Genomic DNA, 72,089 nt, shown 5'->3' with positions numbered 1-72,089 from the left:
TTACTTAATAGCAGAACAAAAAAATCTGCAAAAATAAATCAACTTCCCTGTCTCACTATCTTCTGCAATAACCCACAAACATACACGAAGTCCCTGTAGAGACCAACCGGGCATACTGTACAGAATTTGCTGTAACCAAGGTAACAAAACATTGTTTATTTGTATCAACTTTTAAGACAAAAAAAATCATTGTTATGGTGAATGTTTCTTTGTAATAACACTTATTGCTAAAATGCTCATTTTCAAGATCTAGGTTATATCAGGCAATTTATTTTCTTGTTGGTATTAACTACAACTTTCAAAAGGTAATTAGAAATGCCTGCATTATAGGGCAAAAGTTTGCTATAAATAAGAATATAGCTGTGGCATGATTCTAATTACTTTTGTGTTTCTACGAAAAATTATTTATTAACATAACTGAATATCAGTTAACTGATACTTACATATTGATTACATGGTCCACAAGCATAGAATACATAATGATATATATTATGACACTGTAAGTAATTTGCGAGTTTATTGTTTTATACAAAATAATTTGATATCTTTCTCACCAAACTTATCTGCTATCTAGTTCTATGATGAAGTAGAATAAAGCAATCCATCCCAAATCTTATACACTCTTACAAAAGTACCATGCCTCCCAAGTGCATATACACACGCCTTTCTTAATAAAAGTACTCTTTTCAAAGTTTTTATTTATATGAAGATTTCACTTAGATGTTCAACATTGCTCTACAAATAGAACTTTTTTGATGTTCATGACAGCAGAGCTCAGTAGCTGCCTGGAATTCTGTGACATCATGCTCCCCCACTAAACTTTACCTTGATGGTCTCAATTTGATATGAATCTCTGATGGACATGTTGGCACAGCCCTCAGTCTTGCATGGATTCCACGTTACTTTTTAAAAATATCACTATTACTTTGTCCACATTTGACTCAGAAAGGCATGATGAGTGTTGCTACTTTAGGCCCCGGTGAATAACTACAGATGGTGTGGCTGTTATCAAGTTCCTGAAAAATTTTACCTTGCATGTGGTGTGTGAGTGTGTGTGTGTGTGTGTGCGCGCGCGCGCGTGTGTGTGCGTGCGCATGTGGGCGTGTGTGTGCAATCAATAGTGCTTACAGTTTATCGCATCCTGCAATTTCAAATGTGCATTACCAATATCACTAATGTAATGACTGAGTTTACACTTAAAGAGTGGCCATTTTTACTTTGGACATTAATGACTGGATGCGAAAGTTTTTGCTTACCAGCTAAAATAAAGGGGGGGGGCGTAACAAATTGATGCTAGTTATAGAATCTTAGACACGAAAAGTGACTTTTCTTCTGTATTTTAAAAGAAATAAACATTTCTTATAGTTTGGTGAAGTAAAAATTAAGTTGTTATAGTGCTCCCGATTTCCTCTGGGACTGTGTCTTACTCAAGCTGCTTCTCTTAATATGCTTTCTTACATTAGGGAGAAATTGTTGCTGTAAGGATCTGGATTTCTATTTCCTGGGACTGTGTTCCCTATATAACTTAGTTTGACAAAAATAATTTCCATTCCCAGTTAGGAAATGAAAGCATAGGGCAGTGTAATGAGCATATGATTGAACTTTGCCAATAGCATAGACATTAGCTCTAAGAATTTGCAAATTCACATTAATTTTTTCCTACTCCATGATATATATGCCCTCTAGCTCTTGAATTAGATTTTTTATCCAACTTCACAGATGTCATTTTGGTTTCAGACTTGGACATTTTCTAAAGACTACATCTAGCGGCTACGTTTACATTCTTAAAGCAGGAATTTTCATTTTTTTTAAATTCTGAGCTAATTTTAAGAAAAGATTTAGTCACAGTAATATGTAATATGTATTTAATATGTATTCTCAACTATTTAGAATAGAACCCTAATTAGTAGTAAAAAAATAAAAAGGTCTAAACATAGCACTGCATGGAACACAGCTGAATGGTTTCTCAGAAGTATCGTTTGGTCAAATACATTTGAGTTTTGGCTACCATCATAAGCAAAGGTTATTAAATCCTCTAATTTATGTTAAGGGAGAGGAAAAATCACACGTGTTGATTTGTAAAATCAAATTCCATCTAGTTCTGAGCCCCACTAACCTTGATAGTAAAAGATCTGTCATGTTTGGGAGGCATGTGCTCTTACGTAAGAGTCTCTCCCCTTTAAGCCATCATGGTCTCTCCTTAAGCCATTGCCCAGGTCCCAAGGAAGAGTCTCTTAGGGTTTTTTCCCTAGGGTATTCCTCTGTCCATCAGAATCACCGTCGTCTTCACTCCTCAGTAACAGGGAGCCACACTTTCTCACAGTTCAGCCATGTTCCATTTATTCTACTCCTCTCAATAGAGTCCCAACATCTTTCAGGGCTGGAAAATTCCAGCTGCCATCTCAGTGAGCTTGGATGTTCCAAAAAAAGTGACAATAATAGCAAAGCTCACTAATCATACTTACTATATGTGGGCACTTCGAATGCAGTCACTTGCTTAATAATCACGACATGAGGCAAGATGCACTATTATTGTATCCATTTTACAAATGACACTATTGGGGGCCCAGAGAGGCTAGGTGACTCGTCACTAAGGCAGTAAATGACACAGCCAGAATTCAAATCCACGCATTCTGGTCCCAGAGTCTAGTTCTTAGCCACTGCTTTATACTTCCTGTCCATATGGCAATCTCTCCATTTTTTCCTAAGTAAAGATAAGTCATCTGTGACTTTAGTCTACAGAGGCTTGATTGTACAGAGTGGTGACAAAGGTTGGGGGAAGAAAAAAAGATGTGAAGGAAAATACTTGCCATACTTATTTCTTCATGAAATGCCTCCAGAAAACTGCACACCACCGTCAAATTCTCAGTCAGGTTATATAGGTTATACAGCAAGGCTATACACTCATGTTATACTCATGTTATATACTGGGATATGCAATCAAAAAGAATTTTTTACGTTTTCATATTTGTTTATTTTTAAAAAATTGTTAATGTTTATTTTTGAGAGAGAAAGACAAAGTATAAGTGAGGCAGGAGCAGAGAGAGGGAGACACAGATTCTGAAGCAGAGTCCAAGCTCTGAGCTGTCAGCACAGAGCCCGACGTGAGGCTCGAACTCACAGACTGTGAGATCAGGACCTGAACCAAAGTCGGACGCCTAACTGACTGAGGCACCCAGACACCCCTACATTTTTTTTTTCATATTTAAGTATTCACGTCTTCCACATGAGTTCCAGCCACTAGATATAATGAGAAAATTACCAATATCCAATATAGATACCAATTTAGTGTGATTTAGTAATTTAAACCCTGTAGGTGTGTTCAATCTGTTTAGTGAATTACTTAAATCCTTTTATTTCTGAACCTCCTCCTTCTTTGGCTCTTTTCTAAGATGGGGTCCAGGGGTGTGGGAAAGGAGCTTACATTCCTCACTGTGTAGAGTCCCCGGATTTGTTTTGTGCTTGCAATTCAGGGGCTGATAACCTGTGCTAGCGTGCAACCTCCTTCTCCCTCCTCACAGAGCATCAACTGATGTTAGTGCACGAACTGCCACCCATGTGCTCAGACCCACTTCCAATTATTATTATGCCAAATCATGTTAAATAAACAACTGATCACTTTCCTCTCCTTCCTCTGTCATTAAATCTTCCCTCTTTGCTCTATAATCCCCAGGATGAAACTTTTCACTCCTCTATATTATCACCACTTTCCATTCAAGATAAAAAGCTTAACTTACACAGCTTTTTCTTCTTCTTCTTCTTTTTTTTTTTTTTAGGTGATATTTTTGCAATTCAATTTTATGGCTATGGGAATCTTACTTGCTAGGTAGATGATAAATGGACATTATAATAACTGTTCTTAGCTTTAATCCACAACTCTCATTCCTTGAGAAGGTAGAAAATTAATGTTCTAGTTATTTATGGCTGTGTAACAAACCACCCAGATACTTAATGATTTAAAACAACAATCATCATTTATTTTGCTCACAAATTTACAATTTGAGAAGGTGTTGGCAGGAAGCGCTCATCTGTGTTTTAGATTGAGTTAACTGGGGTAGCTCAACAAGGCCTAGTTGATACACTTCCAAGATGGCTTACTCATGTGGCCATAAAATTAGTACTCAGCTGAGGTTATTGGCCAGGTATCTTAGTGTCTTTCCATAAGGCCTCTCCACAGAGTTGCTGCTTCCTTACAGCACAGTAACTGTTTTGCAAGGAAGCAAAAGAGAGTGGAAGCTGCCAATCTCTTAAATCCTAGGCCCTGCAGTTTGGCTGAGAGTCACTTCTCTTGTATTCTATAAGTCAGAGTTTCCACAAAGCCTCCTACCATCAAGGGAGTTGTGGGGAGGGGGAGGAGGGTTGGAAATGAACATAAACTCCACCTCTTAACAGATAAAGTGCAAAGAATCTGTAGCTGCTATTAACCAACTATAGTTAATTTAGTAATTTTCAATGACATTAAGTAACTCCTAGGCTTTTGCAGTTAGTTACTGTTTAAAAGTAAGTCAGGGATCAGAACTTCTAGTGAGAAAAAAAAAAGAAAAAAGAAAGAAAAGAAAAACTATAAAACTACGCAAAATTTTCAAAACACGGTTATCTAAGAGTTCTGAATATCAACCAAAGGCAAAAAAAAAATTTAAAAATGTTTATTTATGAAAAGCTGCTGACCATCCTGTAAAAATTGGGAATGTGTAATGTTCTTGTTTGAGGCTGTTCCCATCTCCTACCCACAGCTCAGATGGTGGGATACTGGGCAGAGTTGGCCATGAAAACCGGCAACTTCACTGTTGGTGGAGGCTGACTTGTTTTTGAGCAGAAGGCAAAAACTCCCTTTTCTATTGCACTGCTGGGGAAAATAGCAAACCTGGTAGAAAAAGAACAAGAAAAGCATACAGCTCTGCTAGGCTAAGTTTTAATTCCACTTGTAAGAAGCAACAGATCAGGGACAGGGACGTCCTTGAAATGACAGAATCATGGATGGACCAGGTAATTTCTCTTTACATTTCTGGTTAAGGTGGCAGTCCATGTGGAGGAGACTCAAGAAGGCCCAATCTAGCACACATCACTGTCTGATTAGTCTGTATAAACACAAATAAATAACCTTGGAGAGTCCACATTCTCTACATATCTATGGCTGACAGAGAAGCTGTTCATTCATTCAAGAAAGACCTGAGAGGGCCTAGCAAAAAGAACAGCTTAAGTGGGGCACGTGGGTGGTTCAGTTGATTAGGCATCCAACTTTGGCTCAGGTCATGATCTCACAGTCTGTGAGTTCGGGACCTGCATCAGGCTCTGTGCTGACAGCTCAGAGACTGGAGCCTGTTTCAGATTCTGTGTCTCCGTATGTCTCTGTCCCTTCCTGTCTCTCTCTCTCTCTCTCAAAAATAAATAAACATTAAAACAAATTTTAAAAAAGAAAAGCTTGAACAAATTAGAAAAATATCTGAATTTTGAATGCATTCACCAACCCATACAAAAATCCATCAATAAATGGTAGAAGCCTTTTTAAGTCCAGGAAATTAAAAAAGGAAAAGAGAAAGTAATAACAACCATCAGGGGAAAAAAATCAGGCTTAGAATTTCCTAAATATATTATCTAAAATGTCCAGTTACAAACAAAAAAATTGAGACTTGCAAAAGAACAGGAAAATATGACCCATATGTAGGAATAAAAAAAAATAGTCAAAAGAAAATAACTCTGAGTGAGCCCAGATGTTGAATTTGGCAAATGGAAATGTCGATGTCACTATCGTGAATATATGCAAATAATTATACCTTATTTAAAGAATTAAATAAAAGTATAATGATAATGAACCAATAAATAATAAATTCAATGAAGAAGTAGATTTTTTAATCGACACAGAAGAGTAAATAATTAGTGAAATTAATGATAGATGAGTAGAAAATGTAAATCTTGAAGAATAGAGACAAAAAGATTGAAGAAAATTTAACAACCTCAAAGATGTATGTGTAAGACGACATCAAGAATAGCAAAATCTTTGTAATGAGAGCCCCAGAAGGAGAAGAGAGAGAGAAAAGGTAGGAAAAAATATTTAAAGAACTTAATAAATGAATATAAAAGCAAAAAAAAAAATTTAAAGAAATAATGAACAGGAATTTTACAAATTTAATTTTAAAATATTAATCCATAGATCCAAGAAGTTCAATGATGCCTGATTAGGATAAGCACAGATTCACAACTAAACACACCATAGTCAAACTGTTGAAAGCCAAAGGAGAAAAGGAAACCTTGAAAACAAAGGAAAAAACAACATGCACAGAACAATAAGATGAATAGATAATTTCTCAACAGATATAATGCTAGAAGACAGTGGAATAAAATATTTTAACCACTGGGAGAATATTATACTTAACAAAGAATACTATAACCAGCAATTCTATCCTTCAAAAATGAAGGCCAAGTATAGACATTCTGACTTGAACAAAGACTGAAACAGAAATAAATACTACTGGGCCTTCACCACAAGAAATTCTAATGGATGAAATGACAGCAGATGATAACTGGAATCCACAAGGAAAAACAAAGAGCATCAGAAATAAAAACGTAGGGGCACCTGGGTGGCTCATTTGGTTGGGCATCCGACTTCGGCTCAGGTCATGATCTCGTGGCTCGTGGGTTCAAGCCCCGTGTAGGGCTCTGTGCTGACAGCTCAGAGACTGAAGCCCGCTTCGGATTCTGTGTCTCCCTCTTTCTCTCTCCCCTCCCCTGTTCATGCTGTCTCTCTCTGTCTCTCAAAAATAAATAAACATTAAAAAAATTAAAAAGAAATAAAAATGTAAATAAATGTAAAAGATTGCATAAACTATGCTTTCCTTTCTTATACTTTTTACAAAAGATATAACATTATATCAAACAATAATTATAATACTCTAATTTAAGCTTATACTTATATATAGTATATACAAAAAGAATAACACAAAAATGGTGAAGAAATAGTAGAGGAAAGTAGCTACATTTTATTAGCATTAAATTGCTATATTTTACTGGAATTACATTGCCTAGGTAGACCCTATATAAGTTAAAATGCATATTGTAATCCTTAGAGCAACTGCTTAAAAAAATAACTGAAAGGCATAAACAATCAACAAAGCAATTAAAATAAGACACTAAATATTTGTTAGCACAAAAGGTAGAACAGAGGGAAAAAAATATGACAAGTTACAAGCAGAAAACAAACAAATTTCAATATTCCATTCTCAAACTGATGTAACAACATGGAAAATCATCTCAGATAAAGAAGACTTGAATAACTTATCAACTAACTTGATTTAACTGACATTTATGAAAGACTCTACCCAAAACCCCTAAAATATTCTTTCTTTTCAAGAACACATAAAACATTCTCCTAAGAGGAGCTCCTGGGTGGCCCTGTGCTGATAACTCAGAGCCTGGAGCTTGCTTTGGATTCTGTGTGTGTGTATCTTTCCCTCTCTACCCTTCCCCAGCTCGTTCTCTGTCTCTCTCTCTATCTCTCTCTGTCTCAAAAATAAATTAATACACACACACACACACACACACACACACAGAACATCTTCCAGGAGAGACCAAATGCTAGGACATGAAACAAGTCTCAATAAATTTAAAAGAATTAAAAAAACAGGACTCCCTGGGTGTCTCAGTTGGTTGAGTGTCCAACTATTTCATGATCCCAAGGTTGTGAGATTAAGTCCCTTGTTGGGCTCTGTGCTGACTGTGGAGTGTGCTTAATATTTTCTCTCTCTCCCTGTGCACCTCTCCCCCACTCATGTGCTCTCTCTCTCTCTCAAAAAAAAAAAATAAATAAATAAATAAATAAATAAATAAATAAAATAAAATTAATAATAATAAAAGAATTCAAAAGCATTCAAAGCATGTTCTACAGTAACTGTGGAATAAAACTAGAAATCAACAATAGAAAACACCTGGAGAAATATCTGTAACGGAAACTAAAGGAAATTAGAAAATAATTTGAAGTGAATGAAAACAAAAACAATGTGCCAGTACATCAAAATATTGTGGTGGATGTGAATCAATGCTTAGAGTGAATTTATAGCTTTAATACCTATTTTAGAAAAAGAAAAGAAAAAGCCTCAAATTAATGATCTAAACTTTCTCGTTAAAGATCTAGAAAACAAAGTGCTAATTTAATACAAAATAAGCTGAATGGAGGCAATAATAATAATAAATCGGAGCAGAAAATAAATAATAATAAATCGGAGCAGAAAATTATGAAATAGAAAAAGAAAAACAATACAGAAATAAATAGGAAATAAGAACTTGGTTCTTTAAAAAGGTTACAACATGGATAAATCTTTAGCCGTATTGGTCAACAGACAGAGAGGAAGAGAAAGAAAACAAAAGTCACCAAAATCAGTTATGAAAGAAGAGACATTGCTATTAACTCTACTGAAATTAAAATAAAGGGTAATGTGAACATCACAATATCAATAGATTAAACAATTTATGTATTTATGGACGATGTCCTAGAAAGACACAAATTTTCAAACTAAAGAAGAAATAGATAATCTAACTAAATCTATAGCAAGTAAAGAAATAAAAGTGATAATTACAAATTTTCCCACAAAAAAAGCTCAGACCTAGACCATTTTAATCATGATTTCTACCAAATATTTTAAGATAAAATAATATCAACTTTACGTGAACACTTTCTAAAAATATAGAGGGAGGAAATACTTCTCCACTCATTCTATGACCCAGAAAAATCCTGATACCAAAGTCAGAAAAAGTCAACTTAAGAAAATAGCAGACCACTATGCTTCATGAACACAGGTGTAGAACAACCCATAAGAAAAATGCTAGCAAACTGAATCCAGCAACACATTAAAAGATGACTGGTAAGCACATATAAAGATACTCAACACCATAAGTCATTTTGAAAATGTTAATTAAAATCATAAGAGATACAACTACATACCTACAAGGGTGGGTATCATCACAATAACTCAAAGTCTAGTGTTGGCAAGTACATGGAAAATCTAGAAGCCTCATACATTGCTGGTGGAAAACAGTTTAGCAATTTCTCAATAAGTTAAACTTAAACGAACATACCATTCCAATCAGCAATTCCACTCCTAGGTATCTACCTTCATTTCAAGAGAAATGAAAACGTATGTCCATGTAAATACTTGTGCGTGAATGTTCATAGCAGCACTATTCATAATAGCCAAAAACTAGAAAGAATCTAAATGCCCATCATCTGACGAACGGATAAAGAAAATGTGGTATATCTACACAATGAATACTCTTCAGCAATAAAAGCGAAGAATTGATGAAATATCTACAATATGAATTATCTAAAACGTATGCTAATTGGAAGAATCAAGATATGAGAGACGACATATTATATAATTCAATTTATGTGAAATTTCCCCAAAAAAACCCTAGGTGAATCTATAGATACAGAAAGCAGCTTAGTGGCTGCCTGAGGATTAACTGCAAGCATGTAGCAAAAAAAAAGATTGGGGATGGAGAAACTTTTCTTAAATTGACTTGTGGAGGATTTCTCAGCTTTACAAATTGACCAAATATCATTCAATTCTAAACTTGTAATGGGTGCATTTTGTGGCATGTAAATTATACTTCAGTAAAGTTGTCTTAAGTAGAGCCAGTTGATTTTCCTTCTCCCTAAGCCCCTCACTTTCTCTTAAATTGCATTTTTCTTCTTCAATTAGCATATCGATACTTTGGAAGGAGTGTGGATGACATATAGTCTGCAGCAATCCCTACTGGAATTCATTGAAATGTATCCATGTTTCATTAAGATCACTGTCAGCCACCTTTTGTGCTCTCATCTGCTGAAATGCCTGCTGATCCACAGGCCTTCAGTCACATGTTAACAATGCCATCTTCGGGGAACACTATTTTAGTCTATAATTCTCTCATAGATTTTTCCTGATGAACATTGCTCAATAAATCATATGAACACAAAGTTTTGTTTTAGACTCTGCTTTCAGGGAAGCTGGTCTCTTAGCCCTGATGCCCCATTAATTTACTGACTTTAAGAAGCTGTTAGATGGGGTGCATCTGTAACTTGCCCCAAAAAAGAGGTCCAGGTAGGACATGACTTTCTGCATTTTCTACCCTACTCTTATTGTACCATGTTGGTGCAGAATAATTGTCTATGATGCTTGCTGTCCCCCCAAGCTTCACTCAAGGAATGGAATAAAGGTTCACTGTATCCTCAATTCCCAATATCCCATGAATGGGAATACCAGGGAGCAGTGCATTCTAATCAAAATATAGAAGTCCTATCTCTAATTCTTGGTTATGCTCCCAGATCTCTTTACATTGGTTTAGGGAACCAAGTTTTCTTTACAAATCTTTCTCTTTAAAAGCTACGTGTATCGCATCATCCCTCTTTGGTTTGGAAAGATCCTTTCTGTGTCAGGACAGTAATAAACCCAAACCGATGGGAATACAGACAGTTTGTAACAACAAAGAAAGCATGGGATTTAAAAAACACTTTGATTAATAGCAAAATATTACCTAATACATCCGCTGTGATAGTATTCATATACATTGTTTCTAGTTTATTATGTATAATTTGTAAGTTTGTAATGCATTATAATTAATATTTTTGTTCTTATCCCAGCCTCCATAAAATCTAATAATTACAGTTTGGGGACACACTGGAAGACCTTCTATGATACTTAGCAAGTCTTCAAATGAATCCACTTACTGATTGTTTGTTTACTGAGTTGCCAATATTCTGAATGGGATTACATTTTTACTTCCTAACAAAATGAAGTTCAACAAATTGTCGTTCTCATTCTTTTTTTTTTTTTTTAGGGTTTCTAAAGTACATTGAGACTACCATATAGAATAGTTTATTGAGATAAGATAATGTAATAAAAACTGCAGAAGCTTTGAAGACAGATAAAATCTTGAGTCCCAATCCTGGCTCTTCTGCTCTTTGCCAATGGCAAAAAAGGCTTTCATTTTGACTCCTTAAAGTGTTAGTTATTAATGAGGAGAGGTTGCTTTGAAAAATAAATGTGATAAATGCATAGGGAAGACCAATATAAAACATAAAGCACTTTAAACATGTTAATGTAATAGGATGAATTTTAAAAGATGCAGTAAAAGGACGCATCAATGGGATGAAGGATAGCCAAATTTCAAGCTTGAAAGGGTGAGAGACAGAGACACAGAGAGAGAGAGAGAGAGAGCAAGAGAGACAGAGAAGAAAGGGACAAAGAGATTAATAGAGAGAGGTAGAGAGAGAGAGAAGACAGAAGAGTTTTATTCTCCCAGCTTTATTTCCAGAGAGAAGAGGGCAAAACAGAACGTGATGTCAAGAGAAAGGCAACCAAATGGTCCTCCTTTTTCCCTCTTTTTTTAAAAAATATTGCACATTTTCTGAATGAACTGACTTGTCAGAGAAATTGAGAGCACCCAAGTGAACAAAATCAGATAAGCTAGAAGCTGAGCATGAAATAAAGGGCTGAAAGAAGCTGAATGTGTGACGGTTAATCTTATGTGTCAACTTGACTGGGCCTCAGTATCAACGTAGATACTCACCAAGATAGTTGGTCAAGCTTCCTGGGTGTGTCTGTAAGGAAGTTTCTGGAAGTGATTAACATTTGAATTAACACAGTGAGTAAAGCAGATTGCTCTCCTCAATGCAGGTGGACCTGACCCAAGCAGTTGAAGGCTTAAATAGCTCAGAAAGGCGGCATAAAAAGGAAATTCTCAGGACTGAATGCTTCAGCTGGAACATCGAATCTTCCAGGTCTCCCTCTTTCCAACTGCAGATCTTGGGACTTCTAAGCCTCCATAGTCAGATGAGCCAATTCCTTATGACAAATTATACTTATATGTATGCATGCATGTATTCTGTTTCTCTGGAGAAACTTGACAAACACAGTAATACAGATAATGGAGAGTACAGGTGCTAACAGTTACACAGTAGGTAATGAATGGAGGGCCACATGGCATAGCAGAGGGAATGAACGGGCCTGGGTTCCGCCTCCGTTCTTTACCAACTGCGGGGAACACCTGTTGCTAAGATGTGATCCTGCCAGTAACATTTGGGAATATTGGAGAAAAGAAGTCAGCTGAGGCCATGGACACACCAATGTACTCAGAGCAGTTTCAATTTCAATTTCCTTGCAGGCAAAACAGCAGCAGGCTGGGAGAACTGGAGACAATGTGTGTGGAGGGTCTCGCACATATTAGATACGAAATGAATCCAATGTGCAAAAAAGAAAACTTTCTCTACCATGCCAGCCAAAATAAATGGAATGAGATACTCTGGGCGGGGGGGGGGGGGGGGGAATGATGATTTTAACAGTGTTCAGCTTCCATATCCATCTGTAGGCATAATCATTTTTGGACTATTATTGTTCCTGAACTTCAAATTTTCTTGTACTAAGAAGGCCCGCAAAGGCTGAGAACGAAGCAACATGAGGCTATCCAAAACGATGGGTATCTTCTGGTGTGACAAGAATCCTGCCAAGCAGTGTGAGAACTTCCTAAAACAATAACCTGCATTCCCACTACTGTGGAAATGGAAATATTTATTGTTGTCATTATCACCACTATTATCATAATCGCTATTTTCTGAATCCTCTGCCAGAATAATTCATCCCTAAGTGGGTGTAGTGGTGTGAGTTTCATGTCTGTGTACAGCTCTACCTGGAGGAGCCCCAAGCACTTTCAGCCTCCATCTCGTCCAGGCTGACCTCATAGCCTCCCGCCATCTGCCTGGCTGTCTTATCTTGAGTAGATAGGAGACCGTTTGCTCAGTTTCCCAAGCTCAAAATTTCAGCCTCAACGTGTACTCGTCCATCTCTGCCTCTTCTCTGTCTTCTCAAGTACCCAATACCCTGTTCTTGTCCATCACACCTGTTGAGTCTTCTCAATCCCTTCTCTCTGCTCCCTGCCAGCTGAGGCCATCTTATTTCAAGACCTGAATAAGAAAAAGCCTTAATGGTCTTTCCACTGTCAGCCTCTAAGGAGGAGGTCTCAGCTTAAGGATTCTTGTTCCAAAACAGTGTTGTTTTAAAAAATTAAAAACTTGAAAGCCAGCCCATACCATGACTTTGAGATACTCAGACGACAAAGAATTCCTTTTACTGTAGGGTAAATTTACATTATCCTCAATTACATTTTTTTTTTTCTTATAAGGGAACTAGTCAATCCTTCCACCATACCCTCTTTGACTTTGCATTTTTCTCTTTTTCAACAGTCATTATATTCGATTTTAAGTATTTATCCTGGGCACTTCTCTGTGCACTTAAATTTTTTAATGTTTATTTATTTTTGAGAGAAAGAGACAGACAGACAGAGCACGAGCAGGGGAGGGGCAGAGAGAGAGACACACACAGAATCTGAAGCAGGCTCCAGGCTCTGAGCTATCAGCACAGAGCCCGACACGGGGCTCGAACCCACGAATCGTGAGATCATGGCCTGAGCCGAAGTCAGACACCTAACCGACTGAGCCACCCCTCTGTACACTCTTAAAGGCAACCATTATGTCTTACTCCTCCATGAATCTATTTGAACACCTAGAATGTTGAGTAAACCATAACAATATCTATTATAAATAGGAACTGAAATTTTTGCCTTAGACAAAAGCAATAGTTGTGAAAGAAATGGCAGCGCAACAGCTCTTGCGTCAAGAAAATATCCAAATGTGCCACAAGTCAAAGATCTGGGACTAAAGTCAGTCTTGGAAGGTAGTCCCAGGAGATAAGCAGAGATACTTGCCAGTGCACCGTAGAGGTCACCTAGTCTGAAAAATGGCAGGGATGGTCTTTTCCTCATACACATCATGAAACAGGGATTACTGTAATTATTATGAAAGATTCTATCTCTATAGACACCTTTAAGAGTCTCGGTTTACCAAAGAGGAAAGAGAGAAACGATCTCCTCACCTTACAATCGATTTCGGCAGTTGGAAGAGAAGCTCGAGCAGATGCTGTGGGCATCCTGCCCATATATGGCAGTCCTCACACACGATAGGACACACTGGGTGGGCTTGCAGGACCTGTACTTCTTTGCCAGAGGGCTTCCTCAAGATGACAAAACTCACGCGGCCCCCCTGTGCGGCATTCTGGGTATGTTTGTGTATTAACTTTCCCTGGGAGTAGACTTCAAGCAATGAATGAAAGGAATTGGTGTATAAATACCCCAGTAACCTTCTCCCTTGGGTAGATGAACTCTGAGGCACGTGTTCTGTGCCAGCTTTCAGCGCTCCCCCAGCAGAATTAAGCTCTGGTGGACCATAGTCTAGGATCCTTGATAACGCACACTTCATTGGCTGCTTTTCTTCGTTGTCCCACTTCCCCCTTCTCCTACCACTGCTTTCTTCTCTGCCCAGACGAATTACTCACACATGAATCTGTATCTCAAGCTCCATTTCTGAGGCACACCAAACCAAGACTCTAACCGTCACGTCCACCAAAATAAGAACGGCTGCATAAATCAGAAGTAGTGAAAACTCTAGGATAAGTTAATCTTTGAATTCAACTCAGCAAACAATTATTGAGCACATACTATAGCAGGAAGTGTGCGAGCACAAATAACCCGTAAACCTTGACCTGAGAGAAATCACTAGTTTCAAAATAGACAATCACTGAAAAAAATTTAAAAGCACAGTGACCAGTATATCTAGAAAATGATTTTACACCCCAAAACAGGAAGCATCTCAACTTCATCAGTGTCAGGGAGTGGAGTAACGGAAGTCTTGCCAAAGGAGAAACACTTGATCTAGTTCAAGGGTATTGGGAAGACCTCAGAAAGGCTGGATGATAGAGTGGTTAAGAGCACAACCACTGAAACCAGACTGTCTGGGTTCAAGTATTAGCTTTTCTACTTATTTTCTGTGTGGCCTTGAGCAAAACAATTAATCTCTCTGTGGCTCAATTTGTTCACCTATAAAATGACGTTTCCTATTTCTTGTGTCTTGTGGGTGTTTTTTTTGTCCTTTAAAAACTTTAGTGTAAATGAACACTTTAGAATAGTAACAGACATATAGAAAGGGCTGCATAAATAGTAATTGTAATCTAATATCATGTAATCTAATCTAATTAGATAAAATCTAATCTAACTCACTGGGAAAAGAATAAGTGATAAAGCCGGAAAAGAAGACAGGAGACAAACCATGCTGGGTCTTAGACTCCAAGCTAAGGAACTCTGTCTTCATCTTTGAGGTCAAGGGTCAGCAAGCTACCAATGACTCAACTCACTGGCCAAGTCCAACCTACCAATAGTTTTTGTAACTAAAGCTATATTGGAACATAGCTACACTCAATTTGTCTATTGCCTATGACTATTTTTATGCTACAATGGGACAGCGGAGTTGTTGCAACATACTATATGGCCCACAAAGTCAACAATATAATAGCCACCTCTTATCTGTGAAGAATATGTTCCAAGACCCCAAGGGGATGCCTGTAACTGTGGATAGTACTGAACTCTATATATACTATGTTATTTCCTATTCATACATACCCGTGATAAAGTTTAATATATAAATTAGGCACAGTAAGAGATTAACAAGAATCAATAATCAAAGAACAATTATAACAATATATTGTAATGAAATTTATGTGGATGTGGTCCTTTTGTCTCAAAATACCTTATTTTACGGTCTTCACTCTCTTTCTTGTGATGCTGTAAGATAATGCCTGCAAGACAAGATGAAGTAAGGTAGGTGATGTGGACACTGTGACACAGCATTAGGCTTCTGGAGCCTTGACCTTCTGGAGATTTGTTAGGAGAATCATCTGTTTTCAGACCATGGTTGACTGTGGGTAACTAAAACCACAGAAAGTGAAATAGTGGATAAGGGGAGAATCCTATATTTACTATCTGGCCTTTAAAAAAAAAAGCTGCTATAGATGAAAGGAAATGATGTGCAGAGTAACAGGTAAGTTGTATAGAGTAAAAATCCGCACACAGTTAGACGGCCATTCCACAGGTCAAAATTAAAGTTGATGAAGTTAATAAAGCCAAACTTCATATAGTGTCAGAGGAAGAAGGGCTTGGTAAATAGATGAGAGAGGAATATTGTAGGAGTTGATAAAGAAAGGGTAGAATAACTGTGATAAACGTGTAGGCTGTAGGACATTTTTAGCCTATAAGTTAGTGTTATTTATCCCACAGTGTTCATACATTTTAAATTTTTTGCCAACATTTAAAATATAAATATATCACCAATAAAACCTGAATCTCTGACTCCTTTGGAAAAACTGAAAGATCTGGCAAAAGTGTACTTACAGACCTGAATGGTAGAACCTTCTGTAGCTCCAAGGCACCTGCCATATTTACATGAGACATTTGTTTTCTAATATATCACATCCTTGACTAAGTATTACAACTGGGTCAGCTTCATTCACGCTGTAAATGTGTTGAGTCTGAATCTTCTAGGGTTCAAGAGTGTCATATCCCAGCATTTATGGGCATGAGACATGGAGCATGGGAGAAGGAGGAATTTTTTCAAAACAGCTGTAAACAGAAAGAGTGACCTTGGGGGACAGCAAGATTTTGGTAAGAACAAGGAGAGAGTACTGAATGAAGAGGCTGAGGTACACCATCAATTTATTTATGAAAGAATAGAGGTTTACAGTGAAAGAGAAGGAACATGTTTAGGAGCAATCGCACAGAAAGTCAAGGGGGAACAGGCCAACAGCAGGAGAAATATAACTGAATAGTCAAATACTGGTTATCAGAAATATCGCATTTTGGTTGATGCATGAAGTTGACTGGGATGAAAGCCATAGACGAAAGTGATAAGCCCGAGTCCCCACCTTCCTTGTAAAGTTACTGTGGTGTTAAAACCAGTTGTGGGTAGATTTGGGTTGGTGTCGTTAAATGTCATCTCAAAGACACTGCCTACAAATCTGTCCAAGTTATTTAGAACTGCCCTTAGGCTAAATCAGGGCCATAGTGAGGTCTCTGTCAGGAAAGCCCTAGGGACAGGTGCTGAACTGGTTCAGTTAAACATGTCTGTTTTTGCTTCAAACTCTAAGATCATATATTTCTGATATCTTTAGAAATGCAGAGGAAAAAGTCATCTAAAACAAGTGCCTTAAAAGGAAGCCTCAATCTCAGGACTCTTCTTTTCTGTTTCTGAAGGAATGCTCTTCACTGAGCACCTTGATGGCCTTTGCCTATGAAAGAGCATTGCCCCTAAGTACATGGAGATGTGGGTCTTCTCACCCTGCATCCTGGTACTCCATGTGTCTTCCTCTATTTTTCTTAATTTGCCTCAAATTTCTGTCCTTTTTTCCTCAGGAGTCACTTATCTATGAAAAAATTAAAAAAATATATAAGGAATGGCAAAATATCATTAAAACTCTCAGCCTTTTCAATACCTATTATTACTTTTTTCACTATAACAGAGAGAAACATTTCCTTGGTCTTATGTAATACGATATTCCCTTGCATCCTTCAGTGCTTGTCCCAGGAAATCTATAAAGTCTTATTTTTATTTCATTAGCTGTTAGGAATAGCCATGAGGCAATGCCACCTGTCAGCCACATCCACCCAGACACTGCAGTAGAGGAATCAACCTTGAAGAAGAAAAAAAGGCCAAGGTCCTGAACTACTTACTAGGCAATAACCTTACACTACATTCTTGAGACAAGAAGACATTTTAATCTCTACATTCTCAGGTGGAGATAATTCTTTATTCAAATGAACCATTTTACATCTCAGAGAGAAAAAATGGAATTGCAGAAGGTGTAGATACAGATACCAACAGTGATGAAGTTTGGTAAATAAAGTCACTTAAATTTTTTCTCCAAGGAATTATCAGTCAGGTAGAGAACAGACAGTATTCCAAGAAATGGTTATAAATAGACAAGAAAAGTAAAACAATAGTAACCCACTTTTGATTAAGAGAAATACGATAAAATGTTGCAAATACTGATTTTTCTCTTCTATGCCAAGATTCATTCTGGTCTTTGCCCTGGGAGAAAAGTTTACTTGGAAACAGATAAGCAAGAATTATGGAGGACTTTTCAGAAGTTAATGCACAGTATTTTATAAAGTTGATTTCCCACAAAGTTTTAAGAAAGGAGGAAGGAAAAGATGAGACAGGAAATACAAGTCCCTAATGACTTCTCTTTTGACCCACAAATGCAAGTAGAGGATGAGAAAACACAAAGTACTGCTCAAAGCTAAATGATCATCACTCATACTTCTGCTAGAATTAGAAGTTCTCTAGTTAATGGAAAAAAGGAATACTGTGGGTTTATATTTAGTCTTCTTAAAGCAGAAAGAGCCTAGGAATATGGAACTTGTTTACTTCCCCCCCTCCTTTTCTTTCTTCTTTTTGTTTTCTAAAAAGATAACTTAGATTTATGATTTTTATTAGAATAATATATATGCCCTCCTTATCCTCTTCTGGGAATAGGAAAAATACCTCACTGGTAAAGAGTTGATCCAATTCTTCCTTTCTCTAAGAATTTAAGGAAAGAAGTATTCCTTATGATACAAAATCTGCTCCCTATGACTTGTAAGTCAAATGAAAACTTGCGGGTTATGTGTGTTATTGTCCTCTTAAATATGAGAAATCCAAGAAATCAAAACAGCACTTACTCTTTCCACTAGACACGGAGGTCAAGATCCAACGGTATGTCACAATCTGTTGTGAGCTCTGTGGCAAGTAATGTGTTACTATTAATAGTTCAAAGTTTGCAAATGATTTACTTTTGTTTGTAAGTTAGAGCGAAGTCAAGGTTATCCTGAAATAACTCTCGCTCAGCTGTACTCTGATATCCTTCTCTGAATGGGAGGTAAAGGGAGGCTTTATAACCACGATGCCAATGAGTGAATGTTACCCACTGTTTGCTTTCAGAGGCAAAAAAAGGTTGAAACCACTTTATCAGACTGAGCGCAGGCAGCAAACCATGCTGTAGATCTTGAAAGCAAGGTGTCATCTCAAAGTTAAACTAGAAAATCAATGCAGGATGGATGTGATCAGAGACATGTAAAGCCATTAAGAATAAGGTGTGTGGGGCCATGCAATGGAGAAATTCCAGGCATCTCTCTTGGGGGTACGAGTGCATCAGGACCATCGCCATTAATTTTTGAAAGGCTGAATGTTCCTTGCTCTGAATGCCAGGCTCAGAAAGCGGAGTCTTATTTGGTTTTATATATTTTTTCTTTATTCAAACAGTATGAGTATCCAAGACTTTGACATTTATATTTTTATTATAAATTTAAAAATTAGCATTCTGGTCTTAACGACAAAATGAAACGCGGTGACGCTCTGTTTGGTTCCAGATCCTGTGCTAGGCGCTAGGTTTACTGAGAAAGCGTTCTTAAGAAAAAGTCTTCTTCTTAAGGAATTTCCCTTGTGAGGTTAATTAATGTGAGTTTGTTCCCGAAAGGTTAATAGACTCCCGCCATGTGCTCAGAAAATCATGTTTATGAGCCTACAAAGTCGAGGAACAGACTGGATCGTGGTGAATTCATCCAGGGAAACAGCATCTTATGTCCTCCTGAGGACTAAACGCTGATCTCCACTGAAAAACATCCCGCATCACAATTTTCTTTGTATATATATAAAGTTTTACTCATCACGGACTGGTCACTGACCTAAAATTCAGACAATGCAAGTCTGCTACTTATTAGCTTCAATGAGTTGTACGAAAAGTTAACACCCTTGAGATTTGGTTTTACCCACAAAATGATCATTCTACCTGTTACTCCACACAGATGTCATGAGGCCAACACGGGAAGCCAAAAGCAGGGAACCAACCTCTCTTTGCAACTCCGGTGTGTCAGGCACGGCGGTGGACAGTTTCCCCATGTTCCCTCCTTTACCCCTCACAGCAAACCTCACATTAGGCCCTATCGCCTTAAAAGTTGACTTTCTTTCGGCCGAATCTTGTGGTGGCAGAGCTAAGATGTGAAGACCTACCTGTCAGCCTGCAGGGTCTGGGCTATCCCTCACTCTGCCTGTATGACACCTGAGACAATTTATGCAAAGCCACTTTGAACATTGGAAGAGATTCTACCCTTACCATCCAAGTCTCTGCTCTGAGAATGAAAGTGGCCCCTGTAACGCACTTACTCTATTCCTTTCCTCCGGGTAGTTTTCTACCAGGAAGGTTCTTTTCTTTCCTTTTTCCCCTCTAATTCTTACCCATTACTCAAGGTTGACTATACTTCTCTGGGCAACAGTGATCTTTCCTTCCTATAAAATTTGAAATATCTAAACTATTCACTCTCTCAGGCATTCCATATGTAGTATTGTAGTTATTATTTCACATGTATCTTATTTCCTCAGCTAGACTGTAATTCCCTTTGGGTAAAAGAATGCCTTGGTATTCCTCAAGTATCGTGCCGTTTTAGGATCACACCGCTAAAAACAGGTTTTCAAATATGTTTGATATTGATCTATTAAAACAAATTATAAGACAAAGACTGAAAAGGTGGTTACTAAAACAGGTAGTCTAATCTATTTTTAAAAGACATTTAAGCATTTGCCCTGCCCGTGTTCAATTTTACAATCTTTTTCTCATATTTAAAATAATATAGGGGCCTCTGGGTGGCTCAGTCGGTTAAGTGCCTGGCTCTTGATTTCAGCTCAGATCATGATCTCATTGCTCACGGGTTCAATACTCGTGTGGGGCTGTGCACTGGCAGTGCAGAGCCTGCTTGAGATTTTCTCTCTCTCTTTCTTTCTCTCTGCCCCTCCCTACTGTCTCTCTCAAAATAAACAAACTTTAAAAATAAAATAAAATGAAAAAGTAATACGAAGAAAAAATTTTTTTAAAAATGTCATTACCTGAAAAGAACCACTGTTATTATTTTTGTGTGTATACCTCCCTACTTTTTTTTTTTTTTTATACATTGATATATTTATAAAAGTTGAATTTAAAGAGGCACCTGGGTGGCTCAGTGGGTTAAGTGTCTGACTGTTGATTTCAGCTCAGGTCTCTTGGTTTGTGAGATCGACTCCTGATGGGATTTCTCTCTCCCTCTCACTCTTCCTTTCCACTCCTCACCCCATGCACTCTCTTTTTCTCTCAAAATAAATAAATAAACATAAAAAAACTTGAATGACAAGAAGTTTTATTTTGTAATATGTTTTTACTTATAATCTATAGATAACATATTCCATATTATTATATAACTTCTCATTACATAATGTTAATATAAAAATACAGCATACATTTATTAGTTTTATTTATTTATTTATTTATTTTCATTTATTAATTTGTTCCATGTTTATTTTTATCAGTTCATTGATTGAGCTCTTTCCCTGACTCTCCATTTCCCCTTACCACAGCAATAATTACCAGATTATTATAGACCCTTCGAGAGTTAGTCTCTGGATATAGAAGATAACTAAAGAAGTATGTGTATCCGTCTTTTAAAAAAATAGTAATGGAATCATACCATATATGTTCTTTACCTTGTCTTTTCATTCATAATGTGTTGGGGATATGTTCCTTATCAGTACATACAGATTTGTCCACATTCTTTTAAATGTCTACATAGTATTCCACTGTATGTTTTACCATGATTTATGCAATCAATCCCTTACCTACTAAATGGTATATTTCTTTCACTTACACGATTTGCTACATATCTCTTCCAAATAATCCATCATATCATCCTTTATAACAACCCTCACTCCCTTTTCTCCCGAAAGGTTTTGCTTCTAGAGCTCTTTATTCCTGGGTTTCTGTCTGAATTGATCACTCTCATGCCATGTATGCAAAGTTGCCACACTGGCACTTTCTCCTGAAGTCAGCTCTTCTGTAGATACTGTAATTTGTTCTTCCTTAGCTAACGCATTCATTTTGCTGTAGCACATTCTCTAATAGCTACCTAAGAAAGTATGCTTGGATCCTTAGATGTCTAAGGTATTTGTTTTGCCTTTATATTTATTTTGATTGGATATAGAATTCTGCACAGAAAATATCTTTGGTCCGATTTTGAAGATTTGAATGGAACTTCTATGACTTCAAGCATCCAGAGTAGTTATTGGGAAGGTCAGGGCCCTTCAGAACCTCGTACATTAACCCCTTGCCCCTCTTGGTTAAGTCTGTAAATATGCTTTTACTATTTTCTATTTTCCAAATTTGTGTCACAATTAGTTTCCAATGACATCCCATATTCTGTTTTCTTTGATGGACTTCATTCATTATTCTCAGTGGAACTTGTCGGGGGTGGGGGACAGGCATGGGAAAGAGGCAATAAATACATGTATCAGTACACCATCTCTGTCCCTAAAGCCCAATACTTAACTATTGTGCTTGTATCAACTAAGAAATTTCTAGTTTTTCACTTTTATAAACACTTGAACATTTTCACAGCTAAGTAGAAATTATATTTATTTCTTAGGTTATACTAAACTTTAAATTCTCATATAAAAGTATTTACAAATTCTCTAATACATTTGATAGATATTTCCAAGTGTATTCATTTCCCATTGCTGCATAACAACTTGTCACAAACTTAGCAGCTACTTCATAGCTCCCAGGGATCAGCAGTCTGAGCATGGCTTAACTGGGTCCTCTGCTCAGGGCCCCACAAGGCTGCAATTCAGGTGTTGGTCAGGGCCATATCCCCATCCGGGGCTCAGGATCCTCTTCCAAGCTGACATGTTTGGCAGAATTCATTTCCTTGCATTGATAGATCTCGTGGTGGTTTATTTCTCCAAGAGCAAGAGGAAACGGGGTATCTGATCTCAGGGAAGGCCTCAGCCCTCTTTTAAACTAATTAGGGACCTTGATTCCATCTTTAAAATCTCTTCACCTTGGCCATGTAGTGTAACATAGTCATGAAATGACTCTTACCGTATTCATAGGTCGATCCCTCCTACAGTGAAGAGAAGGAGACTATGTAGGACATGAACACCTGGCAGGAGAAGCAGAGAGGAAGGGGATGGGCCTTAGGGGACATTACAGAATTGTGCCCACCACACCAAATTACCCTAAGAAAAAGCTATGTATTACTATATCCCACTGCCAAAATAATTTTAATTAACTACATAAAAATTCAGACAAGTGCAAGAAATATTTACTCCAGGTACAGTTACTCTGATTTTTCTACCTTTTTAGTTTTCATTACCCACGCACCAAAATTTTGACCAATCTCTATCCATTACTTTCCCTCTGTTTGCCACGGCTTTTCAATGACCCCATTTAATTCTTAAATGAAATCCTATTCATTGTTTAAAACCTAGAGGAAAATACGATGACATCGTTTCCAGATTTTTGCCAAAAATGTAATTAGACATAACTTTTTTTCTAGGAATTCTGCTGGTCAACAAATATTGAGAAAGAAGAAATAAGTAAACCAAAGTTCTTGGTCTTGAAGTGCATCTAGCCTGTGATGGACAGTAGCAAGTAAGACAAGTACACCAATTAAAATTAAAAAATTCCTGAGAAAAAAATCTTTTGAAACATGAAACCAGGGGCGCCTGGGTGGCTCAGTCGGTTAAGCGTCCGACTTCAGCTCAGGTCACGATCTCGCGGTCTGTGAGTTCGAGCCCCGCGTCGGGCCCTGGGCTGATGGCTCAGAGCCTGGAGCCTGCTTCAGATTCTGTGTCTCCCTCTCTCTCTGCCCCTCCCCCGTTCATGCTCTGTCTCTCTCTGTCTCAAAAATAAATAAACGTTAAAAAAAATTAAAAAAAAAAAAAACATGAAACCAGTCGAAGCTCACAGAGGAAAAAAATGAAGAACTTCACTGCATAAAGAGTAAGACCCTCAGTTTTTCAAAATAAAAACATGCCGATAAAAAACAGTGGGGAAGATTTATATAAAAAATATATGCATAGTATATACAGGCACAGAAACACACACATACTTAACAATTAAATAAGTAAAAACATGAAAGCATGAATTGGAAAATTTGCAAAGGATATGGACCCAAAATTTAAGAAAAAAAATACAAATAATAACTACTTGAGAAGTTATTCTCCTTACTGGTAATAAAAGAGATACAGTGAAAGACACTTTCTTTCCTTTTTCAAAATAGAAAATTTTACAAACTATGATCACCAAGTGCTGGTGAGCATATGACAAGCTAGTTTCTACTACATATCACGTAGAAGAATAAATTGAGCAACTTTGTTTTGAAAGGGATTTGTTAATAGTAAGCAGAATGAAAGAGCTTCATACTTTGATCTTATAATTCCACAAATGAAAAAAAAAAATTGGAAGGAATTAAAGATTTCAACAAGGATGGAATCTGTAAGTAAATGAAATATTACAGAGTGAATATTTTTAAAAGTCAAGTCTTTAAAAATATTTTAGTCAGATGAGAAAACTAATGCATTGATATGTTACATTAAAGAGCTCCACAACAAAATTGATCACTTCTAGGTAAACCATGTAGATGGAAAAAAATTGAAAATAAATACACTAAAAATTTTAGCCATGATGATCTCAAACCCAATTATGTCATTTTTCCGTTCTTGTTGCAAATACTCTATGTCAAAAAAAAATTTTTTAAACAGCAATAACAGGTCCATAAAGTTTCAAAGTTGATAAACAGATTAGAAAAAGTCAATGTTGTTCACTTATATAAGTAAAAGTTCTGGGCAGAATTGGAGCCCTGAGGCTTTAGGTGCATTATAGGAGAGCACCAAGTGAGCATAAAATCCACTTCCTATTTGAAGCCATGAGATTGAGGACACTGGAGGGGGCATGACCTGTAGTGACATGTTGGTCAGAGAAAGACCGACAATGGAGACCACTGGATGAAAATCAGAAGCTGGAGAAACCAGCCCAGCTAGAAAGGTACTTGACACAGTCTGATTATTCTAGCAGAAGATAGATCCCGTTGTCTTATCCATATCAGTCAAACCCTTATCTTAACAATTACTCTAGCTTGCAGGTTTGTGGATTAAAAGCAGTATACACCATTATTCACTGATGACTTCTTAAATAAAACGTGAAAAGATGAAATAAACTGGAATAGATTATCTGCAGAGAAAATCTGAGATCAGTGACATGAACCCATATTTTCTAAAAAAAGTTTTTATAAGAATAATGTCAACAAATTTTTCCAAAATTACTTTGAACTTTGATGATTAACATTTATATGTAAGGATATGAGGAGTTATGATGAAGTTACCAACAAATTGTTCTTCATCTTCATAAAAGATGAAATAAAGGAAGAGAAAATAAGCTTAAATCACAGTAAGAGAAAGAATTTTCTTTTTGTTGTTTTCTTTTGGAGTCGAGAAGCATGAATAAAAAGCTGGTGATTATATTACTGCAACCAGTTGCTTCCAAGGTTATTGTCTTATCACTCCTGAAGATCTTCAAAACAGTACATTCAACAGTCTGACTTGCTTTAGGCGTGCACCTTAAGTAAGCCTAAAGCATCTGTCTAGGAACAGAACGGACAGAATGATCTGTTCCTCTCCCTTAAAATTCCTATGTTAATAGACTATAGTACATTGCTTAAGACACAGATTAAATAAATAGGACACTATATTTTAGTTTTGAAGAACAGTTAATAAATATTGCACTAAAAAGATGCCAGACACATATTAGACTGTTTGCCGTCAATGTCATGTCGTATCTCTGAACGGTCAACCACAGAGGATGGGCCATACCTGGAAGAGGAGATTGCGAGAATAGACGTGAGCTCGCGGGTGGGCCTTGCAATTGTTAAAGCATTAGTGAATGGGATCTCTTTCCTAGAGGAGAAATGCAATTTTGTCGGGAGAAAGAGGGAACTGTTTTCTTTTTTTATGAAGCAGAATTCCATTCTAATTCTCTGAGCCTTTTACTATAACTGCTCTAGCATGTGTTTTAAATTACATTGTATGCATGTGTTCCCCATAAAATTAGCCATCATGACCCATTGTTCCACAGTCCTCCCTTTCATCACATTTTAGAGGCCTGTGTTCCATATTAGCAAATAACCCTTAGGGAAAATTATGCGTTTTCCATACACCAGCTTTGTTACATATTTGATAACACTTATTGTATATTTAAGGATATGGGTCGATATGTAAAGTTTTTTAAATAACAAAATAAGTGGCTGATCGTTTCCTCGTGGCAAACAAACTAGGAAGTCAAATCGAATATATCTAGCATCAATATCAAAACAGAATTAACAGCTCCACTTTTAACCCATATGTTCGTGAATATGTAACTCCATCAATATGTTAACTAGGGTGAAGGCACATTGCCAAGTTTAGAACCCACTCAAATTCCTTGGGTTCTGAGTTTAAAATGAAATTTGAAACTTTCCAGGTTCAAGGTCCTTTTTGGTGCTGTAAAAATGTGACTTCCTGGTTGAAAAAAAACTAAATTATTTTGGACACCAGCTTGCTCACACAAAACAATATGATAAGTGTGAATGAATCAGTAACATATGGTTACATTTTCTTTTTAAAAACCTATTTTTTTAAACATTTTAAATGGAAAATTCATGGTAAAAACATGCATCGGATTTAGCCAACTCTAAATCATTTGAAAAATATTTTTAAGGCATTTTTCTCTCAATGGATATGTGGCAGAATTTCCAGCCCATAGTGTTAGTGTAGCTGCACTCTTTTCCCCAGCCGTCCCCCAAGACCCTCGAATTAATGCACAGGAGAAAACAAAGGGCTGCTAAATTCTCCTTTCTCCTGCTCTTTTTCTCGCTTACTTCCTTGAGTGTGTCCTGAAAAACTTTATGTATCATTTCTGTTGCAATGGCACAGATGTTTTTAAATTAAATTGTGCTTCAAACTACTCTCAATGTAAAGCTCTAGGGACTAGCAGCAAAGGCTATACATTAATGATGAAAAGGAATACATTTGTTTGTAATTCGGGATAGACATCCCTGAGACGAGAAGTGTTTCCTTGTCCTCAGCCCACAATCCATCAATCCAGTCATCAAAATTAACTACTACATGGGTATTTTCTCAAAACAACTCCTGAGTGGGAAATAAAAATACAAGGAAATAATTGAATACTGTAATGTCTCCCATCTCAATATGTTGGTGTATGTGTGTGGAAAACACTATTTTCTGTATTTTACCTCCTCTGAAATGCTTTCTGTCATCAAGTACCTAGAATTACATTTTGACACTAGAAAAGTTCCTACTCTGGAGTCAACCCTACGTGCAAGCTCACTTAATTGTCTGCCTAAATTGTTTCTGAAAACAAGATTATATTATCCCTGTGAGCTTATGACTGCAATTCTGTTCAGTTTTCTAGAATTCTGCATGTTCGTTTCTCTGAATATTGCATGTTTTCTGACTTTGGTCGGGGCACCTTGCCAGCTGCACATTCGAGAGCTGTACTGACTTACCTAGTCAGCTCAAACATTATAGAGGTCTGAGCTAGGTCTGGACTACCTATCAGAATTTATTACTTACTGGATTTCTAATTTGAGAGTATTAAAAACAACATTCTATTTCTTCTAAATACTATTACCTTAGTATAGATATGGCAGACCACCTATTTATTTCAATTTCCATTCAAATAATCTAAATAACCATATAGGCATTGTATATGGAATATTTACTACCATAGTGTGTAATATCCATCTGCATTACTTAGAGAGAGAGAAAAAAAAAAGGAAACTATTTTAAAACGAAGAACCCTGTAAGTACTTAGCACATAAAATGTGATAGTACAAATTCTACAATATTGCATTATTTTTATCTATATAAACCTAGGTCTCAGGCCACAATTAGTTGCAATTCCCTAAACTGTGGCAGATTAATCCATGAAGGTTGTCTCCCAAATCTCTAATTATAATTAATGAATCTAATTACTGTGATGGCTTGAGAATTTCGCTTTTGTCTCATAATGTACTCTGTTTTCTGTTTTCCATGAAAAGAACATCACCCTAAAATTCAAGAACGCTGAAAATTTCCCCTCCAAAAAGGAAATTCAACTGTAATAATGCTGAGTGTATTTATTCAAGACTTAACAAAGTTTATTGAGTAAATGATCAGACACCTTCCTACATTCTGGAAGTTTTTGAGAGCTACATAAATTTTATGCCATGCGTGTTGGGAAATATCTTTAGGCTATGACTATGATATTCTTTTTCATGTTTCCAGAAATCGGGCAGTCAATTTTCAATTATGTCTTCTTTAGATTTTATTTGCTTTTAAATCATATTATATGGAAGATATATTTTGACATCTTCCTCCTAAATGAAATTTTATTTAAGTGAAAAAGGAAACAGCATAAAGCAACATTCCTATGTTATAATTACTTGCTAAGTTCTATGTACATTTTTAAAAGCTGGAAGAAGTGGCATCTTAAGAGACAGATTTGGGAAATTTGATTTCTATTGACCAATTCTTAATCAAGAGTAAAATATCACTCAAACAGAAAAGAAGTACATCTTCAGAATGTCTTACTTCACTACCAATCAAGTTAAGAATGACTCTTATGTTTTACCCTGGCAAGTTTTGGTTCCATGTAATTGTGAATAATCAAAGTCACTGAAATAAAACATTTACGAATGATGAGTTTTTCTAATCCGCAGGTTATATTAGCAAACATACATATGCCTAGATTCATGAATCAACAAATAAAAACAACTTTAGTGCCACTTCCTATATTTAATGACTTTTTTTCCTTATTCAGCATCCTCCCACTCAGAGGAAGGTACAGTCATAAAGTAATTGCCGAAAGCAATGTTGCATTTTTTTCAAAGTGAAGAAACAGGCCTGGTTGAGAAATGTACCTAAGAGTGTAATACCATCCATTCAGCTTACTCATTTAAATTATTCATATTATTGAGCATAGAAACCTAAGGATTGGAGATAGATGCCAGAAATAGTTAAAGGAAGAGCAAACCTTTTAAAAAGGTGTGAGAGATGGAAATATGGTAACAGCATCGTTGGATCTAGACTCATGGAATTATAGAGCTTTCAGTTTGAAGGAAACCTCCGTTACACATGTAGTTCTCTCACCACTATCAAATTTCTCTCAGATAGCCCTGTTTATACGATTTTGATAATTGGGAATCCACTGCTTCACAAGGGCAGCTGAATTCATTATTTAAAGAGCTCTGGCTATTTTAAACCTGTTATTTCATCGGTCTCCCTAAAACTTCTATTTCTGAATCTGAGCTCTTCCCTCTGAAGTTAAACAGCAATCCACTATATACATCATCCCCTCATGTATACAAAGATAATCACCATGTCTACTGTCTTCACTTCTTCACTTCTACAAAGGAAATGTCCTTCATTCATACAAATGTTCCTCAGAGGGCTTGGCCTTCAGCCCATTCAATCATCTTGATGGCACTTTTGTCATTGTCTTCTGGAAGGAAATACTCCTGTGACTTAACAAGAGGGAGTTCAATAAAAGATGAATGTGCAGATATGTCCACTGATGTGTCTATGTTTACTTTATTTGGTAATTCAGGATTACTAAGGGACAACAGATGTCCATTGGGTGAGGAAGCGTGGAAATGTGATCTTGACCAAATGTCCTCAACGGAATCTGCTCCTATCACTAGGGGACTTGACATGGTGGCTGAAGATAATTTCAGGTACCCAAGAAGAGAGATTACTCTCACCACGAAGTGCATAATTTTAAGGATATGGAAGATTCGATGATGGAAGCAAATTTACAGAGCAAGGTTACACTGGTGCCATACATGAAGTTTTGTGCTGCTTTGGACCCCCACCCTTCCCACACATATATGTGCACAAATCCGAAAGGAAAACCTTTCTACTAATGACTTCTATATCAATATTACTTTTCCTGACTAACTTTCTGAAAAATTAGTCTCACCATTCTAAAAGAATAGTCTCACCAGTAGAGAAGAAAAAAGCCTGTAACACTAAGACTTTCTTTCCCTCACCTGTGGTGTGGTACCCTACAAGATAGCTAGAAGAAGAGAAGATTCAATGAGCTTCAGAAAAATCCAATATTTCTCTACTGAATATTGAAAAGAGACCGAAGTCAGGCTGCATGGTTTCATTTGTTTGTGTGTGTGTTTGACTTTGGAAGCCACAGGTCCATGAGGTGGGGCAAGGGGGATAGGCAGCCACGGCCAATTTGTAGACATTCTTTGGCCAGATACAAGACTCTAGATGGCAGCATGTCACTGAGTAGGGTAAAGGGCTAGTTGTTTTAAAAAGTGACTCATCTTGAGCACCAAAATAGGTAGTGATGGTTGTGGCATTCACAATTATATACATAGAGCTCTGCACTGCTCACCTAACTAGAACAGCCAGTGACCATGGCTGCAACAAATATTCACAGATGCACTCTCCAGGCCCACAGTGAGCACACTGAGCATCCTCAAAGGATGATAGAATCCCAGAAATTTCAATGAGTAGGAAAATGTCAAAGCAAAGAGTTGACTGGAACATTTGGAGAATCTCATTTGGGGCAAAAAAAAAAAAAAAATTCCATGCTTGGGACCTGAACACCATCTCCCATTTCCCTAGATGTGCACACATGCAAATTGCATGAAAACAACAAAGTATCTCCTCTGCATTTGACAGCACAAACTCCCTTGCCCTCATTGGGCAGCTAAAGAGGTGTATTAACTAAAACATAACAAGCAGAAGGAGACAGAATTTTGGCTCAGGGACAGAGGTGAACACATCTATTAGCTCAAAGACTTTGGGAACATTGACAAACATAAAAAAAAAAAAAAGAAAGAAAGATTTGATTGGTATAATACTCAACTAGATGATGTTAAATAAATACTAGTAGAAAAAATAATACAAACCCTTTAAAAATCTCCCACTGCCCCAACTCCTTTTTTAGTCATCTCCCGCTCTGATTATTTTTCAAAATCAATTCATGCTATAAGCTCATTTGGTCAACAAAAATTCCAAGATAGGTTTCATATGAATCATGTTCTGGACAAGTCTTTTCTCTCTTATGTATAGAATTAATAGCATGAACCTAAGCGCAGGTCTTGACTTTGATTTCTATTAAATTTTATCTGGTTAGTTTGGGTCCATTATTTGAACCTATTGAAATAATTTTTCCTCTTGGCTCTCTCATCCATTATATTATCTCTCTCATCATTGTATAAATTAGTTGATAAGTAGTATCTTTTATCCTTGAGGTCCAAATGGGCCAATAACAAATAAAAAATGTTCCTTAAGAAGTGATTCTCTTCAGTCTATTGACTTTTGAGAGCAATCCATTTGCCTATTTCAGGTTTAATGAATGTACAGGTTATGAACTGAAGCTTTGTCTAAAGACTAATATATATAGCTTTTGGAACAAAGCATCATTAACCATGATTTGTAGAATGATCATCAATCAAACTATTCTCCTTATTTACTTACATTTTTATTAATGCACTTAATTTTATTATTTTTTTCATATACTTCCATTTTTCTATAAGACATTCCCTAAATATTTAATAGTTCAATTCATGGAAAGGAAGGGAGAAGATAACAAAATTCATGATTATTCCATATGATTCAGGAACTGTGCTTGACATGTTATGCTTGACACCCTTCATCCCCACAATCCCATGCATAATGTCTTATTCTCATACTTTTTATAGATGAGGAAACTGAGGTTCTTAAAAAAAATTATGTGCATTGGCTAAAAGCACCGAGTTGGTAACTGGTGAATCTATAACACAAAACCAGATTGCTCTGCTTCGAAAGCTTGCCTGGCTTGCTTTCCATGGAGGGTGCACTCTCCTGAGTTCACAAATTTCCCTTGGTGATTTGTATTAAGATGTTGCAAAAAGCACTCAGGAAAAAAAAAATATATAAATAAAACCAAAACCAAAACAAAACATACACAATCAGCAGAAGTTAAGGATAGTAAGGATAAGACAGGTATAAGAATATCTTGAATACAAGATGAATGAGACTGGCAACAAGAAAGATATAAACACTATGGTTGGAAAAGAAAGAGAAGGAAAGCTACCTTTTATTGAGGAAGCTATATTTGTCCCATGCCCCTTCTTTCATCTGGACTTTCATCCCTGATTGCATGGTTCATTCTAGCTTTTCCCCACCTCCTTTATGTTGTGGACAACCACCCAGCACAGGAAAACAGAGCATGCTTTGGAATCAAGCACACCTGGATCTGATCCTTGGGCATGTCACTTTACCTCTCTAAATCTCAGTTCCTTTTTCAGGAAAATTGTCACATTAGCACCTAAACACAAGATTGTAATAATAAAATAAATTATATCATACATGTCATGTTGGTATTCAGAAAATGGTTTTCCATTGTCTTACTGTTTCTCAAACTATTTTTCTTTGAACACTATTTTATGTGATGTATAATTCCTGGTTTGGGGTGTTATATGTCACTTCTCTCTTAAGAACGATTAATGACTCCCTTTGCTTTCCTTGTCATTCTGTGCCAGGTTGATAAAAATACTTCCGAATCCAGTCTTTCCTACTTAGGGACATTTTATCCACAACTGTGTATGAATCAGAACAAGAGCACTACTAACTTACAAATAGGCCTCACCCTCACCCCAGTCTCAAGGCCTCTGACCATTTTTACTCCCTCTTTTCCTCTGCTTATTCTTCACACAAATCTGATTCATCACCTAAGACTCAGCTCTGGTTCCACCATAGCTACAGTGAATTTCTCCCACTTTATTGATTTATTCTTCCTCCTGTGAACTCTTACAGTGATTAGTGTTCATAGAAAAGAATTTAGCACTTCATTTTCAGCTCATCTCCAAGACTCCAGCCTTTTCCCTTCAGACTCCCACAGGTAGGCATCCCAACTTAATCCTATCCTGATTCTCAGGCCAATGTGAAGATGCAACTTACAGGTCTACAAGTATTATGTAGGCTCAAATCATGCTACCCTTCTCCTTTTTTCAGATTGTTTTCTTTTTTAATTTTTATTTTTTTTAACATTTATTTTTGGAGACAGAGAGATAGCGAGTGGGGGAGAGACAGAGAGAGAGGGAGACTGAGAATCCCAAGCAGGCTCTACACAGTCAATGCAGAACTCAAACTGTGAGATCATGACATGAGCCAAAATTGAGAGTCGGATGCTTAACTGACTGAGCCACCCAGGTGCCCCACATGCTATTCTTCATACAAGCTGGTCCAACTTAAGACCACTCAGGTCCAGGCCCTCAGTCCAGCACAGCCTCTTAGGTTTCTACACTGCTCCTTGAGTCTGTTCGATAGCATCACCAAGGTTCTTCCTCAATGTTAGTGTGTTTTCAATTTATCTGTTCTCTAATGTTGGCTCAAGGCACAAAGCTAGATGTCTACCTTGTCCCTCAGATAATCTTAGCATTCAAAACCTACTTGGAAACTATCATCCTTGTGCACTTACTTCCCCCCTCCCCTTGGTTCCTTTGCTGCTTTTGCCAGTTATACTACCCCCAATTAAATACTACTACTACTGCAGTAATAATAATAATAATAAATAACCTCTGCTGAATGTTTACCTTGTTTTAGACACCGTTCCAAGAATTTTACATGTCTTATTTCCTTTTATCCTCACAGCAATCTGATGAAGCTTATTAAAATAAAAACTGAAGCTGCAAAGGATAAATATCTTTTCCCAGGTCACATGGCTAATAAGTGTGACCCAGCAGAGGGCACAAAACAAGACAAACGGTCTCCACAGTTTACCTTCATAGCATTACTCCAGAATTAAGAGTTGTACCACTACATACCCATTAAAGGAATCCTTGAAAGGTGATCAATTTTGCCAGCTGGACTCAAGACACGATTATAGCCTAGCTTACCCAATCTGAGCTTCATTTTACTCAACTGAAAATTCTTAAAGCCAAATTCTTAAAACTTGGGCCTCATATACCACCTCTGTCATTCAAACTGGTCCCAACTGGATCAGTTCCCAGTATCTGGCAATCCCAGTTGCACAGGTATTGTGGCACAGTCCAGCTCCCATAAAATGGGCAAAGTCTTAACTTGAATGTAATTTTCCTAAAGTCAAATAGTGTGCAATCTAATTGACATGCCATCCTATATCTGCAATAAACCATCCAGAAATAAATGTTATGTACAAGCTTATACACACTCCCTGGGGAGCAAGATCTAAAGTCTTCAGTGATTTTAAGAAAGCTGGAAAAGAAAATTTGAAACAAAAGAAACATAGGAAGCATAAAGCAAAAAAGAAAAAAGAACATACAATAAAGAGATTCAGTGCATGACCTCTCCAGTCATGGGTTTAAGTAAGGACATACGTGTCACCTCTTTTGGCTGTACAATTCTGGGCAACTGAACCTCAGTATTCTTCGCTATAAATTAGGGATGATAATTTAGACCTACCGGAATGTCTTATGAGAAGGATAAAAAAGTGATAGTACATATAAAAACACCCATTACCCTTAAATTGCTATATAAATCCTGTAGCTTTGCTCAATTTTATTTACACTTCAAACAACCCTATTGAAAGTATCACCTCAAATTCCACAAGCAAATAATTCTAACCACACAACCTCTATCTACACATACAAAGTTAATGAATCAGTACGTAAAGGTGTTTTTTTTTCTAAATACTTTAAAGTTTGTGACTGAGAAATACATTTGGTGAATTATTCTCTTTCTTTCGCATGTATAGAGTCAACCGTGTCCTTAACTCTCCCAACTCAGACGTCACCATCTTGTTCCCTGCAGTTCTTAAACAATGTCACTGGTCGGTGGCATCTCTATCCCCAGGCTAAATCTGACAAAAGTCTTTCATCAAGTTCCCTCATTTCAGTGCACAGAATTTCAATGTATTATTTGTATTAAAACACACATTCAAAAGCTCAAACAAAAACAGCATGTCTACGCCTTTATTTTAAAACATCCACATTAACTTCTTGCTCTTTGGCTTTCCTGTTGGTTGGTAGAATGACACTGAACACCTGAAAACACTACTGCTCTGATTACCAGAATAACGTGCTGTTCTCTCTTCTATTTGGTACAGGGTTATGATTCCATCTTGAGTCTGGAATAGCTCTGAGATGGGTTATATAAGCATGAAAACACCTTGTCATCATTTGCTTCAAAACTTTATTTGAAAATGTTTTAAATCCTAGAAAATCAGGGAAGTGTCAGCAAAACCTAAATTTGGTATGGCATTTGAGAATCACAAGATTAGAGTCCTCTGTTGAAAAGATGACTGAAAACACGGTTGTTCAGAGATGTATGTGCTATGAATGTGGTAAGAGGCTGCAGCAAAAGAGCTTGGCTTTGATGATGAAGCAGCAGAAACGTGAAATGCCAAAATAGCTCTGTGCTTTCACAGAATTGGTTAGAATTACAGGAGATCATAAGCAAGGAATCATAATCTTGTTTGGCATTTGAGAGTATTAGGTAAAATAACAGCTCTGGTTTTATTTTGTGGACTATTCTATAAGAAGAAGGAAGTGATTGGATTAAAAACAACAAATTATTTTTTTAATTCATAGCACTTTTATTTGGGACTGTCGCTTAAGAAATATTGCTTTTAATTGTCACTTAGAATGACAGATATTAATGAATTGGGGACTGTTTTGCAGCCCTATCCTTGGAATAGAAAATGGACGTAATTTTAAAGAATTTCAGATCTACTCTCTTTGTGAACTAAGCTAAGAAGCTTAAGGACTGGTAAGTTTTTCTTGGTACAGATCATTTTTCATATCGTTAAAGCATTCTGCAAAAGAGATATAAAAGCACATAAAATTTTGATAGGAGAATTTTCCTTACCGGTGATGTTGATCTTAAAAAACAAAAGAGCCGTTATTTTACCAGCAAATAGAGTGTATTCAGAAATAGCAGAGGAATAGCACTTTGGGACAAGCAAATATGGGAAACCATAGGCAAGATAGAGGAGAGTGGCTTGCTTTTATAAGGGAAAGGAAGGAATTGGGTAGGGCTGTTTTGCTGAGTTTTCATTGGCTGGGCTGTTGTTGGGCAAGGAGAAATTCTTCTTTCCTCATGTTGGGTATGTAAAGTAAGCGTCTTTCTATTGGGAAATGTAAAGTGTGCTTAGTATGATGAGTGGTAGCTCATGAAAGCTCCCTCTAATGGGCTGCTCAACTCCATTTTAAATGAGGTTTCTAAAGCACTCACAGGAGACTCGTGAGCATTACATGATACAGTGGAGAGATGTGAGGTCATTATGTCTTACCAATGGGGGTAGGTCTCCACCTAATATAATAATTGGGAAGCAATTTCATTAACAGATGCCATTTTGAAGCCTATCTGGTCCTGGTTTGGCTACATAGAGATAAATATTAATCAGAATCCACTATTTAAATCTTTCTGTTAAAATAAGCAGAAGCAGAAATCAGATATGAGGAAGTTCTGCAGAGATAGCGAGGGATGAGCTTTTTTAAACAGAAAACAAATTCACCATCTGTTGACGAAGCCAGTCTGTTACAATGTACTGACCCATCTTCAATCTCCCTGGAAGCTGGGGGGGACCACAGTAACCCAAGAAAGACTGAGGAGATGGAGAATTACACTACTAAAAACTTTAGTAATGAGGGGTGTTTGGGTGGCTCAGTCAGTTGAGTGTCTGACACTTGATTTTGGCTCAGGTCATGATCCCTGGGTCGTGAGATCTAGCCCCACATAGGGTTGCAGCATGCAGCCTTATTAGGATTCTCTTTCTCTCTCTCTCCATCTGCCCCTCTACCCTGCTCATGTTCTCTCTCTCTTTCTCTCTTTCTCTCTCTCCTCCTCTCTCTCAAATGAAAAATAAAAATAAGTTTAAAAAAAATAAGTTAAACAAAGCTTAGTAATGAGGAATGACTAAGAATTATGAAAATGGATGACACCATCCTATCACAACGTCCCAAAACCCATGACACCACAAAGGACTATATAATAAAGCCTTCGTAACAGCAGTCATGCACTTCAGATTCAACATTCTTCTTAACCTACATAACAAACACCGAAACTTTCAGCCTTACCTGAAATGATGCAAGAGAAAATAAGATAAGAGAAAACAAACATATTCAAGAACTGTGTATGAGGACTTTCATATCCTTTATCTATAATAAAAGTGAAGTGGGACCCCTACTTCCATTATAGAAATAAACCAGAATGTAATTTCAAGGAAAATCCATTTAATTATGAGAATTAAAAATGAAAGAATACCATCACCATCCTAAACCAGTGAGTGGAATTTCCTCTTCAGGATTTTTCCTTCCAAAAAGATACAGCTAGAAAATATGAGAAGGCTATTTTGACTTCTTGAAACAAAACTTAAAAAGCAAGAGACACACAGACATGTAGTCTTTTTTAATGAGCTGAAATTGTTGGCTTTGCAGTGACACCACCTGGGTTCAAATCCTAGCGTGTTTGCGATGTGACAATGGGCATGTTACCTAACCTCTCGGTGCCGGATTTCTTCGCTCATTAAAAGTAATAAGAGGAATTAACTCAAAGATTGGCTGTGAGAATTGAGGGAAACGCTATTTAAAAGTGATTACAATGCCTCCCAGCATATTCCTAGTACTTCATTTATTCATTCATTTGTTCATTTTGCACATGTTTATTGAACACCTACTCTGTGCAAGTAGGATCTTAGTGCTTGGGTGACAGCAGTGAAGACAACAATGCTTCTGTCCTTATGAACTTTATATTCTAGTGGATTTCTTCTATTATATGAATCAGTTATTATCCAAGAACTTATGAAAAACATTTCATTTCAACAGGTACCGATGCACTAATGCATTAGAGACATAAGACATAGTCCAGCACTCATTTTACAGTAAGTGAAGCCTAAGGAGAAGTGAGAAAAGACTTTAAAACAACCAAAAACATCTGCACTCATGCCCTAAAAGCAATGTTTCTTAAAAAAATTAAATTTGGGATGTAAAGCTCTTTTTGAGAGTTTATTAAAAACCACAGATCTGTTTCTAATAAAGTTAAAATACCTACCGAAAGAGCCTGCAATTCCACTCCTAGGTAGTTACATGTCTCCCCCTAAAAATTAAAAGGTATGTCCACAAAAAATACATGTAAAAGAATGGTCATAGCACCTTTATTTATGATAGTGAAAAGCAAGTCAAAGGTCCATCAATAGAAAAAAAAAAAAAGACAGTTGAAATCTGGTATAGTCATATGGGAGAATACTGCTCAACAGTGAAGAGGAACTAAGTACTGATAGATGTAATAACATAATGAAATTAGCAAACATTAGAATTAGACAAAAATGAATATCTATCGTATGGTTCCATTAAGATGTCTTCCAAAAATAACCAAAACTAATTTCTAGTGGTAGTTGCTCTGTGGTGCATAGGAAATTGATTGGAAAAGGTGCCCAGGGAACTCTGGATGATGGAAATCTTTTATATATTATTTTAAGTAGTAACTACACAGGTGTATATAATTGTCATAGCTCATAGAAATCATCTTATAGGATGGGTGCATTTCAATTACATATTAACACATTAAAAAAATAAGTCATTAAAAACTGTAGATACTCATATATTTCACATAAAATTTCAGATGGTAAATAGAGCCCAGAGTGAAATTTTCTGACGTAGGTACTAGTGATAGTTGGTTAAATTAAAAAAAAAAATGTTTAGATAGATAATTCAAGAAGGATCTTGTAGAGAAAAAGCTTGATCTAATTCACTGACGTTTCCTATATACCAAATTCTATTTTGACATACTTTCCCCACAGACAGTCAAAATACAAGGTTGTACTTGATCAGGACATAATCACCATTAATTTTTTAAAGGCACAATTTTTGAGTCATTTTGCTATTTATTTTGACAGGTACATAAGGTGAAACAGAAGGTGTTTCTGTAAGTGTACAAGAGACAATCAAATCATATCTCCCCTTAAATGCCATATTGTTCTTTGAGCAATATTTTTATATATTCTAAAGAAATATGTGCTTGGACCCTTTAAAAAGAAGCAATTTTCCATCAGGGATCTGTGACCCTGGCCAAGCTATACATCTGCAAAAAAATGCCTATAGAGACTAATAAGGAACCCGATTGTATGCTAATTTCAAATTAGCTTTTATACTAGCTTCAGGCTTCAAAGGGGGCTAAGAGAAAAGAAATACTGATATGGAAGAAAATTACTCTTGATTAGAAAAAGACCATCGTAAGAGAAAAAGACCATCCCATTTCTCTCTCACTTCTGATTGGAGCAAAAGGCATGGAGAGAGGAAAACAGAGAATTTTGACAAAATGGAGACAGAAGAAGAAAGCTAAATATAAAAGTGGCAGACCAGCCCAAAGGAGGAAAAAAAAAATCATTCGGACCAAGTTTGTACTTATTTCTAGGAGTGAAAAAAAGAGGATTAGGCTGAGGAATGATAAAAGTTTAATAAGAAAGTATCTGAGTATACTGGCATATTTACTTAAATATTTTCCGAGTTTTATTTGAACAATGATTTATTAGTTAATAGTGTTGCTTGTTGATTTACAAGAGTTTAGTTTTTACAGAATAGAATAATGTCACAGGATAAGTGGTTCTATCTTATATATGCCTTTGAGCAGTTTAGACATTTAATTACCTGCCCCAAGTCTACTGGCTTTTCTCCCCCTGAGGAAACTAGCCTTTACTGTAGGCATAGAACCTGAGAGGCCATAATCTGTACCCATAGGTCTTATTCCTCTAACCCTAGCCTATAGAAAATGACTATTTATACATCTTACATAAACCATTAGCACAGACCAATAGCTTCTAAAGTTTTGACCAAAACCCTCAGTGGAAGATGCATTTTACATCATGACTCAGAATACATGTCTACGTCACTGAAACAAAAGTCCACGAAATACATTTAACTCTTACCGAATGCAATTTGCTTTGATTTTTTCCATTCTCTTTTTAATGCTAATTGTTATCCACTGGATGGGTTTCACTATTGCAGTTTAAAAAGCACAAATTACAAATGCTTATTCCACTCCTCTTTGCCTAAATTACCTTTATGATTCGTAAAATGGCACTAAATTTCCTCTGGCAATATGCTAGATTCCAAGAGCCTTAAGACTTACTGAGGCATGACCTTTGGATCTTCAAAAGAGATCTCTAAAGAACTCGCCTAAAGCAGATGTGAAACTAGTAAGATACCTTTTCCCCTTGTCCTTACTTCTGCTAACTCTGATGCTCACACTGTCCCCCTCTGAAATATGATCCACCTCCATTCCTGAGGTCCCAGGGCAGGACCCGGCATCCTGCTTTTGCTCCACTGGTCAAGGCCATGTTGGCCTGCTCAGAAACGGAGATTTACTGATTTAATACAGCCATCTATTTTAATCAAATTGTGGTAGCTTTTAGCCACTCGACAAAGTATGTATTGTTCTTTTCATTAACTGCATGTTGTGCTCTAATCCCCATGTACCTTCTTGAGTATAAATGGTGAGGATGGGGGCGCCTGGGTGGCTCCGTCGGTTAAGCGTCCGACTTCAGCTCAGGCCACGATCTCGCGGTCCACGAGTTCGAGCCCCGCGTCAGGCTCTGGGCTGACGGCTCAGAGCCTGGAGCCTGCTTCTGATTCTGTGTCTCCCTCTCTCTCGGCCCCTACCCCGTTCACGCTGTGTCTCTCTCTGTCTCAAAAATAAATAAACGTTAAAAAAAAAAAAAAAAAATGGTGAGGATGGCGACCAAAGAGGAGGAAGGCTTTTCCCTCTAGGAAACTCTACGTAGTGAAATGGAGCCACAGCACAGTGCCTGAACCAAGCCTACATCTCTATAAGGATGTCTAAGAGAAGAAAGGGTGGTCTCCCAGCATGTTCACTCACAGCAGAACGGAAAGGATTTAGGACACTGGGAAAAGCAGAAGCAGGGTAGGCAGACAGCACACGATGCTGATCGTTGGTGAAGCGGGAGGGGCCGGGACATCCTTTACGTGCACAAGTGGTGGTCCAGTGATTCCTGGTCTCCGTGTGCTTTAGAGCCACCTGAGAAGTCTGCTTAAGCCACAACGAGTTGGCCAGTGTGCTGTACAACCCTAGCCCTGACAGCGAGCCAGAGGACAGATAGGGAAAAGCAGATACACAGAGTCCTAAAGGAGCAGGAAGCAAGGAAAGGTAGAGAAGGAGCGTATAAGCCAAACGCTGGTAATGTTTTCCCAAGACGGGTGTTTCCCCAGGATCACACGGCTGATGAATCATAACACGAACCCAACCTAACATGGTGACGCCAGAAGACTCTTACTTATGTATGTATATAAGGAAAACGGGGGGAGTTTACCCCAAACTGCACAACTTGATCCTTGGGCAGATCATGATCATCATTAGAATCATGTATCATTCTAATTTATGCACCCATGTCGCAGTCCTTACCCTCTAAGGGGGGAATAATAGAAGTTCACTGATGCTGGAGCTGGGTTACTCTATCATGCATATGATGCTATCCAGCACGCTGGATCTACTGTCCTAATAGGTGATGTATCCTATTAGGATAATAGGATACATAATAGTATCCTAAATTAGCACAAAACAGCATGAATAAAACAGTTCTACAGTGCGGCTACTTCACAAGACAAATGGCCTCAAAGCGCTGACCTTAGAACTGACAACCATTCATAACATCTCTACGAAAAAATATGTCCCAAGCTCCACGCAGCATTCTTCCGGGCAAACTTTTAAAACACATTCTGCTTAGGAACTGTCCCTACTGATCCGCGATGCGTTTGTTTTGCACATGAAGTTTGTTCGGACTGTTTTACAAAGACATTTCCTGCTCGCTCTTGGAAGATGACTTCAAGTAATAAATTGTCACCAAACATGGACATGAAACTTTAAAAAAAAAAAAACAGCTGGGAGGAGGAAAAGATGAACAAGCTGAAAACAAGTCCATTTTGGGAAGGTTCTGAATGTCCCGGTGAAGGGAGCTTTTCACTTTAAAGGACAAGCTGCTCATCTGATATGTGTTTCTTCGTTCGTGGCCCTTAATATAGAATTCTACAACGTGAAAATAGGAAGCCGGATTTATCTGGCTTTTGCTCTAATGGTACTAAACTGCCTGGAAATTGCAGTGCACGCTGTCACAAGTTCCAAACATTAAAAGAAAAGCTCTACTACCAACCCCCTTTCTAAAGTTTTATATGAGGCTCCAGACTTTGTGGATGTTCAAGAGCAAATCAGGGCAAATACAGGAAATGCATAGATAGGTTAGTGGCTTCAGGCTTCCCAATTACATTAAAATGTTGAAAAGATGCTTTGGCAGATTCATTGCCTCTGCTGTTACAAGTCATAAATTCCAACGTGTTGGTGTCAGACTGTGTCGATTGCACTCATTTATTAATATTTGGGATCCTATAAATGAGCTTACTGAACGTTAAGTATTACCCATTTACTCCTTTACGGAGGTCTAATATAACTGCTCCAGCCATAGCTTTCAGTCATCTCTGTAAAACCATACATGCATCGCCCCAGGGGAGACTTACATAAGCCCCCTCGGAGGAGAGGGGGGGAGGAGGAAGTAGCAAATTGCAGGATCTGTTGATCTTGGATATCGGTCTCCGCAGGAGCTTCCAAATGTGTCTTTGTTTATGTTCTGAGCTCTGGGTTGTTGTGGGGTACAGACCTAAAGAGGAAAGAATTTGCTGCCTCAATAAAAAAAAAAGTGTGTAATTAAGATGTGGAAGAAAGGTAAGGTGAAAGGAAGTTGAAAGCCTATCTCGGTGTATGCCAAAACATTCACACATTTATGAATTTAAACATTATCTTTTTTTTTTTTTTTTTTTTAATGTCCGGTCTTCAGTCTTGTATAGTGGTCAACGAATCTCCAGTTCTCCACACAAAGTAAAAAAAAAAAAAAAAAAAAAAAAAAAAAGGTATGCCAAAGATGCATATAATTCAGACCCAAAAACTACCTTGCATGAACCATCCATATAATTAATGCAGTGTTTCTTGGCTGGTGTTACTGAGGTCTTAATTCGGCACTTTGTGGAACTTACTGTGTAATAGAGAGATCACTGGCTCGGCTTCCTAGCCATGCACTGTGTGTAAATTAGTTGACCTCTCTGACCCTCGGTGTGGTTTTTATTAAAATGTGAATTATAAGGAAATATTAAAGTGATGATTAAATAAATGGAAAAAAAAATTAAGCAACCAGCACACCTCTAAAATGCAGGTTCCTCCCCCACCTCTCCCTCCTCTTCCCTCTTTAAGAGCTATATACACATTTTTAATAAGAAATGATATAAGTGATCAGAGCAATTATCCAGAAAGCATAATGTTTCATTGCAGATACTGTTAGCGCACTCCACATGTTATGGGGCACGAGTAAATGGGACACCACTTTGGCCGCCGAATCCTCTGGGCAGAGGGTGAGGGGAGCAGGAAGGAGGGTAACAGTGGGTTTACCAATGTTCTCCGGGCAGTCTGGCCACTCCATTCGTGAAGCTCCATGGTGTTTCTTCTTAGACTCCAACCAGGCAGAAAGTGATTCTCTCAGTCCAAACAAGTTTAATGGCCCTACTCTCCTCATACTGCCTCACAGTAGGACACAGAAGACTCCTGAGGAAGGAACCAGCATTTCCCTGGATAATACGGAAAGCAAGAGAGTCACATGTCACATAGCATATTGGAAGGTAGCAAAGCCTCCTCAGCAGCATTGCATTAAAAGGATTCAACTTCTATTCAGCCTTGAGTATTTGCCTAAGTAGACTCCAAGAAAGTGACATGAACAGTAATAAGCTCCAGTATCTGTTCAATTCCAGTTCAGAATCATGAAATAGAGAATTACACAAAAGCACACATGCATTCCCTCCTGTCCCCCATGCACCCACGCGTGCACACATATTGGACAATAAAGGAACAGAAATTTGGACTATTTCAGAACACAGACAAGTGTTCTGTGTCTTCACCATAAGCTTAGTGGAGATAGATAGATGAGGTATATCAGAACTTCATTATAGAACATTCTAAATCTGTGACACATATTTATGCTTTTCAAGTTTGTAACATGTACGTAATTCTCCTTCATTTCTTCTCCCAGTATTTTTTTTCTCTGAGCTAAAGGAGGGCATGAGCTTTGTCTTTTTTCCGTAGTTTTTTTTTTAAGAACATTTTCTCAATCAGGTCTGTTTCTATATGTCTTTGCTTCAGTTAACTGAAGCAAGCACACTTTGAAGGTTAATATGGTAGCCTATTGAGACGTACCACTATGAAAGATAAAGATATTGGCTATGTTTGTACAGGTATCTACACCAGGGTGAAAGTGAGTAAATCTCTGTCTTCCCTTAGTATAGATTGGTAATTTTTGAATTTATCTAAATTGATCTTACATTAACTTAGGTTTTCAACCTATTCTCCTCCCAGGCAATGAGTTCCATACTATTGTTCTCCTTTCTCCAAAATAATACAGTTAATTTTTGTTAGAATTCACCATAAACAATTCACCAAAATTTAATTCACCTCCTTCTACAAAATACAATAACATCAAAATGTTATCTTCATTGATATGAAGACTTTCTTTTACTTTTTCTAAAGTTGAAACTTTACTCCTTCCCTTTTGTTGTGACCTTCCAAAGAACCATAGTGGCCCAGTCACCATGATTTCTTCTTACAAAAACCACATTTTTCCCCATTAGGTCATGTATGTTTGACCACTAATTGATGACTCCATCATAACTTCCAGTGGGTGGTGTAGGAACTTGAGGAAGAACTACCAGTTTCCTCATAGAAAGGAATTTCATTAACAATCCCCCCAAATTTCCTTCCATCTGTAACAAAAGTGTCACAATTTAGCCCCTAACACTCAAACCACTTTTGATTATTAAAATAATGCCCTAATACATATGTCAAAACCCACATAATGTACAACACCAACAGTGAACCCTAACGTAAGCTATAGACTTTGGGGGATAATGATGTGACAGTGCAGGTTCATCAGTCATAACAAATACAACATTCCAGTGAATGACGTAGATTGGGGGAGGCTAGGCATATATGGGACAAAGGGCATATAGGAAATCTCCGTACTTTCTCAATTTTCCTGTGAACCTCAAACTGCTCTAAAAAATTAGTCTATTGGAGCACCTGCGTGGTTAAGTTGGTTAAGCATCCAACTCTTGATCTCAGCTCAGGTCATGATCTCATGGGTTCGTGGGATAGAGCCCCACCTCAGGCTCTGCACTGACATACGAAACCTGCTTAGGATTCTTTGTCTCCCTCTCTCACTGACCTGCCCCTGCTCATGCTCTCTCTGTCCCTAAATAAATAAATAGATAGATAGATAAACAAATCTATTAAAAATAAAAACTTACATAGAACATTAACAGCAGACACTGTTTGGAGCACTTTATATATTTTATGAAACTGAATTTATGTAATCTTCATAACTACTTTCTGAGAGAGACATTAATACTCATATCCCCTTTTTGATGAGGAGGAGACCGCAGCAGAGAAAGATTAACAGAACCCAAATGGCACAACTGCAAAGTGTCCGAGCCCACAGCTGGTGTAGCCTATGTACCCATCGTTACACTGTTGGATTACTTCTCAGTCATGCATGATCAAGTCCCCCCTCACACATTTTACCTCTCCACCCCAAGCACACTCCCTTAAACTCTTAGCTGCAGTTGCCTTCATAGAAGAACTGTATACTTTACATAAATATATTCTTAACAATTCTGCGTGTGTCAATCTCAAAGATATGCTTCATAAGGAAAAGGGGAAGTGAAACGGTCTGTAATGGTTTTCTCAGTCAAGATGAATATAAGGAGTCATTCGAGTTTTTCATTTGCATCAGAATCAGCAGATTGCCTCACTAGGTCTTTGGCTAACTGCCCAAATCTGAAGTATTACGCAAATTTGTATTTACTGAGTTAGCACCTTATTGCCTTGGTTGTCCCATGGTTGTTTTGGGAGGTTTTTATTTTCTTCTTTTACATTTTCTGTTTTAAGAGTTGTGTCCTTCTAAAAACAAACAAACAAACAAAGAGTCAAAAATAAAAATAAAAACAGAAAAGAATCAATATTTTTTTAAAGTTTTGTCAAGATAGAGACATCTAAATTGTTTTGATAGTCAGGGTGCCATAGATGAGAGAACTTTCAAAAGAATCACTATTTGTTCCCAGAGTTCAAGTTTCTTTTTGAGTAGTTTCATGAAAATTATTTTTTAAATATATATATATATATACATATATATATATATATATACACATACATGCAGGGTTATGTTCTGAATGTCATACACACATGCAAAAGTCACTTTACAAGGAGAGTTGCTTGGATGCAAGAAGAATCTCACAGAATACAAATGAACTTGGAGGAATTAGTAATACTTTGAAAACAATAGGGAAATGACAGTAAGAGTTAAAGACGTAATAGAAATCTGTCTTTGACGGAAATAGTTTCTAAAAGAAATGTAAGCATCTGCTGGCAGCTTTTAAAAATATTAATGATTACTGAAATTGAGAAATGCCAACAGTATGGAGTGAATAAAAGCTACTTCCCTAATGAGGTTTCATAAGATGAGCAATTGTTTTGTACATGCTCTAGATTTTACTTTTATATTTAAGGATTAAAAAATAAAACAGTGCAAAGAGTGTTTAAATATAAAAAAGAAGACTTGTGGCAAATTCAGATTATGATATAATTGACCATTAAAATAGGAATGCCTTCTTTCACCAGAAAAATGAATAACTTGTGTTCTCTGTGGCATGTTTTTGCAAAGAAAAAGTGGAAAGAATGTTTACTTGAAATGATGTTGATCTTTAGTGTTGAAGTTTACAGAAGAGAAAAATATAGAAATAATGTGTGCATGGACAGCCCCAGGATGCATACAGTGGATGCATTGTGTTCTCTCGGGTTACATAACTGCTTTGAAAGTTTTCTTTTCTGTGTCATCAAGGAAGAATTTTGGGCCCTGCCAGGACACTCTACCATTTGGCCCTGTAGACTCCAAGCATGCCTGGAGACATGTGCCAATTGGTTGTTGGTTTTTGAAGAGCGTTCTGATTTCCGTGGAGTTACCCCACTGGACTCGGAAGAGTCTGACCCACATGTCACATTCCAGCTGTTGGCTTGTTTGTTTTTAATCTCAATCTAGTTTAATTGGAATAAGGTGAGTCACCTTGCAGGTATGTCGGCTGACACGTGTGTCGTGGAAACTGATTAAAGGGGTTGGACTTGAAATTGAACAGATAAGACTGTAATTTAATGCGCCTCCTAGGAACTGCATTTTGTTTTTGTCCTTGTTTTCTCTACTTACCTTGTAAACAGATTCCTTAAACTTTACACTGTGAATTTGGGGATGCCTGGGTGACTCAGTCAGTTAAGCATCTGACTTCGGCTCAGGTCATGATCTCACAATTCTTGAGTTCGAGCCTCACACGGGGCTCTGCGCTGACAGCTCAGAGCTGGAGCCTGCTTCGGATTTTGTTTGTCCCTTTCCCTCTGCCCCTCCCCTGCTTACGCTCTCTCTCTTTCAAAAATAAATAAACATTAAAAGAAATTTTAAAAAAGTAACAGTATACTACGAATCTTAATCTTTGGCACACATAGAGCTTTTCTTCTGTGAAACAGGGTTACTCGGGATGTAGTCAGTATCTGAATTCCCATCTTTACCATCAGAACACTTATAATGTGTCAGGTAGTATTCAACGTGCTTTCATAGATTACCTCACTTAATCATGGAAGCACCCATATGAATTCGTTTCTATGGTTTTATCCTTCTTTATGAAGAGGAAACAAACACAAAAAGGCTAAGTGACTTTCCCAAGAACATCCAGTTAAGATGGGGAAGAGACAAGGTATAGATGTCAACGCAATCACAGAACACAACCAACTTGTCTTGCAATGTGAAAATTATTCACTGAATCAACATAAAGGAAATAAACTATTATCCTAGCTGATTTGGCAATTACTAGTGTCCAAAATAGTTATCAAGCCGTTTGGGTTGAAATAATTTAATGAAATTAAAAAAAAAAAATTTAGGATTATAGGATTATTTATTTTGAAAGAACAAGAGAGGGGAGAGGTAGAGAAAGAGAAAGAAGGAGAGAATTCTGAGCTGGCTCCCCACTATCAGTGAAGAGTATGACATAGGGCTCAAGGCTTCAAATCATGAGATCATGAACTGTGCTGAAACCAAGAGTCAGACGCTTAACTGACTGAGCCACCCAGGTGCCACAAAATAATTTAATGAGTTTTTAATGGTAGAACCCCTCCCCTCAAGATAACAATAAATTCTTAAAACCTGGATGAACAAATAAAAATAGGAGAAAAAATTAGGTGTTTTAGTCATTTGTGATTATGGTCTCAATCTCAAATTTCAGAAAGCCATAACTAATAATAAGTTGTACAACATTCACAGTTCTTAGAGCAGACCAGGATGGCTAGACAAAAGTTGATTAAAAATAACAACAGAACACATCAATTCTCACTCAAAGTAAATACTCTTTCTTAAGATATCTCTATATATTTTAAATTATTTCTAATTAGAGAGATGTTACTTAATATATTTTAAAGAGGCTGGTCATAACCAAAATACTTCTGAGGTCATCATATTAAATTTCAATATTTTTTTTTATATGCACAGACTTCTAGGATATCTTTTCCATTTAATTTAGATCATCTAGTACCCAGACCATGCTATGATACAGAAGTGATCTGAGCATAAGAGAAAAGATCCTTCCTTCCTCAGAGTTCCTCCTGGAGGGCCTAGGAAATAATCCCCAGGTGGGGAAACCCAAGGACTGACAGCAATGTGGTGCTTGAAGGTCAAAAATAAATCTCCTTAAGGGAGAACTGGAAAAAATCAGAGAGGGAGAAGGGAAAGGGCCAGGGAGAGGAAAAAGGAGGAACTGAGGTTTGAGGCAGCAAAGGAGTATGGGAAGAAAGCAGAGGAGCAGGAGGGAAAAAGGAGTAATGGAGGAAAATGGAGGCCAAAGGAAGAGAAAGGAGAGGAGGACAGAGAGGTAAGCACAGTTTCATTTTCTTTCCCCATCAATGAGCTAGCTTAAAACCCAAAATCAGACACTGTGAAACTAAAAATTTCAGGAGATAGGGAAATACTTGTAAATCATTTAAAAATAATAACAGCTTCCTGCCATGATAGTAGAGGCTATAGATCCCAACTCCCCTAACCGATTTCAAATGTCTCTTTCGAGAAGGTGAGTAAACATATCTATCTTCCCCATGAAAAAAATTCCCATTCCTAATGGAACTGAATGGGGTTGAAGGCATTTATTATATATTCCACTTTCTTTGTATCTTCTCCAGCCCAAACTAGTCATAAGCAAGCTTAGAGATTGTTAGACTCTGCCTCGTCACACATATAACCAACTTTTACAAAATGTGAGTGAAAGCTAGTATATTGTTAGTGGCCTCTTGTGCACATAAACGATTCAACACAAAAAGGCAAGCAAAAATGGCTTCTCATGAGTTTACAGAACACTGGAATCTTATTTCTGAAATAGTAATAGCACATCTGAAATAGTGATAACATTTGGATGTTCTATAAATGCCAAATAAAGCCATGGTGGTGACTACGTACGTGTGATCTGCATATGTGTGTACATGTACGTATCCCACTTAACAAGGAAGATCAGAAAAGCTAAAAATATCCTGATGACAGCTGAGGAGCTGGTTGTTGCCTTCCCCTGTAACAATGGAAATGCCAAGAGGAGAGGAATTACTCAGCTTTGGAGGGGTGATGTGGCTTAATAAAATCAGTTTAGAAGAGGAAACTTAAGCCTATCTGGAGATCTCCCTCCCAATGAAAACTATTAGATAATGGAACCACCTCTCAAGAAAAATGCTAGAAATCCATTTAAAACTCAGCTGGCCACTACAAGGCATTGTGTTGTCCCAGACTTCATGCCCTTTGATGTCCAAACACTTTTATTTGATAAAATGTGTTCAAATCCCTCTACGAGGACTATGTATAAAGAGAGATCATATATTCATATACATATATTGTGTAAATATAAGAATGCACACATCGTTTATAGATGCACATATGTACATATAGTCTGTGCATATATATTGTTATATATGTGAATATATATATACATGTATATACATGTATATACAATATATACATCTGTGTATGGGTGTGTAAATACAGATATATATACACACACACACACACACACATACACACACACACAGGCTTACATACATACACATATATTGTCTCTCTCTAGTCCGTGTGTGTGCTTGTATACCTCACACACACAGATTACATGCAGACTATGTTTTTGTATGTATATAACACATATATATATGTGTGTGTGTGTGACTATATATATGTGTGTGTATATATATATATGTGTGTGTGTATACATATATATACATGTGTGTGTGTATATATATATATGTGTATATATATATATATATATATATATGTAAGAGAGAACTTTGAGATTCAAGGCTCTTTTGTGTATATCTGTTTTTAAACTTGCAGCTCCCAAATGAAAACACTAAAAGCTGTGATCGATGAATATTTAAGAAATATGCTAAGATGCATATTTTCGTTATTACTCTGATTATAATTTTCCTCATTACTCTAATTATACCCTGAAAGTCAGAATTGACCAGGTTTGCATTTCTTTTCAGTTAGTGCTTGCAGCTTCTGAGAACAAGCCCAAAGATTAATCTAAAATTCCAATAAAAGCAACAGAAAAAAGTACAGATGACAAATTGAAAATGCTCAGACTCAGAGTGAGAACTTCAGGTTCAATGACCTAACTTTTCCTTGAGAAGGGAACAATTGCTTTGAGCAAACCTCTGCCCCCACCGAATGACGCAGCTACTTCCTCCTAAACATAGATCACATTATCAGCGTTGCCAAATATATCAACAACCGCCTGGCCGTTGAATACCATGTTTATCGAATGGACCATAACAGACAGCAAGAACAAGCACGGTTGGAGGCGGTGATCTCTACAAGTATTTTCCAAACCAGCAAAATTCTTTATTTTTCATTTTTCTTTTCTCAATTAAGGGAAAGAGGGTTATAAAGCAAAACAGATACAAGAGAAGCACAGTTTAGATACCTCCTCTGAAACCCTTTCTCTGGGCCAACATGTAAAGTAATTATGGAGAGTTAGATTTTTACGTCTTCGCATAGCAACATGGACAGGGGGGACAGAGGGCCATGGAGTGGAGTTTATATTGGCCAGCCAACCAAATCCACTTTGAACTGCATAGAGAAAATTCCTAAGGACCCAGAGATAAATTCTCAACTTTTCCCCTCTACATAATGAAAGAATTCAAAGCTGAGTGTTTGGATGGGGTCAAGAGGGGTTTTATGTAACTATTTGTGAGACAAAAATGAATACAAGTTTACAAATTGTTTCACATTGTTTAATTTTAAAAATAAGACAAATTGGTTGCAAAGTATTCAGGAAACAGGTAATTCAAAAGGAGAAAATCACATGTAATCCTACAATGCAGAGCAAGCAAACACTTTAAAGATTTTGATTCATGTTTTTCCAATCTATATCCCGAAAACAGATATTTCAAAAACAAAAAGAGAATCATTTTGCACATGTAACTTTGTGCCCTGCTTTTCTCATGACACTATATTGTGACCATATATTTCAGGTAGTATTTATGTAAAACACCTTTCAACTGCTATTTGACACTCATACAGCATTGTCCCTCATTCATAGACTTAATTCTCTATTGCTGTTATCAGTGGTTTGCTGTCATTAACCGTCTGTGTTGTGAATCCTTACATTTTCCGCTTACGTACATCCATAAATATTTCTCTAGAATAATTTATTTGAAATCTGCCAAAAGGTAAAATCTCCAAGACTTTGTCATATAAACAGTTAAAATATACTTTAGAAAGTTTGCAATAACGTTTTCCTTTCTACCAGCGGGTTTGTTTATTGTGGTTTTCGGCAGAGTACTTCTTTGTGTGTTTGTTTGGTTGGTTTCTTACTTACTCGAACCCATCAATATTCTTTTAGGGTTGCTTTCATGAGTTCATGTTTAGAAAAGCTTTTCCTATCCAAGAATACTAAAGTACTGTATACAGAAATAAATCACCAAAGTAAGTTGGAATTTTTAAGGTGAACTTTTATTTTCTTCAAGTCTCTATACCTTTTTAAACATTGAACTGATACTAGAATTTATGTTGATTGTATGAGATAAAAGTCGACCAATATTCTGAATACATTTATTTAATAAGCCATCCTGCCCTCACCGACTTGATGTGCTACCTCATAGAATTATTATATGCACATTATTTTTTAGTTAATTCAATCTGTAAAGTTATCACAACCTCATTCTCACTTCTCTGGAAAGACCCAGGAGTAGCGATTATTTCATCTGTGTAGAAGTAGCTAAAGTCGAGCAGATTTTCATGTTCTATGTTTGTTTTCTCGGTTATAAAAAATAAAATAAAAAATCAGGAGCGCCTGGGTGTCTCCGTTGGTTAAGTGTCCAGCTGTTGACTTCGGCTCAGGTCATGATCTCACGGTTTGTGTGTTTGAGCCCCATATCGGGCTCTGTGCTGACAGTGGGAAGCCTGCCTGGGATTCTCTCTCTCTCCCTCTCTCTCTCTCTCTCTCTGCCCCTCCCCTGCTTATGCACTCTGTCTCTCTCTCTCGAAATAAAGAAACTTAAAACCAAATCAAAGGTTAATCTCCCCTCAAAATCTTAATCCTATTCATGATTGAGATGAACATAGAAATCAGTAGATGAAATCAAGAGAGGGTTATGCAGCCCAACTAGAGAGCCAAACTGCACGAGGAAAATACATGCTTAATCAAAGGACGGGGAAGATCTCAGTTGCTTCTTCCTGCTTCCCTGTCCTTTTGTGATATTGCATTTAATGCAGGTGTTTTCAAAGTGAAGTTCCCAGACCAGCAGCATTGCCAGGGAACTTGTTAGACCTCCTGAATCAGCAATTCTGGGTGTTGGGCCCAGCAAGCCATGTTTTACCCAGCCCCGCAGGTGACACCGAGGGACACATAAGTTTGAACTACTGATTTAAAAGGACTTTGTCAGGAAAGAATCTGAACATAACCCACATAAAATATGATATCTATATGAGATCCCAGCCTTCACCTGGATATGCAATGCAGACCTTTCTTCATTTGCCCTTCCCCATTTATTAAGTATGTAGCCATTTATTAAACATGTTTTATGGGCCCAGACTAGGGCTGGGTGCTGAGTATGAACGCTAAATAAGCCAAACCCTTTGCCTTCAGAAAATTTACTGTAAATTTTATAGTAAATATGTATATATATATATATATATATACACACACATATATAATGCCCACAACTATTTACTATAAAATAATACTATATATATTTTGTTCTGTCTGAAAAAAATACCTTATATAGATAAGGAAAAATTCCTTATAGATAAGGAAAGAAAACTCATCTATTAATTTCTCATTTGTCATTTTTTATCTACATGACTAGTTAAAATAAATATAAGTAGTCTGCTTCTTCAAATAGAAGCTTTTCTGTTGAAAGAACAATGCTATGATCATTTGCAAGATGAGATCCTATAAAAATAATATTAAAAGTATTTTTAATTAGAAATGAAAAGGAACCACACATGGAACCATGCTAAAATATAAAATAGTTAGGAAAAAGCCCAGGTAAGCAAGAGCTATTTTAAAGAGTAGATAACTAAAAAAGCAGAGGCTAACATGTAAGTTTGAACGGATAGTACTGTAATCCCTCCCCACCCCGCATCCATGGGGGGTAACCTTTCAAAGACCCCCAGTGCATGCCTGAAATTGCAGATGATACTAACCCCACACATACTATGTTTTTCCTAGACATGCATACCGATGATAAAGTTTCATTTACAAATTAGGCACACTAAGAGATTAATAATGACCAGTAATGAAATAGAACAATTATAACAATAGGGATACCTGGGTGGCTCAGGCGGTTAAGCTTTTTGACTCTTGGTTTCCACTCAGGTCATGATTTCACGGTTTGTGAGTTTGAGCACCACATCAGTCAGCGCAGAGCCTGCTTGGGATTCTCTCTCTCTCCCTCTCTCTGCCTCTCTCTCTCATAATAAATAAATAAACTTAAAAAAAGAACAATTATAACAATATACTGTAATGAGTTCTGTGGACGTGGTCTCTCTCTGCCTCACATATCTTATTGTACCCTTCTTCACGTGCTTCTGTGAGATGACAAAATGCCTACATGATGAGATGATGCGAGGTGAGTGACATAGGCATTGTGACATAGTGTTAGGCTTCTAATGACCTTCTTAATGATACATCAGAAAGAGGATCATCTGCTTCCAGAGCATGGTCGACCACAGGGAATAAAACTGTAAACAGTGGAACTATGGATAAGCAGGAGACTAACTGTCATTGCAATGAATATTAACCAAGGTATAATTGAAAGGTTTACCTCTTGGAAGCGAGAAAAGCCAGATGTGATGTAAGAGATAGTAAAACAGTAACAAGGTAGAAGACCTGAGGAGTGAATATAAATAATAAAAGCAGAAAGCAGGATGATCTTGAGTATTTTTAAAGCCAAGAAAAAGAAAGAGGTAACCACAATTATTATTGTTTAATTTTTTTATTAGTTTTCTTTATTTTTGAGAGGCAGAGAGAGACAGAGCACGTGTGGGTGTGGGGGAGGGACAGAGAGAGAGGGAGACACAGAATCCGAAACAGGCTCCAGGCTCTGAGCTGTCAGCACAGAGCCCGACGTGGGGCCCGAACTCGCAAACCGTGAGATCATGACCTGAGCCGAAGTCGGGCGCTCAACTGACTGAGCCACCCAGGGGCCCCCATAATTATTTTTTAAAAGGAGGACTAACAGGTTGGTTATGTTAAACCATGAGTTTCTCTTCTCTAAGTCTGTGACTCCTTCCACAGTGAGTGAAGCAATCACCTTTCCTCTGATACCAAATCTCCACCTTCACTTCAGGCTCCACTCAGGACACACTTTCCCTGACACGCTTCTTCCTCCCCTTGACTCCACAGTCAAGGTCTCTTATTCCAACAACTCTTTTAATAAAGACAGGAGACCCAGTGCTATTTTACTATTCCAGTACAGATTTGTGAGTGGCATAGTGATGTAACTCGCCTTGTGTCATGGCAGAATGACACAAAAGGGGGATGTTCTCCAGAATGTTCTGGTAGCAACTTCCCACAGGGTATTTCCATTATCTGGGGGGAAAAAAATTCTCCCAATCAAATCTCATCATCTTTCTTTATCGGTCGATATGCTTTCCCTTCCTCACTTACGCAACTCCCACACATTCTTCAGTTAAAACTTCGAGTGTCAGTTCAGCCACAAAGTCCATTCTGGACAGTTCAAATTCTTCTATTAGAAGTTATCACTTCTCCAGCCTCCCTCATCACATCATGTGTTACAATTATAATTTTATATATATTTATGTAATTAAAGTCTATTTACTCCACTTGACCCTTCTCTCCTGTCTATGTTTGTCCACTTTTGAAACATCAGCCCCCTTTCTAGCATGTGGTAGGTGTTAACAAAATAACTAAATATTTGTTGAATGAATAAATGACTGTTTGAGACCTTGAACAAGAGAAGTAACACTCTTTCCCCTTAAGATCTTACTTATTATCCTCTCAGTCTAGAATAACTTTTTTCTGAAATCCGTGTCTTAGTTTTACAATTTTATTAGCAGCATTTGTCTAATTATCAATGGGGGTATTTCACCTGTTATTATAATACAATAAGACCCTTCTGCCCCACCCCCTGTATGTTCTTATTTACTTCTTGTTCTCCCCACCCTTCTAAAAGAATAAATCTTTATGAAGACAAGGACTTCTTTTTTTTAATCCTGAAACAGGTTTTTATTAAACAGCAAAACAAAATTGTGACACAATTTTAAATGTTTGCATATTAGGCCACAAAAGGGATGCAAAATGTTTGCAATGTGGCTATTTTCTATATTTATGTAGCTAAAGTCATACATCAAATCTTGCATCAATACAAACATAAGATTATTCCATAGTTAAAAGTAGCCCACATCTAACAACCATAAGTTGTACTCATGGATCCCTTTTTCTATTTAACATTTTCACATTATTTTGTGATACTAATGCCCTTACCTAATGGGATCTACAAGCTAAAGTTTAAAAAATTGTCAAAGAATGACTAAAAGTCTGCAAGGTAGTAGGGTTCACAGAAAATTTGGGGAGAAGTAATGAGATAAAATAACAAGAAAGTATCAATTAGTACATGTGTAAAACTCTCCCATTTTATTCATGATTTTGACACTAATATACTCTCAAGGGATTTTGCAGAAGTTGAGCTGCCAGGTACTACAAATAAACCTTGAGACCAAACTCTTGTGACCATTCTCTTCTAGATGTGGTTTACGTAAGGTTAGTCAAACTTAATCCACTTTCATATATGTTCCCCAAAGATCTCCTCTGTGCCAGAGATAACACAGATTTGGAGTAAAAACATTTGGAGTTGGTTACTACTGTTTACCAAGCACTTTTTCCAACCTATTTCTATTTTTCCTCAAAATTTTACATTTCAAACATACGCACGACCAGCACTCATTTTCTCAGATACCAAGGGGATTATTTTAGGCGAAGGAAGCTTTTAACAACAAATCTTCCCAAATTTACAGCTCAGTTTCAAGAAAAATCTTCATTTTGACACCCTCTGTTTTTAAATGATTAAAGAGAAACCAACAATCCTCTTTTATTACTCCATGTAACGAGCTCTAACTGAGCAAGTACCTTATTTTGGTTATGTTTTAACAATTAGAGGTTAGGCTGCTCTCATAGATGATTAACTACTGAAATTTTATAAATGTGAAACCAATTTTTTTTTTCCTTAGGAGAAGGGAAATGGGGAGGAGAGAAACAGATGGGGACACCTGGATGGTTCAGTCCATCGAGTGTCCAACTCTTGATTTCAACTCAGGTCACGATTTCACTGCTTGTGCGATCGAGCCTCGCGTCAGGCTCCAGCTAACAGCATAGAGCCTGCTTGGGATTCTGTCTCTCCCTCTTTCTGTCCCTCCTCCACTTGGGCACACATGCATGTTCTCTCTCTCAATAAATAAATAAACTGAAAAAAAAAAAAGAAGCAAATAGAAAAGAGGCACAAGTTGGTGGAAAGGGTAGACAAAGCTGTGCATTCGGTACATGACTTTGGTCACCTTCTCACAACATAATGGTTATTTCCTTGTATCTCTTACTATGCCTATAATAAAAGACAGTGTTAAATCTATAAATCAAAGCAAATTTGAAATACATTTGTTTTCACGTTTCATAAATAATACACATTACTAATTATAAAGTTCCTACAATACATTTGCACATTTTCATAGACTCATAATACACACTCATGCAAGTCTTCTATTGTGCTCCTAGTTTTGCCCAGATCTGACATTATCTTCATACCCACTCAACGAAGCCACACAAAAAGGTACTATAACATTTGGAATTGATCCAAATGTTAAACAATAAAAAGATTGGCAGCAATCTCATAAAACAGAAAGGAGACGAGTCCCTTACTTTTCTTTTTCTCTTTGTGTCAGCGTTTTGAAAAACACTAGAAGATGACATGAGATTTTCTATATAGTGTCCAAGAATTTGGTTTTATGATTTTAGCTTCAGAGTTTCTTCCTCCACTGCATATACTCTTCAGATTTTCTTCCTTAACTGTATACACCCTTTAGGCGTGTGTTGGAGTTCCAACACTTGATTGAGAAGGTGTGTGTGTGTGTGTTTTCCCCTCCAGTTCCACCCGCTTTTTAGCACCGACTCCAGCCATGTCAGCATTTATCATCTTGGGTTACAAATCTGGGGGACTTGGCTACAAAATTCTTGATGAATGGTTTGCCTTTGGAGACACCAGGAGGTGGAGGGTGTGGGAGGATACCTCAGGCCCTGACACTTGGACCAACTTGAAAATAAGAATTTTGACTGGTTCCCTGCTATGGTTCCAGTCCCTGGCGCTGTGTTGGAGTAAGTAGGGGGAAGAAAAAGAAGAAACGTTCATCTCTCTTGGGTTGGAATAACTGAAGCAGGCCAGCACAGAACAGAGGCACACTAGACTTTTCCAAACTGTCAGTAGCCGAAAGATAAGTATACCATCCATTTTAGGTTGGTTACAGCAGGAACAACACATATGGGAGTAACAGGGAGCAGAACAGGGAGGTGATGATAGGGAAATGTGAGGATGTCTCACATCTTTAGCCATTGTAAGCAATGCAGATGACATTTCAAAATTTGGGGAACTGAATAGCATGAGTGGGTAAGGCAGGGAGGACTTATTCAAACATGAGTTAATGACTTATAGCTAAACATAGTATTTTCTGTTAGTTAAGTATGTAAATATAACCCCGGGCACCAGCCCTTACAAGATTTAGGTCCTGGTAGAAAAGAACATTGTCAGGTCCTACATAATAGGTTTAAAAAAAAAGTCCAGATTATCCTCTCACTAAAATGATTTCATCATAAGAGTTACAATCTCACCTCTTCAGACAACAATTTCCACTATGGGTGGTAAGGAGATTGTATATATTGTGACATATATTTTATTTGTTATTGCCCTCTATTATGAGCTCAATGGTGTCACTTTTCCTTCCAAAAGTTATATATTGAAGTCTTAACCCCCCACTACCTCAGAATATGACTGCATTTAGAGATAGGACCTTTAAAGAGATAATCAAGGTTAAAATGAGTTCATTGGGGTGAGCCCTATCCCTTATGACTGGTGTGCTTGTAAGAAGACATTAGGACAGCAACACAAGGAACCAAAAGACCATGTGAATATATAGAGAAAAGGCAGTCATCTACAAGCCAAGGAAAGAGACCTCATAAAAAATCAACCAAGCCTGCTGACACTTCCATCTCAGACTTCCAGCCTCCAGAAGTGTGAGAAAATAAATATCTGGGGGCTCCTGGGTGGCTGGGTTGTTTAAGCATCCGACTTCTGTTCAGGTCATGCTGTCATCGTCCATGAGTTCAAGCCCCACAGAGGGCTCTGTGCTGACAGCTCAGAGCCTGGAGCCCCCTTTGGACTCTCTTCTCCCTCTCTCTGTTACTCCCCTACTCATTCTCTCTCTCTCTCTCTCTCTCTCTCTCTCTCTCAAAAATAAATACACATTATAAATAAATAAATAAATAAATAAATAAATAAATAAATAAATACCTGTTGTTTAAATCACCCGGTCTCTGGTATTTTGTTATGGAAGCTCTAGAAAACTAATATACCATCCATTTTAAGATGTTTTAATTTAAACATAAGAACTCAGCAAAGTATATATGTTCCCAAAGCCCATTTGTTGACTTACTGAATGAGCAAAGAAGAAATAGTCAAAGAATAGATATCAGCAACTATTAACAACAACTGAAATGAACAAAGTGTTTGGAGACTATTCACTGGTGATATATCTGGCTGGGAGAAAAACGTGATTATGCAGACACTGGTTGTCCAGGAAAACACCATATATATTCCACTTCACATAAACTGATGTCTGAGAGCACATCATTTGTACATACTAATAAAAGGGGAGAAGATACAACTGAATCTAGAGAAGGAAAAAAAAATACATTTCAAAAGAGGTGACCAGTCCTAGAGATTTTAAAACACAGAAAAAGAGGCCAAAAAATAAAATTGTTGTAGGGAGCAGATCATGAAAATGACAATGAAAAAAATAACCTATGGAAGTGATAGAAAAAGGAGTCTAAAACGTAGAGGCAGAAAAGCAAAGAAGAAGAGTTATCACCACATACTCAAGGCAAGGGTATTGTAATTTTTCAAGGGCCCACAGACATCTCTGAAGTTTTAACAGAAAATGTATTGGATTTGAAAATGACAGTTGAAAAATAAAATTTTACAATATATAAAAGTTTACAAGTTTTAATATTACATTCTCCAATCCATTGTATCCTATACCTATATAACAGTTGCATATCAACTTTATATTAAGTTGGGAAAAGGAAACGTTTTAACATGTTTCATGTGATTTATGTAGTGAATCTATAATAAGAGCAGCACGAACCTTTGAAAGTCTTAAAATTGCCCCAGAGAAAGATGATAAGGCAATGTAGAAAGAGAAGGAAGATATGGTAGAGACAAAATAGCTTTATCGGAGCTATAAAATCATGGGTTCTCTAGCAAACCTTACCGGTGCACTAGACCATTGTTCCTAAGAGAAGATATTGGGAGAGGTAATAATCAATGCTAAGAACTCAGACATTAGGTATGTATCTTATTGTTTGGCAGTATGGTTGCTAAAATATAACCCAAAAGTATGTTCTTACCTCAGCAATTTGTGGGTTTAAACAAGCACAGGGTTAGGTCTAAATAAGGACAAACACTAATTTAATGAACTCAGGGAAAAATCTGCTATCAAAGTGGAAAACATCATTCACCAGTTGCTCGGCATTATGAAGAGAGGGCTATTTTACTTTTTCAAGAGATTAAATCGTCACTTCCTACAGAAATGACCTAATAAAACATATTGCATTGCTCACATCAACATGAATCCATTGTTCAATAAAACACAACCAGATTAGACCATTAAAAAATAGTTTTCCAGGGAATGAAGATAAGCAATTGTGTTGGTATCTTCAGGGAAACTTATATCCTACTTTGAATACAATAAAAGACCATTGATTAACACTTAATTAAAAAGATAAAGCAACACAGTGTGATTTCACACTTGAAAGGAGAATTATGACAACTGAATTTAATGCCAAAATATAGAACTTTATTTTTAATAGGATAGTATGGGAATTTTAGGGAGAGTATAACAAATAATAAAAACCAGTATGCTTATCATATTAATAGGTCATAATAAATTTTTACAACATGCTGCCAGCATGTGAACCTTGAAAGTAAATTTGCCTATATACTATAAAAAAGCCTACGTTTCAATTCTTAGAAAAGAGAAGTCAATTGTTTAAACCATGAAAATTAAAACCATATTTAAATTTTCTATTATTAAAGATTCTAACACCTATAAGTACATACTTTCTAATGTGTATTTAGGTAGATTTCTTAGGCAGTAGGACTAAGTAAATCAGGAATCCTAGGTACGTCACACAATGTTTACAGATTATTAGCTTTGCAGTTATGGAGTATAATTATTGGGTACATACCTTACCTCCTTTTTTGAAACTGAAACTATCATTTGGTAGAAATGTATCACTATGCAATGAGTTGATACACTTTGAGTGCAAGTATCACTGCATTCCATCAATATAAAAGAGATTAACTAGGATGCTCTGATTCACAGATGGATATTTCTAGAATGAGAGAATATGGGAAATAAACCTTCACTGTTAGCGTGGACAATACTGCCAGGAGGTAACAATGGCCCATCACGCTTAGTTATATTTTTGACCTTCAGGTTTTTAAGTGTAGATTTTTTTAAACAATACAGGCGATCAATACACAAATGTCAAAGCCTTAAACTCAGTCCTATCTCAGCAAGTACGGTTGGCCCTTGAACAATGGGGGGTTAAAATGCTGGCCCCCAACCCCCACACAGTTGAAAAATCCACACCTAAAAAAAAAAAATTTTTAAAAACAAGAGGGGCACCTGGGTGGCTCAGTCTGTTAAGCGGCCGACTTCGGCTCAGGTCATGATCTCGCGGTCCGTGAGCTCGAGCCCCGCGTCGGGCTCTGTGCTGACAGCTAGGAGCCTGGAGCCTACTTCAGATTCTGTGTCTCCCTCTCTCTGACCCTCCCCTGTTCATGCTCTGTCTCTCTCTGGCTCAAAAATAAATAAACGTTGAAAAAAAAATTAAAAAAAAAAAAGAAAAATCCACACCTAACTTTTGGTTGCCCCCAAACTTAGCTACTAATAGTCTACTACTGACTAAAAGCCTAACAGACAACACAATCAATTGACATGTATTTTGTATGTGATATGTATTACACACTGTATTCTTATAATAAAGTTAAGCTAGAGAAAAGGATATGTTATTAAGAAAATCGTAAGAGAAAATACATTTACAGTACTGTACAATATTTTTTCTAAAAATCCATGTATAATTGGACCCATGCAGCTCAAATTGATGTTGTCAGTTATATACATGGCAAGATTCATCTTTCTATGTATGTATTCCTGGTGTTATAATAAGCATACCAGGCTACATATTCAAATGCAAAGATGTAGGCCAACCTCTATACTTATTAGTTCTAGAACTATGACTAGTCCTTAGGTCTTTAGATCCCAAGTTTCTTCAATTCAATCTGTAAAATGGGTATAATTGTACGTACCCTGCTCATCTTGCAAGAATATAGGAGGGCATAATCGTAACATAACATTTGTAAACGTTGCAAGTAAAATCTCAGTCAAATACTAATCAGATACTCCTAATGACTTGGGAAAATCGCTTTCATCTCTTTGGACCTCACTTATAAGTAACAACGGTAATAATAGTATCAGAGACTCGTATAGCACTAATTCCACATGACAGGCGGTGTTGTGTGTGTTCCAAATAAACCCACTAAGTCCTCCAAATGCATGTAAAATCTACATCTCTATTGCCTAGTGGATTTCAAGACACAGATTAAGCAGTATGTTGAATGAAAGTTGGATAAGTAAAATGGAAAAATGAGGGTCACCTGGGTGGCTCAGTTGGTTAAGCATCTGACTTCGGTTCAGGTCATAATCTCGCCGTTCCCGAGTTTGAGTCCCCTGTGGGGCTCTGTGCTGACAGCTCAGAGCCTGGATGGAGCCTGTTTCAGATTCCGTGTCTCCCTCTCTCTCTGACCCTCCCCACTCGCACTCTCTCTCTCAAAAATAAATAAATAAAATCCTTTCAATAAAAAATAAATAAAACGGAAAAATGGCTTGAAATTCTTTCATTTCGACTTTCTTCCTGCGTAAGAAAAACTATGTAAATTTTCTTAATCTACAAGAAAGGGGAAAAGGAGGAAAAAGTAAAACCTCTGTAGGTAGAATCACTGTGAAAAGATACGTTTCTAATTTTCCGTAAAAGAATGGATTAAGAACCAAAGTATGTGAAAAAGAAACAGGAAAAAAAAAAAAAGTCTGCTGATGAATACGTGGAAGACCCCATGCTGTTAGAATTTGCTAGAATCTGCTGCTAGAATTTGTTAGAATCTACTACCAAAATGCTTGTAGAAGCCTTCCGGTTAAAGACTCTGTTCTAACTTTTTTATGTAAGGGTGTCTGGTTGCTAATTAGTTAAAGACACTCTGGGAGCCGTTCACAGCTGTGGCTCTGGACATTCAGGACAGGGCAGTTAACTGGAGGGCAAATTCTATACCAATAACCTAGGGAGAACCATGATCCGTTTTCAGGATTTAACATCAAGAGTGGCAAGAAGGAATAATTATACCGAAATAAACACACACATACAAGCACACGGAGATAATTTTAAAACATTTAATGGTAGCGAAGAGTAAATTATTTAACTCTAACCAGGGATAAGAGCCTTTTGGTAGCTATCACTTACTGCAGTAAATCTGCTGAAGTTTGCATTTCCTGGCTGCTGGCTCTGTTTATTGAAAGTCATTCTGAACGCTCTGCTAGAAAGAATTTCAGCGGGGCTGCCAAATTTTCACTAGATTAAAAATGTGCACGGCTGATAATATTTTTATACACATTGCACACAGAACAACAGCAATGTTCTTTAGATAGCGATTTGCTCCTCCTCTACAACTAGTCTTTCTGGGAGGCTTCCTCACGTGGCAGAATCAGTTCAATCTGGTTATTTCTGATGAAATGTGCTAGAAAACTTACACCGACCGGAGTCTCCTTATGGGTTAAGTGCTGAATTAGATGTCTCTCATTAACTGGTAAAGCCCGAGGACAATTCATCAATGTGAATGTTGGAATGTCTAAATATTTGTTAGAAAAGTGTCCACGAAGCGAAGACTTTCAACTCCAGAAAAGATAACAAATGACGTGATGTCAAATGTGCCTTGTAGAAAAGTATTCAGATTAAATATATCTTCCCTCACCCTAAATGCCCAGGTGGAAGTTGCTGTCACTGTTATTAAAGTAGTTGTAGTTAAGGAATTCTTAGGCTTTCCATTATCCCCTTAGCTTTATCCTGGGATACAAAAACCACAGGAGTTTTATTAAAACAGAGTTGCTCACAATAGGTTTTGTGAGTGGCAGAAAGGAGTCTAAACTGAAAACTCAGGAGTCAGCAAAAGTTAATGGCTGCAGCAAGGGGGAAGTCAAATTGTTAAAAAAGAAAAGCTTTGTCTAAGGAGAAGCAAAAGTTGAAGGTAAGAATAGAAAATGCACAATGAGAAACAGAATACATTTCTATAGGGCCAGAGACATTAGAAAATCAAGTAAGGAGGTCAAACACAGGCAGAAAAAAAAAAAATATATCTGGAGGAAAATCATTAAATAGGTAGAGGTGGAAATACTTATAATATTTATAATTCCTCCCGGGGTACTCCATCTTCTCCCGGTCTCTTACTTCGGATGATCACTTTCAAACTAGAGTTTTTGTACACCAAAGGATATCCAAGTCCTTCGTATCAATATAGGCCAAACTATCTCCGTCACACATCTTGTTTAGAGATGAGAGTAGAGGTGTTTAACGTTGTTTTTAAATTTATTTTTTTTACAAATACGGCTGATGTTTTAGAGAGCAAAGTTACATGATCTTTTAAACTAAAATAAATTTAGGGGGGCCTGGGTGGCTCAGTCGGTTGAGCGTCCGACTTCGGCTCAGGTCGTGATCTCACGGTTCGTGGGTTTGAGCCCCGCATCAGTCTCTGTGCTGACGGCTCAGAGCCTGGATCCTGCTTCTGGTTCTGTGTCTCCCTCTCTCTCTGCCGCTTCCCTGCTCATGCTCTGTCTCTCTCTCTCTCTTTCTCTCTCTCTCTCTCTCTCTGAAAAATAAATATTAAAAACAATTTTTTTAAATAAAGTAAAATAAATTTAGACTGGCACAGTTTCACTTTATGCCTTGAGGTCTCCTGTCTTCCCATCTAGTCAGGGGCACTTCAAGGGACACAGAAGGATAATTAAATTCCAGCCAGTGAAAAGGGAATAAGGCTATAGACTAAGTTCAGGAAAGATTTCTTAATCCTTCCCAGGTACTTAGACTTTCCTCTGGTAACTGCTTCCAGCTTCTTAATGGGACCTCATTAGGGTAGTCCAGGCATGGCCTTTTGACTTTTAGCAGAGATAACTAAGAAACAGTTATGTCTCAATTTATTTTATATAGATACATACATGCATGTGTTTGCATGTGCACACACACACACACACACAGAAATATATTTAGAAAGCAGGCAAATTCATGCTGTTTTTCTATATATAAAAGTTGAGATATAACAGAGAGCAAGTGTAAAAAATCAATTCAGGGGCGCCTGGGTGGCGCAGTCGGTTAAGCGTCCGACTTCAGCCAGGTCACGATCTCGCGGTCCGTGAGTTCAAGCCCCGCGTCAGGCTCTGGGCTGATGGCTCGGAGCCTGGAGCCTGTTTCCGATTCTGTGTCTCCCTCTCTCTCTGCCCCTCCCCCGTTCATGCTCTGTCTCTCTCTGTCCCAAAAATAAATTAAAAAAAAAAAAAACGTTGAAGAAAAAAAAAAAAAATCAATTCAGGGTAGTAGTGTTTTAAGTGATTATTTTTCTTTCAGATTTAATGTATTGCAGGCTATTGAGCCTAAGAAGATTGAATATGGGACATTGATGTCAGACATGATATAATTCCAACCCAATTACCACTACCATCAACTTCTTTTTGTGAAGGCTAAGCATTGTCTTTAGAAAAGAACTCTAATTACAACAACGATTGGGGTTCAGGCATGTTTACCTGGCTAGCAGGAGCCCAAAAGAAGTTAAGTGCCAGATATGGAAGGTGAAGGAGAGGAAACTGGAAGTTTCTTTAAGGCTCCAAGGATAAAATTCACCATGAGAAACGATAAAGTCTAGCACCTTGAGTTAGATTCTAGAGTGGAGAATGAAGACGGCAAAGGCATAGCGTGAAAATAGCTGTTGCAAGAACCTGGCCAGCCTTATATCATGTAAGACCCTGTGGGGAGTAAGGCTGCGTATGGATAAGGCTTAACAAAAGAACACTTTGAGGCTTAAACTATAATGCAGTGGAGACCCTGTGAAACAGCCTGAACTGACCGAGGCAGGGCTATTTCCCTCCCCCTTTCCAGGGGGGCAAGAAGCAGTCCTGCAGCAGAGCATAGCACCAAGCACGTAGAATTCAGCCTTGAGTGGCATGCCAAGGGATGACAGCAGCATCAACCTAAGGCAATGACAGCAATATGACTGGCAGCTGCTTACACGGCAGACCAGGCAACAAGATGTCAGAGAACAGAGGAAATGCGATGCGTGGGTGGAGCCTGAGTCCCTGGCGTTTTATCAGCGAGAAATAGCGTGACAGGAAAGGCTGGGTGCGCATACCTGTGCGTCATGGTACCCACAATCCAGAAAAGCGTGGGAGGATTCAGAAAGGAGAGGGCAGATGGGACCATGTGACAGTAGACCTGAAAGGACTCAGGAAGGAGTAGGAGAATGGTGACAAGGAAGAAGGAACAGTCAAGGAGAATAGCGATGTCTTGAGTCTGAGTCTCTGAGGGTGGGAGACTTAGAAATTATTTTTATAACAAATAATATCTAAAAATAAATAGAAGTACTTGTCAATTTGACTGTCATCTGGTGTCCTGACTACTACGTGCAATGCAACCTATCTGGAAATGAATCCCCTGAATCCTCCCGGGCCGAGAGGCACAACATCCCTGGGATCTCTTGACTACTTGCCCTTCCTTGTGTCATGTCTGGAATCTGAAGTCTCTGGATTCTACCACATCAATATCTTCTACATGTCCCATTCCTTCCATGCTTACTGTCCAAGTTACAGAACATGCCATCAGCACCTTTCTAGTGGCTTTAAAGAAAGAGTTGCCATACTAATCACACACAAACTTCATTGAGTTCTCAAGCAGCAATCACTCTCTCCTCTAATCTCCTAAAGCATAGTACTCTATATCTCTTCTGCAGCCATTTTTTGCTAACTACTTATAATAATTTTTTGTGGACATTTCATCTCCCCTATCAGATTGTAAGCTTCTGGGAAGAATCCGGAATGATTCATTTTCAATGAACTTGCACACGGTAGCCAAAGAATAAATGTTTGTTTGAATTATGGGTGGGTAATTATAAGTGGGAATATAAGTGAGTGGCATTCGAATTATAGACAGACCAAATATTAGGTAGTGTATTAAAAATAATCCGTGTCCATTTTTAGTATAGTATTTCTAACACTTATATTGACATTTATAAACTCCTCATATAAACATTGTCTTAAAATTCTCCCACCTAGAGATATCTAGGAGGATCTACATACACATATCCATGCATACATATTTCGCTATGCTGTTGTAACAACACTGCATTTCATAATGGTAGACTTAATCGAACGACCCGAATTTTAGCTTCTCTGTGCCAGTTACAAAGCCATGTAACCTGGCTAACTTACCTCTCTAAGCCTCCAGTTTTTCTCATCTAAGTGACTGAATTTCTGGATTTGTGGTAAGGCTAAAATGATATGGGAAAACAGTCTCTTAAAGTAGATCTCAGGGGGTGCCTGGGTGGCTCAGTTGGTTAAGCATCTGACTTTTGATTTTGGCTCAGGTCACGATCTCACAGCTGGTGAGACTGAGCCCTGCATGGAGATCGGTGCTGACAGCGTGGAGCCTGCTTGGGATTTTCTGTCTCTCCACCCCCACCCCCACCCTCTCTCTCTGCCTGTCCCCCCCATGCTCTTTCTCTCTGTCTCAAAATACATAAATCAATTTTAAAAAAAAGTAGGTCTTAGTAATTCATAGGTCTTAAGCAATACATGTCTTCACAGTGACATTGATTGCATATTTTCCTTTTTTTCCTTTTATCTTTTCCTCCTATTGCTTTCTTTCTTCCTTTCTTCAAACTATTATTTGATGTACTGAAAGAAATACTCGACCAGGAGCCAAAAGATTTGTGTAGATTTTAATAGTTGAGTGACCTCGGGCAACATACTTAGTGTTTACAAATCTCAGTTTCCTTTTCCATAGAATGAAAAATAAAAATGGAAGTGAAAAATGCCATGAAAGCTATAAATCTTTATTAATCTATAAGTTTTTATTAGATTTAAGAAAAATAGCATAAGGTTATTATGACTGCCCGAGTTGTTTCAAATACTTTCCCTTGAGATCATGCTCTTGACCTTGAGGATAATACAAACTGGAGTTTTAAGGGATGGAGATTTTTTTTTTATTATTATTTCTTCAGCAAAATCTGAAATTGAAGTTTAGTTTTAAGTATAGAGATACCCATGTGAAGCAATTCAATTACTGGAGCACAGGTTGGTAAGGCTAAAGTAAGTTGGCTTCAAAGTCATTTTTATTTGCCTTTGTAATGTGATGTACCTGGACACTGATACATACATATTTTGAAAAGTAACAGAAATTCAGGCTTTGAATAATGAACGTATCCTGAGACAGTCTGAAGAAAAACAGAAAGTTTTCCACATTACCCATTTTTACTTCATGGCTCAGAATCTTCTGTACTCCTCATATATTCTAGAGACAAGTGGGCCTACCCGACATATGGTAATAAAGTACCTTTCCGGTTGAGCCCCTACTTTCCTACTATCTCAGAATTATTACAAACGCTTTCCAGCTCATTGCTGGTGCTGCGAGAGAATAAAATCAAATAAAAATTAGAAAAGAACTCCTAAAGTACTTTATGACTTAGTATGTTTAATCTCATCAATAAAATCTGAAAATAGAAGCTGTCAGATACGCAAATACTCAAGAATTGGCTAGCATTTTGCTTAGCTCTTCATCATAAAATTTTTGCATGTTCTGGCAAAGATTGTCAAATCATCCTAGCTGAAAGAAAACTAATTTCCACAAACTGTTATTTGCGATATTCTTCCAAAAGTCTGTCATTACCACCTGTACACATTAGCTAATTATCTCCTGTCTGTTGTTTCAATAAATGCATTTTGTTTACAATTGCCTGTACCACTAAGTGAGAGGTCTTTAAAAATAATTGATTGTGGAGAACTTTAATATGAAAAAAATAATAAAAACTTGTGGCAAGGAAATCTCATTGTAGGGAAGAATGTAGCTTAAGACCTGCAGGGAAAAGGGCGCCTGGTTGGCTCAGTCTGTGAAACATCCAACTCTCGGTTTTGGTTCAGGTCATGATCTCGCGATTTGTGAGTTTGAGCTCCACATTGGGATCTGTGGCAGGGGTGCAAAGCCTGCTTGGGATTCTCTCTTCTTCTCTCTCTGCTCATCTCCTGCTGTCTCTCAAGATAAATAAATAAACTTTAAAAAAAAAAAAAAAAGATCTGCAGGGGGAAAAAAATGGTGGGGAGGGAAAGGACAGGGGAGGAAGATACATTCACATATTATTCATTTAATACACTCAGCCATTTTTAAAAGGCGGGCATGTGCGCACATAGAAAAACTAAAACATATGTTTTACCAGGTTATGACCAAACAGGAGTTCTTTGAGAAGCACACATGGCATATACACCATTTTAAAGGAAAGTCCTGGATCCACATCTGCGTCTAACTGTAGTATGAGTGAGAATGAAAACTTCACTGTGTGAAGGCACTGAGGTATTTTGGTTGCATTTCTTAACAAAGCAAGAACTAAGTACCTTAAAAAATATAATAATTAAATGTTAAGTCTTAAGGTGAAAAATCATAAGCGCTATAAAAGTTTTTAAAAGATAGAAGTCTGTTAACATCCAAACACGAGCTCGAAGATTGCAAGTACTGCTGTTTCACACCATGTTTATAAAATGGGTTGAAGCAGTCAAGAGAAACAAAGCATGAAAGAGGAAGAAATCAAGCTGGACTCTGGAGGTAAGCATGTTGTAAGTAAATAGTAAGATTGGTATCGATCTGGTTACACTGTTTTGCTTTTTCTTCTTTTTTTTTTAATTTTTTTTTAACGTTTATTATTGAAAGACAGAGTCAGAGCGTGAGCAGGGGAGGGGCAGAGAGAGAAGGAGACACAGAATCCGAAACAGGCTCCAGGCTCTGAGCTGTCAGCACAGAGCGGATGCGGGGCTCGAACTCACGAACCGCGAGATCATGATCTGAGCCCAAGTCGGACGCTTAACCGACTGAGCCACCCAGGCGCCCCTGTTTTGCTTTAAAAGAAGGAAACACTGACAAATATGTCATTAATTTGAAAGGTAGCATGCACTCAAGTCTCCATCCAGGAACCAGACTAATCCTACTGAGGTGGAGAAAAGGCAATGGTGTAGGGATAAAAAAAATAAAAAAAATAAAAAAAAAAGAAGAAGTTTGGTTAGGTTATGTTAGTGGATAAAAAACTGGCTGATGGGTTTTGGTGGGCACATAGCAGGCATTTCTCAAAAGAACTATTCCAAATTATCAATTATCATAGCACAAGTTCTGAACTATCTTGTGTTATCAAGATCATGAAGACAAAATCATTTCAGGTAGCTCTCTGACAATATCAAATCTCCATGATGCTCAAATAATTATTCCCAGCATTGACCACTTGTTGTGCATGAGGACTTTTTAAATATTTTATTGAGTTTCTTATTACAATTCCAGTATAGCTAACATACAGTATTATATTAATTCAGGTATACAATATAGTGTATCCACAATTCTCTACATCATTACTCAGTGCTTATCATAACATGTGTTAGCACTATACTCTCTAGCTCTCACGGCTCGTGAGCTCAAGCCCCACGTCGGGCTCTGTGCTGACAGCTCAGAGCCTGGAGCCTGCTTTGGATTCTGTGTTTCCCTCTCTCTCTGCCCCTCCCCCACTCATGCTCTGTCTCTCTCTCTCTCTGTCCAAAACAAATAAACATTAAAAAAAAAAAATTTAAAGAGCATATAAAACTAAACACTCAAAAACCAAATAATCCACTTAAAAACTGGGCAGAAGATATGAACAAACATTTCTCCAAAGAAGACATACAGATGGCAAACAGATCCCTGAGAAGATACTCAACATCACTCCTCATCAGGGAAATGCGAATTAAAACTACAATGAGATACCACCTCACACATGTCAGAAAGCTAAAATAATAAATATAAGAAACAACAAACACTGGTGAGAATGTGGAGAAAAAGGAACACTCATGCAGTATTTTTGGGAATGCAAACTGGTACAGCCACTGTGGGAAACAGTATGGATGTTCTTCAAAAAGTTGACGATAGAACTATCCTATGATCCAGATACTGCACCACTGGGTATTTACCCCCAAAATACGAAAACACTAATTAAAAGGGATCTATGCACCACTACGTTTATTGCAACATTATTTGCTATAAGGTGTGAGGATTTTTAAATGACTCCTACACACCGGAAATCAACATTAATTGAAATCTTTAGGATAATTTCCTGAGATTTCAGCCCACATTCATAATCCCATCCTCACACCATTCTCTCTTCTCCCATCCCTTCCTCCAGATTCTTAACTCTCCTTAGCATTTTGTGTACATGTTGTGAACGACGTTTTTTTTGTAAACATTTTTATAAGGGCATAAAAGCTTAAATCTTGAGTATTCAGACTGAAGAATTTTTATTAAGTGAACATACCACCGTAACCACCACCCAGATCACACAACAGAATATTTTATTACCAGAACCAAAAAATTAAAAATTTATTTTATAAAAATTTAATTTATATTACCAGAACCAAAGGAGTCTTCTCCAAGTCCCTTACCTAAGAAGTGGCCACTATAATGATATCTATCACAAGATTTTAGGTCTGTTTTTGATCTTTCTATGAATGGAATCACATAGTGTGCATTCTTATAAGTCTGATTTCTGTGCAATATAACGTATATGAGATAAATCAATAAGGCATTTATAAGGCATTTTCACTTATAAGATTTACACTAAAAATATTTATCCATTGAACTGCTTATCAGTGCTGGCTTCAGTTTTCAGCTGTGAATATACTTCTGTTGAAAATATAATGAGAAATCAAAATGCTAGGTCAGGGGGTATGAGTATAGTCAGCTTAGTAGATGATGACAAGGAGTTCGCCAAAGCAATTATACCAATTTAAACTACCATTATCGACTAAAGTTCCAATTTCTCTGCATCTTATATTTAGTATTTTCAAAGTATTTTGGTATTTTGTTTGCTTATTTCAATGTTAACCATTCCAGCGGTGGGTAGTGTATTCTCAAAATGATTATTAGTTGCATTTCTCTGATAACTAGTGATGTTGAAGTTCTTCTTATTGGTTGAGTGTCCTGTTATAAAAAATACTTCTTGGATTTTTTGCTGATTTTTCATTGAATTGCCTACCATTTTCTTTCTCCTGTTTTGGATTTCTTAATATCCGCTGTATACAAGTGCTTGGTTGGATATACGCATTGCAGCCAAATCACAC

Source organism: Panthera uncia, assembly GCF_023721935.1.
Source record: "Panthera uncia isolate 11264 chromosome B2 unlocalized genomic scaffold, Puncia_PCG_1.0 HiC_scaffold_24, whole genome shotgun sequence".
NCBI classification, from domain to species: Eukaryota; Metazoa; Chordata; class Mammalia; order Carnivora; family Felidae; genus Panthera; species Panthera uncia.
The sequence above is the reverse complement of the archived record's forward strand: the minus strand, read 5'-3'. Positions refer to the sequence as shown.